At 45.6% G+C, this 71,028-nt stretch overlaps 4 protein-coding genes across 4 annotated transcripts; 2 read left to right on the forward strand and 2 right to left on the reverse strand.

The window, feature by feature from the left end:
* Positions 1-833: 833 nt before the first annotated feature.
* On the forward strand, positions 834-16,320 carry ACBD3 (acyl-CoA binding domain containing 3; the record flags this gene model as incomplete). The annotated part of the gene is made up of 8 exons (XM_079550128.1): positions 834-1,089; positions 7,181-7,322; positions 8,334-8,474; positions 9,214-9,372; positions 11,296-11,470; positions 14,034-14,226; positions 14,969-15,253; positions 16,109-16,320. 8 exons carry the CDS (start codon positions 834-836, stop codon positions 16,318-16,320), a joined length of 1,563 nt encoding a protein of 520 aa, XP_079406254.1.
* An 11,839-nt stretch (positions 16,321-28,159) lies between these two features.
* On the reverse strand, positions 28,160-32,922 carry H3-3A (H3.3 histone A; the record flags this gene model as incomplete). The annotated part of the gene is made up of 3 exons (XM_079550058.1): positions 28,160-28,823; positions 31,775-31,928; positions 32,795-32,922. The coding sequence occupies 3 exons, from the start codon at positions 32,920-32,922 to the stop codon at positions 28,695-28,697; spliced, it is 411 nt and encodes a 136-aa protein (XP_079406184.1). The 3' UTR covers positions 28,160-28,694.
* Positions 32,923-46,699: 13,777 nt separating this feature from the next.
* On the forward strand, positions 46,700-53,377 carry SDE2 (SDE2 telomere maintenance homolog; the record flags this gene model as incomplete). Its single annotated transcript, XM_079532637.1, has 7 exons — positions 46,700-46,807; positions 46,957-47,074; positions 48,162-48,273; positions 49,167-49,336; positions 49,904-50,015; positions 50,179-50,593; positions 53,156-53,377. The coding sequence occupies 7 exons, from the start codon at positions 46,700-46,702 to the stop codon at positions 53,375-53,377; spliced, it is 1,257 nt and encodes a 418-aa protein (XP_079388763.1).
* A 7,396-nt stretch (positions 53,378-60,773) lies between these two features.
* LEFTY1 (left-right determination factor 1) lies at positions 60,774-63,556 on the reverse strand (the record flags this gene model as incomplete). Its single annotated transcript, XM_079532439.1, has 4 exons — positions 60,774-61,113; positions 61,275-61,514; positions 62,482-62,713; positions 63,190-63,556. 4 exons carry the CDS (start codon positions 63,554-63,556, stop codon positions 60,774-60,776), a joined length of 1,179 nt encoding a protein of 392 aa, XP_079388565.1.
* Positions 63,557-71,028: the final 7,472 nt, after the last annotated feature.

A 71,028-nucleotide genomic window follows, 5' to 3' on the forward strand; every position in this document is an offset into this window, starting at 1 on the left:
GGAGATAGCGTTATCTGTGCTGCCCTCGGCTCCGTGCATGAGATGGTGCCAGACAGACAGAGCTGCACGCCCTAGGAAGCAAAACGCTCCAAAGGGGGCGATGCACCCCTGTTTTGTAGTCTTGGGGAAAAGGAAGGAGTAGCGTGATGTTTGTGATCCTCAGCCAAAACCAAAACAAACAGAAGCGAGTGAAGAAGCTACGAAGGATTTATAAGTGGCTGTGAAACGTCTTTTGAAGCTTAGGTTAACTATCGTCTGAGCGAGACTGCCTCTATCCGGGCACGTTTGTACTGAACAGGGCCGCGAGTGACATCGGCGCTTTCAAGAAATACTGACTGGAAATGCTTTAAATACAGCTTTCACATCTCTTCTGCCTTTCATCCGAAGGCTTCAAAGCACGCTGTAACAGTGACTTAATAACCAGCTCTGCCGAGAGATCAGCGAGCAGAGTGGAGGCGCGCCGAAGGGAAGGGCAGCTCCTGGGCAGCGCTGGGGACAGACGCCTCAGTGCGTTACTGCGAACACTGCCTGGCGGTGACCAGCTCACTGCAGCTACAGCTCCGGAGAAATAACGGCCCGGCACACTTCTCGTGCCGGCTCTGAGCCGCGTTTCCCGAGGGAACAGAGGGAGAAGCCGAGAGCCGCCCTCCCGCCGCCCGTCAGCACACGCCCAAGCCCGCGCTCCTCGACGCCCCGAGCGCGCGTGGGCGGGGCTTAGAGCGGCCGTCCGGGAGGGGGCGCGGCCTGAGGCGGGCCCTGGCGGGGCGGGACCGGAAGTTCCGGGTCGGAGGGAACGGGAAGTCGGGACGTGGCCGCCGCAGCGGAGCCGGAGGATGGCGGCGGCTCTGAGCGCCGAGCGGTTGGAGGTGTCGGTGGACGGGCTGACGCTCAGTCCCAACGCCGAGGCGCCGCCCTGCGAAGCGCGGCCCGGCCACGGGGATTCGGCTGCGGGGCGGAACCGAGCGGGCCCCGGCTGCCCGAGCCAGGCGGAGGCCGGAGGGGAGGAGGCGGCAGCGGCGCTGAGCCCGGAGCGGCGCTGGGGCTTCGCGCTGGAGGAGCTGTACGGCCTGGCGCTGCGCTTCTTCAAGGGTAATTCCTTTGGGGCTCGCGGGGGGCGAGGGGCTGCGCAGCACCCGGCCTGAAAAAACGGGACAAAAAAAAAAGAATCATCCTTCCTTTTGGCATGCGAGGGAAAAACCGTGGAAATGTGGGGGAAGAGCTTTTGCTTTAACTCTCGTCGGGGCTGCGCCTTGTGCCGTCGTGGCTGTGGGGAAGGAGCGCTGGCACGGCTGCGTGGGCAGAGCTGTGTGTCTGCGCCGGGATCCTTCGCCAGGTGCGGCCGCAGGAAGCGGGAGGTGCCGCAGCGCTCCGCTCCTTCGGGACCGCGTCAGCTGTGCGGTGCGTTCTGCGAGGAGGGACGTCTATTGTAACCTTACTTGTGCGGCACCGTCTGAATCTGCAGCAGCTTCAGTAAGGGCACAGCGGCACCGTGCCTGCGTTAGGGACGTGAGGCTGTGCTGTGGTAGGCTGGTGGTTCTTTGCTGTTTGGTGGCACCGGGTGAGCTCTCCCTTCGGAGCTGAATGCACCACAGGTGGGAAGGACGCCCGAGGGACGGTCACTGCCTGCTTTCCTCATTGTGCTTGGCTTGCTTGTTAGCAGTGTGTGAAGGTATAAGCAGTGTTCTTGTGCCCTGGCCCTCTACTGATGCACTTTTGCAAATCATCTTTTTTTTTTCCTCTAAGTTCAATTCTGGCATAGTTTCTATGTTTGCTTTTTTTTTTTTTTTTTTTTTTTTTTTTTTTTTTTTTTAAGTTGTACTTTTCTATGAACAATAAGGCTCTGGATCTTCTGTGCCACAAGCTGCTGCAGCCATGTGTTGGGCTGGAGGCACTGCAACTCCCGACTTGCCACTCTCTGTAGAGTGAGAAGCTTGAGGGAGCTTGTTTCCTAATGAGCATTTGTTTGTAAGTCACAATGTAGAAAGAAACATCTCCACGGTAGGAAATTCCTTATCTCAGCCAAGTGTCATCTCATTACATCTTAGGTTTAATGTTGTGCTGAAACAAGCATTGGTGGTGTAAAAATGAAGCAACGCAGTCATAGTGTGTGTAGTGTACTTCTATTACTTCTCATCCTGTAGTGATAATTATGCTTTATATTCATCTCCTTTTAAAGAGTGAGAAGTCAGTGAGGTGTTACTTGTATCTAGGTTACAGATACTGCGGTGTATCTGTTTTGTCTCAAGTGTCTCTTTCTTGTTGCCTTCTTTTTGTAGGCTCAGTTGCAGTTCACTGCTGCTCTTTAGCTGTACATCATTTGCTGTAATGCACAATTCTTATCATAAGAGGGGAACTTTCCATGTTACATGACGATGTCAGACTTTCCAACAAAAGCCTTGCTCTTTTATCCTTATGACTACTATAAGTCATGTGAAGGGGTTGCACATATCTTCATATGTAGTTTCTTGATGAAAGCGTTATAAGACAAGGATTTCTATTTGTAGATATGACAGTGAGGAGCTTGCAGTATTCAGATTACTGATTTATCTAGCTTGTTATACATCTGCACTGAAAATAAGTTGTCTTGTTTCCAAATTGTTGTGACTTATGCATTGTGAAAACAACTGTGGAAGTGGGCAGCCACGTGGATGCTGAAAGACACAGATTCCTACTTTACTTGAAGGAGTAACATCTTGAGTATCTGAAGGTTGGTTCTTGTCGACACAGATTAGTGCTGAGGTCTCATTTCTGATTGTTATTCTTAAGACTGTACTGGTCCAGAGGTGGGATGATGTTTGACAGACTTGATCTTCTTAATGCTGGTTGATATCAGAGCTTTTATGTATGATATTAACTGCCTGTGCTAATTCCATGAAGCAAGCAGAAAAAACAGAAGCTATTAGTTAAGAGTGGCACTTGAGGAGATTTTCTGTGTTTGCATGAAGTGCTGCTGTTGGTGTGGAGGGATCTGGGGCAGGGAGGCTGAAGAAGCCACTGGATGTTGAAGGGTGAGCAGTGATCACCAGTTCAGCAGCTGCTTTTCTGTATCAGTGTGTAAACTGAGCTCTCTGCTCATAATGCATTCATAATGCATGCTCTTCCTGGAAAGTTGATTTGGAACAAAATACTTCAGACATATTACGGTGACTGCTGATGCTTGTCTGAGGTGGTATCTTGCAGAACCGTTTAGAGACAGGACGAGGTGGGAGTGCATGTAAACACAATGTGAAAAGCACAACGGAAGCTGAGCTGCAGTATTAAAGAGCCTTCAAAGCTGCTTTATTCCAGCTCTGAGAAAGACAGAGGTAGCTGACAGAAGTGCCTTTGACAGCTAATTTTGCCTGTGGAAGTGGTACAAGCTCTGTTGGTGAAGATGGCTTGGTGAAGTGTAGGCTGTGTCCTGCAGTCAGAGGGGGCAGCCTGCTGGCTGTGCCAGCGAATCTCTTCCAGTATCAGCCTAGCTGTGCAGTTTTCCATATCATGTGTTTGAAATACCATCGTACCCCCTGGAGTGTTCATGTGCTGCCTGCAGTGGTTTGTGGTGCCTTGTGTCTGGGGGGGCAGTGCACAAACTGTATCATTCTGTTATCTGAAAGCTCTCCTGCTATCTTAAGTATTCTAATGCTGTTTGACTGTTCCAAGTTATTTCCTCTCATCCTAACAAGAATGCGACTTCAACCTCAGCAATATATCATCCAAAGTGAATTGTTTGACCTTGTTTTTTGTGTTTTAATTTGATGGCATGATTGTAGTTCATTAGTTACATAGTTACATTAGTTACAAAGATGCTTGCTTTAAAGAATATGGAAAAACTCTATAATGTATCTGCATTTATTGCTAAGTTAAGCTTCAATCGGATCTGACAGGAAGGGCTAGTTGATTACCCTTCTATTGATCAGCAGAACATCGTTGGAAGGAAAGAACTGAGTGTAAGAGAACATTCAGTGGGGTCTGCAGGCAGTGATTCACCTCTCATGTTTCTCGGTCTTGATCTCACTCATCAAAGCTCTGCGAATGAGCAGCATTAATATCTGTGATACCTGCTTTTAAAAGCTGTGAGGCAACAAATCACGCTTGAAACTGTTTTCTGGCTTCTTGTAGACAGCTGAGACTGAATGCCATCCTGTGGGAATTGGACATTTAGAGGGAGTGCAGTAGATGAGCTGGAGCAGAAGTTGCAGTGAGTTGTGCAGTGTGTCTTTGAGATATACTTCTTCCCTGTTACAGAGGAATAACAGCACATTGAACCACATTGAAGCATATTTGTTAAACTCCCTGGAGCCTGAATTTGTGGTGATGCCAGTAGTGCAGTGCCACACAGTGACATCCATTCCCGTTATCTGCTTTTCATTACTCGCTATTGGACTGGCTTCATCTTTTTGTATGCTGAGTCCCTGCTGAGGAATCTCTGGTGGGCATCTGGACGGAGTCACTGTCAGGAGGGCTCTGGCCTGAATAGCTGATGGTAGGTGTGCAGGGACCTTCCTGTCAGTTCCTGACAGTACAGGAACACAGTGCTGTGTCTTCATGGCACGCATCCCTGAGGCCTGAGCTTGCAGTAGTGAGAGCTGGTCCTTGCAATGTTTTGGGTAAGCTGCTTCATGCCACAAGTATATATGGGCCATTACTGCAGTATGCTGGAAGCCTTGTTCATACAAGCATACCTTAATTACTACTTAGGCTTGTCTGATCTCTTTGTGGCTATTGTTGGTATGATGTTCAGGTGATGAGCATTGCCTTTTCTGTGAGTGACGGTTTGAGATATTGTCAGTAAGGACTCTGAACTGTCTGTAGGAAAGCTGAGCCTTTCTCTGGCCTTGTAGCAGGAGGAATACCAATGGCATACAGAAGGTTGTACAGTTGCTGTATTATTCCTTTGCAAAACACATGGATTTCTCAGTGTGTTACTTGAAGCTGTCTGATATTCTTCAGCTTCCTATCAGCTGTATAGGGTACAAAAGTGATACCTACTTGATTAGTGTTTCCACAAATGCTTGAATGGATTTGGCACTTCTGCTTATCTGGGCTGACTAAGGCTCTCTTTTGGTGTATTTAGCTCTGCAGATGGCTCCAGCTCCTCTGGTTCATTTTAACTCTCAACACATCCAAGTCTTTGGGGTAATTGTGTACCGTGGTTTCTGCTGAAGAATTCAACTGAAAAATGACTAGGATGTGACTTCATTCCCTTGGCTGACCCCAAATGCTTTGCTTAGAGCTTGCTTCTGATCTGCATTATCTCCAAGTCACTGGATATCTGTTTTTTATTTTTGTCCTCCCTTGTTTAGCTTGCTTTTCTTCTTCCCTTGGGCCACCACTGCACATGCGGAGTTTCCCTTGTTAGTTAAGCCTTGAGGTCTGACTTCTGTGAAAATATAGACATGCTGCCTTTAGCTGTAGAGTGAAATGGTCTTTTTCTTTGGCTTTAACCCTGTTCAAAAGTGAGCCCAAACCCTTACGTTTGGTGGCTGAGGCAGCAGCCCTGCAGAGCATGTAACAGTGCTTCCTGGCAGACAGACATCTGTGTGCACACAGGTTGCACAAAGTCAGTGATGCTGTGGTGGCCACAGAAGCCCAGCAAAACTTCAGATGAGTTCCTTTATGAAGCAGCTTGGTTTTAAGCATGCTGCCCCAGGACATGAAGTGTGCTTTCAGAGTGCTTGCTATTTATTGAGGTTAAAGGAAATACTTGCTAGTTAAGTTCTGAGTTAATTGTGAAGTAGGAAGAAGTGAGGGAAAAGCTGAAGCACTGCTGGGGTAGCTGAAGAGCGAGATCTGAGACCTAGGGAGAGAGTTTTTACCTGTGCTGGCTTTGTTGCCAAAAGTGTCATATCCTCAGGTGAAGTTGCAGGATGTGATGGCCTGCATCTTTGAAGGATGGCAGGGGTGGGAAGGGGCCTCTGGGACTTGTCAAGGCTTCTGGTCTTTTGAAGCTGAAATAGCTATTTGCTGTAAGGCCATGTGATGCTGGGCAAAGTACAAGCACTTGAGTTTCTGGAAGTGTGAAACGGGCTTCTAGGAGTGAATAATAAGAGTTTGAATGTTTGCCTTCCTAATGTGATCCTAGCTTACATACTTACATACATGGCATGCATGCAGTTGTTCCTTGTTAGTTTTTGACCGAGAAAGTCCAGTGACGTACCAGACTCACTGTGTCAAAAACATCACTTCTCACTGTGCCCTGCAAACACTTTCCTGTGGGGTTGTTTCCAGTTTGCAGCTTTCAGAAATATTTGCTCAGAACTTCTCAGCAGGACTCAAGGGAGATCCCCCTCCCCTCCACCCCCCCCTTCTGTTCTGATTTCCCAGTAATAACTATGTTTACAATCACAAGCTGAGCAATTCTGCAATTTGTGTCAGCTCCAAAGTCTGAGTATGAATTGAAGTGTCTGGTTTGGGGCTCTGAACAACTTGCTCCAGAGTGACCTTCATGATAAAGGAGAGCGGGGGGCTGCTGGCAGCTCTGCTCTGATTCACAACTGAACGGAAAGCCGTTGGTACAGCCGTGTGAAATGTCTGTTGTGTTCCTCTGGTAGCAGTTTCCTCATTTCAGTCCTTTCAGAAAGAGGTGATGCTTATTTGCTTGTTTTTCTGTTTGAGGAAATGTGGTTTTTTTTCTTTTTTTTTAAAAAAAAAAACAAGCAGCGTGATTGCATGTAGTGATGCCTGTTTTTTAGATCTGTTTCGACAGTTTGGTAAATGGGTTGAGGTAAGTCCTAGCTGGGAAATTCAAATACTTTAAATCAAGGCACATTTTCCTCAATAGAGAATGTGTAATGGCATCTAACCAGGTTTGCTTTAGAACCTGGTGGTATGAAACTCCTGGAATTCTGATTGAGTTCTTAAGGCCAGAATTCTCTGTAGGCCCTGATGCTGATTGAGTCACCTCTAAGATTTCTCATTGTGAGGACTTATTCCAGCAGCCATGGCAGTGTGCAGCCATCCAGTTGCCTCTGGGAACATTTTCCCTTCATTCTGTTTTCCTCTCGACGGCTCAGCTGAAGTTAGGTGTGTTTCTTCTGGGCGAAGTGTTTTATTTGAATAGAGCTGACTTAGTTTGTGACTTAACTTTTGGTGTCCTCTCTTCTTTTTCAGAGAGGAGATTGTGATGATATGAAATGCTCTTTGCTGTCCTATGCTTAACCAGTTAATCATAACAGTGAAACGTTCTTTTCCTCTACAGAAAAAGATGGCAAAGCCTTTCATCCAACATATGAAGAAAAACTCCGACTTGTGGCACTGCACAAGCAGGTTCTGCTGGGACCTTACAATCCTGATACTTGCCCTGAAGTTGGGTTCTTTGATGTGCTGGGGAATGATAGAAGGTAAAGGCCTTTGTTGATCTTAACTCTGTTTTTCCCGTCTGAAGTAAATGCCATCCAATTTCAGCAGTAAGAAAAGTACGTGGATTGCCTCAGTATGGGTGTGTGTGGTAGTAGAAAGTGAGAGCAGCCTCTTCAAAAACATCACTGAAATCTGAGTCACAATTCAGTAAAGGAGCCATGAGGCAATTATGGAATGTTTTTTTTTTTTTTAACTACATTAGGAGAAGCTGCTCTGCCAACAGCCTGTTTTTTTTTTTATAGCAGTTTAAAGACTTGGTTAACATGCAGGCCTAAGCATCTTTCTCCTTATTTTACACCAGAGTTGCAACAGACCAAGTCTCTTGCCAGTGCTAATAGCGCTTGGCAGAGCTTTCCTGTTAGTAGATTAAGGAGAACCTCTGAAATCCTCTGCCTGTTGCATTCAGACACTGAGTAGATTTTGATGAGATCAGTATGATCTCTGTTGCTTGCAGTTCTCTTGTTGACTGTTGCTATTTCTAGTTATGAAGGTCAGTGCTGTGTTGTTCTTTGCTTCTCAAACCTGTACTCAGTGCACTGTTTCTGCTCAAATGGATTGTTTAGGAAGAACCAAGCTGTTGCGTTTGATTTGATCAGGTTAGTTACTGCATTTGTTCATCTGGGAGAGTGTATGCTTTTTTTTCCCACAAACTTGAGTGGAAGAATGATTAAACAAGTAATAATACAAGTTAATTTGCCAACTGATTTGTATCTGGGAAGTTTTTGGACACAGTTTGGAGTTCTAAGTAGGGTTTGCGGTATGTATAAAATTTCATATAAGCACTTGGTGCTCTTGTATGAAATGGTTATTTGGTAGAAGAGAACACTGAAATCTACGGGTTTAAGTTCTGTCTTTGAATGGGTCAGGTTTTCTCTGAAGTGCTGCATGCTGGCTTTTGGTTGCTTGTCTCCCAATGTTACTCCTTTTCTGGGTTTTCTGAGCTCCCTACTGGCTTGCAGAGAGTTAAGTCGTCTTCTCTCTCTCTCTCTTAGGAAGGAATGGGCTGCCCTTGGAAACATGTCAAAGCAAGAAGCTATGACAGAGTTTGTTAAGCTCCTAAATAGGTGCTGCCACTTGTTCTCAACATATGTTACTTCTCACAAAATAGAAAAAGAAGAACAAGAAAAGAAAAGGTAATGTTTGATTTCTCATTGTACTGAATATGTAATTCTTGATCTATGGACAGTGTCACGGATAGCTTAAGCTGACAAAGTTACTTTGGAGGAGAGAGGCTTGAAGTTCAGATAGCTGTGGTACCACTTGCTCTCTTTAAAGCTTTTCACTTTACTTGTAATGGAAAATCATTTCTGAGGTGCATATACCTAGAATGCAGGAACTTTTAAAAACGTGGCTCTTACTGTCATCTTTTCAAGAGAGATGCAATTCACAAGATATCTGCCCTCATTGTTTAGTTTACTAAAGCTGTATAAAACACAAAATTGTCAAATGCTTGAAATTCCTCTTTTAGTAAGGGTTAGTGACCTGATAAAGGCTATCCCACATCCTTTATTCATAATGTGGTTATTAAACAGTAGTCTGTGATTATTGAACACATATTGAAGCATGGAAGATGTATTTAAGGCTTCTTGATGCTTTTTCCCACCATTCTCTGCTACAAGTATAGTGGGTTAGAATGAGTGTGGAATTAAAATAGAGTTTACATCTGTCGTACTGCAAAGTGCAGTAACACCAGGTGATGGGTTTTCTTCTGGTGTGTAATAATAGTAAGATATTTCTCCAAGTTGAAGTGAGAAGAGGTGATGCCAAATGAAAAGATTCCTTCGGTAGGCAAAAGGCAGGTTACAGCTTGTTGAAAATAACTTATCCTAGGGTTGTAGAAATGCTGCAATAGCTTATTGAGTGATGTTGCAGAAGAGAGGAGGAAGAGCGAAGGCGCCGTGAAGAAGAGGAGCTTGAGCGCTTACAGAAAGAAGAAGAAAAACGCAGGCGAGAGGAGGAAGAGAGGCTGAGAAGAGAAGAAGAGGAGAGGAGGAGAATAGAGGAGGAGCGGCTTCGGATGGAACAGCAAAAGTGAGTAGCTGAAAGAACTGACATTGGGAAGAAGTAACTGTCTTGCACTTGAGACAATTGTGTTGGCTGTTTAAATAGTTCTGCTAGAACTGAATATCTGAAATGAGAGCACTCTGGTCTGACAGTGACATTTGCAGTCCTTAGTTAAGAGAGACATGGTTTGCAGAGAATGAGTATCCCAACGTGCTGTTGTGTGCAGCCTTCACAGCTAAAATTGCTAGAGAAATCTTATTTGAAGAGAATCTCTGTTTGGGGATTGTGACTCCAAGCACTGCACCTCATCAAAACTTGTGGTTCTGCTTCTTAAATGGGTTCTGCTGCACTCAACTGAACTATTTAAACTGTTGATTGAAAGTTTCTATCCTTTCATAGAGGACAGTGCCTTAAAAAAGGATAACTGCACTTCGTTGTGTTGGTTTTTTTCAAATGTGTGGTTGAGGTTTTCTAATTCGGAAGTCTAAAGCTACCTCCTTGAAGACATTCTTTTTCTAGAAGTTGTAAAGTGTTTGCAGATCTTAGTTTTGTGCTGGCAGTCACTGGATCTTAGCACATTTTTCAGAGGAGCTCAGAATTCATGTTCAAATGGGCTTAACCTGTTTGCACCCCCATTTGGTGGCTTACGTAGAACTAGAGCTGTATGTTCTGTTTCACTGTTCCTGTATCCAGATGCTGAAAACATGGATCCAGCATTGCACACATTGTATAGGAATAGCATCACACATCTCTCAGCAATAATTTTCTTTAACAGTAATGCCTGTTCATTTGGTATATCTCTGAAGTAGTAGTTTTGGAAAGGGAGCAAATAATTCGCAAGTTTTAGTTGGACTGTTGAATATGGTGAGAGCATGAAATACACAGATGTAAAAGAGCAGAGGATGCGATGATGCTAAGGAGGTGATGAAGAAGCAAAAGAAAAAGGTTTTATGGAAATAATAATTGTGTATCAAGGGTTGTAGGAGGTTACAGAGATGAAGAGTTTGGACAGAAAAACAGTGTGGTGAGTTTTATAGATGCCAAGCATATCCAAAGTGGTCACAGTTTGTTGAAAGGTGGTGAATCTTGCCCGTTAAAATAAGCAGTTTAATCTTGAAGCTTGTTAGAGGAGGGGAAGGAAGAAGGGTGAGAAAGAACTACTCTTCCTTTTGCGTGATTCTTGAATCCTCTGAAATATCAGTAGCTCATCGCTAATGAACGTAATGTGAGTTAAAAAAATGAGCCCTAGGTCAGTGTGGATGATTTACTGTATGGTTTCTGTTGGCCTTTTGGAGAGGGAAGGAGAATGGAGCCTGTGCTTGATGAACCAGTACATTCCTCCTGAAGCTTCTGCGTTTCTGTTTGTTGGAGATGCAGTTGCCCTGTTTTGCAGTTTTTTATGTTTGTGAATTAGGCCACAATCAGTCATGCTTTTCCTATGGTTGCATGCTATCCTGGGAAGTTAAGGTAGTAACACAGTGGGTTTAGACTTTACAAAAACCTTTGGCGTGTGGTACTATAGCAAGCTTGTTCCTATTTGCAGCTGCAGAAGGGCTGCTGGGATGGTTTCTGCATGTTTTCTGGAGGACCCAAACATGGAATTTTTTCCCTTGTCTGTTTGAGAAATACTGTGATGTGTTTATACCACTGCCTCCTTCCTGGATTATAGACTGAAAAAAAGATCAGAGCTTTTGATATTCTTTTTTTTAACACCTGATGTTTTCAAAACATGAGGTAGACAAAATTCACATTTGCATATACCTTTAGGCTCTGTTCTGTTATGTAGACTTGGGTTTTTTTGTTGGCTTTTTTTGGTGTGGTTTTTTGTTTTGGTTTTTTTTTTTTTTTTGTTATTTTTGCAGAAATTAAATTAACTGTCACTTAAGTACAGGGATTTCCCCGGTAACCTCAGCTGCTGGTAATCTTCATGCTCTTCTCCCACTAATGTAGGCAACAGATCATGGCAGCACTGAACTCCCAGACTGCCATGCAGTTCCAGCAGTATGCTGCTCAGCAGTATCCCGGCAACTATGAACAGCAGCAGATCCTCATTCGGCAGCTCCAGGAGCAGCACTATCAACAGTACATGCAGCAGTTGTATCAAGTCCAGCTAGCACAGCAGCAGGTAAGCTGAGAAACTTGGTGTTTTTTTTTTTTTTTTTTCTGAGCTCTTTGGAAGATGCTAACTTACCTACTTTTATCTCCTTGAAAAGCTAATTGCTAGAAGAAGGGGAAAAAAGGAGTTCTAGTAATTAAAGCTGCTGCTTTTTCAAACACCAAAGCTCTTTTATTTAATCTTTCTGAGTAGCTTTCTGAAGCAGCCATTAGTTAAGAAAATTCTAAACAACTTTTACTAATCACTTGGATACAGTTCCTGAAAGCAGAACGTTAAGTGCTGTGCTGCAGTGTCTATTGCACGCCCAGTTCTATGGGAGTATGTATCAATGCAGCTGAGCATGAACAAACTGATGGGTTCAAATGATTCTTCACATATCATATGTGAGGATTGAAGACCAGCAGGCTTTAGCTGGCCTTGCGTTGCTACTGGGTCTGAGGTTGCTGCTCTGTCAGCTTCTAGCAGTACTGACTTCCCTTCCCCTCTTGCATCTCCTCTGACATCACTATCTAGCATGTTGTTTGCTTGTCTGCGATAGACTGCTTGTGTTCTGGGTGAAAAGACACTTTCTTATTACTGGTAGCAAAGGGTGGGAGTAATACTAGGGATTTTGTGTGTGGTCTTGAAAGGGTACTCGTGTTTTCAGGGGGATCTTGCATCTCTGTCAAATATGCTGTATTCTCTGAAGTTATTTTTAAGTTCAGAGATGTCCATTTCTAAGCATCCTAAACAGATGTAAGTCAAACTTCAGATCCTGGCATGTCTGACCTCTATGGGCAGGACCCACATCTTAAGTGGCCAGTGTCTGTCAGCCTGAGGTCTGTTGTATTTGAGCTAAAGACTTAAAATTTATTAACTAATTTCCTGTGGAGTTATTCATGTTTTGAAGAGGATAATGCCTTCAGCAAAGAGGTGTCCAAAGAAGGAGCAGAGTTGCACTGGTACAGGGAAGTCAGAGGCTTCCTGCCCTGCTGCAGTTGCTCTTGAAGTTTAATGCCACCTTGGTACCAATGCTTTGGTGTCATAGTAGTAAGTGAGAGCTGCAGTCTCATCAGCCTTGTCTTCAGTGCCTTCTGTAATTGATACCACTCCCTGGAGGCCGAGGTGTCTGAGGCACTGCTGCCACTTTTCTTCTGTGTTTTCAGCACCCCTTCTCTCAATCATAGCTGTCTGATTTCTGTGTATGGAAGACTAATGCCCTCTGAGACCCTGGGCAGAAACAACATCCTTTCCTTTACAGCAGCTTATGAAATAATACACCTGCCAGGCAATGAGGTTTCTTTCAGATCAATACTTGGACAATTCTTCTACAGGAAAGGATGAAAAAAGTGGTAACAGAGCTAATATTATCTAGTTATACTTACTTGTTCCTGAGGATTCAGGTAGCTTACATAGTAACAATTCTGGGGAGTATTTGCCTTTTGGATTTCTGTAACTCAGTCAACTTGGAATCTGTTAATGCAATTTAAAAACCCTGCTGTGTCATGGCTGTTTCTAGATGATTCTGATGGCATTAATTTTGGAAAGGTTGTATGCAGAAGTTTTGTAGAGAAGTTCCTTGCTGCTTCACACTGAAATTCAGTAGTAGAAGGTGGATCTGGATAGCATCTCTGTAATTGCACAAGTGTGGAATCTAACAAATATTTAACTGTGTTGTCTTAGCCCTTTAAAATACCTATATTCTATTCATTCATCAAAATCATATGCTTATTAAGTTATTCTTTAAAGGATGATTTTATGAATTCTACCTTTTCCCTGTCTCAACAGTAGAGTGCATGTAATCTGACTGATAACTGGTGGGAAAGGAAGGGGCATGGAGGGTGGGGGGGCAGAATAAGCCTTGAAACTAAAGGGATAACACTTCCAGCCTGAATCCAAAAGGATGGTTGTTACTTCTCATAATCTCATATTTATTTACTTCTTTGCACAGGAGACAGCATAATAAATTTAAACTAAAGAATTTAGTTTAAAACATGTAAGTCATGTTCTAAAAGCTGCACCTGTGAGGTTTGATAACTCTTCTCCCAGAGCGCTCACAGTCCTTCTGGCTCTTATTTCTCACAAATTAACTAACTCCTTTTCTTGCACATTTGCTGGAGAACTCTTCTGCCATGTTAACTCACAAATTGACAAGGGTTTAGTAAGCTTTACACAGTTAACATATCTCTATAGAAGCTGAGTTAGCTCAGGCTGGAACTCCTTTTTTTTTTTTTTTTTTTTTTTTTTTTAAGTAATTATTTTCTTTTTTTAATGATATGCTATAGAGGTTACTGAAATGCAGTACTTTTGTAGCTAGGCCTAAGTTCATTGTACATACCCTAATTAATTATTTGGAAGATGAATCTTCTTGTTCTGATTGTATCCACCAGCCTGGAAAGACTTCCCATGATGTGAAGTACATGCAATTCTCACTAGTTAATGAGTACAGCTTCAGGTCCTTCATGGTGAGCCTCCTCATGGGGAGGAGAGGGGATTTTGTAACTGCCTTTACACTTTCTACTGGAAAACGGAGGCAGCTCAGGGTTTGTTTTTGTTGTTGTTGTTTTACTTGATTTACTTCCTTTCATTTTAGGCAGCCTTGCAGAAACAGCAGGAGGCAGTTGTAGCAGCAGCAGGGACATCTCTGACTACTGCATCCAAGATGAATGTACCTGCCCAAGGGGATATGCCATCTATTAATGGGCAAGCCAGTGCACACACAGACAGCCCTGAAAAAGAGCTGGATCCAGAGGCTTTGGAAGAAGCATTGGAGAATGGACCAAAAGGTAGGATTAGCTAGATAAAGATGAACCACGGAAGCCTTTGCTAGGATCCAGGTGTCTTAAAAACCACAGTTGATCGTACCTGGCTTCATTAATCTGAGAAAGAGCTAGGTGTGATTTCTGTTTTTTTTCTTCTAAAGGAGAACATGTCATGTTGGCAAAACAGTTTTTGAGAGCAGGGAGAGAGGTGAAAGCACTTCAAGCAGTGTGAATGGGATACAGAAGCTCTTTTCGCTCTTGACTGAAATAGCTTCATTGCTGCAGTGTTGGAAAGGAATGTAACAGTTCCTGCAGAAAGCTGTTCTGTGCAGAAATACGTTCAAATGTTGCCCAAAACTGAGCATTGATTTAGTCTTGGGGATTAAAGGAAGGCCAAATCTTATTCTGTGTCTACTGCCCTTCCCGTGGCATAGCCTGTCCTGTGCACAGTCCAGACTACTGTTCTCCGGCTTCTCCCACCTTCCTCTGACTGCTTCTAGGAAGCTGCAGAAGTGGAGCAGGAATTGTAGCCTCCCAGCAGCTCTCCCATCACCCACTGGTGTTTCTGGATGTTGTTCTCCAGATTCATCCACAGTCAGTAGTCCTCAAAAGACTTGATTGGATCCCAGTAAGAAATCTTCACGACCACAGTCCCTGAGTGGAAGCACTATGATGTTTACTGTCCTCAAGTGCACCTCAAACACACTTTAGTGTTCAACATAAATAACTGAAACAAAAGCTTAACTGGCTTATTCCCCCCCTCTAGATTCTGTTCCAGTGATAGCTGCTCCATCAATGTGGACACGACCCCAGATAAAAGACTTCAAAGAGAAAATCCGGCAGGATGCAGACTCTGTGATCACAGTGGGCCGAGGGGAAGTGGTTACAGTTAGAGTACCAACTCATGAAGAGGGGTCTTACCTCTTTTGGGAGTTTGCTACAGACAATTATGACATTGGTTTTGGGGTGTATTTTGAATGGACAGACTCCCCTAATACTGCAGTGAGTGTGCATGTCAGCGAATCCAGTGATGATGAGGATGAAGAAGAAGGTAAGCATGCTTATTTTTATGAAATCCTAGTCTTGCAGGGATTGCTGTGCAGGAAAACCACTCTGTCTTGTCATCTCCTAGTTCTTACAGCTCTGCAGTTCATGGCTTCCATCTAGCTGGCATCTCATCTTCAAATAAGAAGTAAAATTCTGACCGTAACTTCAGATGTCTCACTTGACTCATTGATTGGTTGTAATAGTTGAGGATGTGGAAGTCTTTTTTTCCAATATATTGTTTGCAATTAGTAATACTTAAAAGAACAGTTCTTTATAGTGGCCAAGACCCAGGTTACAGCCTATATCTATAGGGGAGCCCTGCGTACCATCAGAAAAAAGCAGTGTTCTGAAACAGTCGTGCAACTTGCCTAGATGGAACTGCTCTGATGTAGGAAGATCTGCATATTTCTATTAGCTGATCAGTTAATAGCAGTGTGGGTAATGCCTTGATCAGAAATAGAGTTTAGCATCTTTGCAAACTGTTACAGCTATATTGGACATGGAATGTTTTAATATTGAAGTGTAAAATTTGTCTTTAAAGCAAGTAATGTCTAGACTGAACCAAAGGCAAACTTCCCTTTCCTCTAGTGCAGTTCTGCAATGGTAAATTGATTTGCTTTCTTAAATGGGTGAAGAAGTATCTTAAACTGATACTTCTGCAGTGAAGGAGCACACCACACAAACCCATGCTTTTTGCTTTTCTCTTTCAGTGCTTTAGCTGCAAGCTTGGTATGAACTCCTTCAGCTAACAAAATAGAATACCGTGTCTGCTACACACAAATACAAGGGAGAGTCAGACCTTGGTTTTAAAAGTTAGTCACCCTTGTTAACTGATGCTTCTTTTATTTTTTGCTTACAGAAAATGCTGGCAGTGAAGAAAAAGCCAAAAAGAATGCCAACAAGCCTCAGCTAGATGAAATAGTGCCTGTGTACAGACGAGACTGTCATGAAGAAGTGTATGCTGGCAGCCACCAGTACCCAGGGAGAGGAGTTTACCTCCTGAAATTTGACAACTCCTACTCTCTATGGAGGTCAAAAACAGTTTACTACAGAGTTTATTATACTAGATAAGTATGGCTGTGTTTGAGGCTGGGCTGTGCAGAAGATGTCGTTTTATTTGGAATTTCTTCAAGCATAATGGATCCTTTTGAGTCTGTCTTATCCTGTCTGTATCTGTATGGTTTGTGTGAACTTTAACAAGTAAACACTGGGATCTTCCTGCTCCATGACACTAATGCATATTGCATTGGGCTTAACACAGGATCTCCCTAGCCCACTGGGGTATTGGAGTTAACCAATGGCAATCATTGGCTCCAGTGCTTAAGGTCACATCAGCTGTATTTGTGAAAGCCTTGTGTGAAAAGGGGGAGGGGATCACTAGTTCACTGGCTGGGTGATCTGAGGTTTCCAAGTCTGGACGCTTTCAATAACTTGTTAACGGTTAACTTAAAGGTCCCATCAGTAACCGGTAGATTTGGATGCAGTTTGCTGTGTAGCAAGTTTCTCTTAACTGTAATCAAATGTCAGATTTTTACACCATTAAAACTTAAAATTTCAGTTGATGCAAGTTTAGAAACAAGTTGTCTCGAGTCTGTCCTCATCAAAGAAGAAACATTCAGTTCTTTAAACCAGTGTAAGCTTTAGGCACGGGCGATCAACATCTTGAAAGTACAGCAGGTAACCTCTTCTGAAGACACAAACTGCAGGACAGTTGTAAGTATACGTAATAAGTAGAACCTTAATCTCTGCCCTGCTGTTAACCTGAGAACATTTTTTGGAGGCAACTGGCTTTGACATAGGGCACAAACTATAAGTTTGGGTTTTTCATGGAGTAGACTTTTAAAAAAAAAAAATCTGCACAACTCTTTGGTTTGTTTTCTTTGTAAAACCTGAATAAGCATGTTGTGCATCTGAAGAGCAGTAAGTCACTTTGAAGTGTAGAAATTAGTGTTGCACTGATTATGGAAATCACTGCCAGTCCATTCGAATCTGAGCTGGCAGTGCTTTGGTGCAGACTTTCTGCTTTAGTCTGTAACTGTCTGTAGAAGGCCAGGATCACATACAGGCACGTAACAATGTAGCTTTCGTCTGTCTCATACAGTTTGAATGGCTTGATCAGGCCGTTTCTTGCTCTGTGTAGCCCAAAAATACAGGTGGCTGTTTGAGAGTGTCATAAATATCCACTCTCCTTGGAGCCTTGCGCCCAAGTGCTGATGTGTTACAATGATGTCTTGTGGGAGTGCTCTCTGCATCAGCAGTGCACTTTGCTACCAAAAGGAGTGGGTTACTTAGGGTCCGTCGGATCAGTTTCTGCAGTCAGATTTCCATTGCTTAGCTGCAGCATGTACAGTTCCACAGCCAATGGCGTTGAGTTTGGGGGGTTTGTTAGAATAATGGCTTTGTACATACATGATATTTTACTTTACTCATACCAACCATGGAGATACTTCTCCTAGAGTGTTTAACTTGTCATCTTGCGTTTGGTTCTGCAACACCGTACCAGCTTGTAGCTAGTTAGTGCTGCTTTATCCAAAACACTGTACAATGTTCTGCTCTTGTGTACATACAGTATATAAACATGAATTTAGAAAGTACTTTGCTTTTAAAGAAAGAAATGTATTTAATGTAAAGACAAAAAAAAACAAACTTTTAAAAAAGGCAGGCACTAATATATTTCTTCCAGTCTTGGAGTTAGATTTTTGTCCATATGAAAATGTTACAACTTTTTTCCTCTGAAGAGTATCTGTCTTTGGAAGCGGTGTTTGTCGCTTTACATGGCAGCCCTTGCTGTCATGTCTTGATGTTAAACTTCTACGTTTTCAAACTTTTTTTATTGCCTCTGGCTGTTGGTTAGTACAAGTGCGATTTCAAGATAGCCTGAGATAGTATTTAATCCTAATTAAAATACATTTATCTGTAATACTGTTGGCTTTTCATTAATTTGGGAACCTTGGCATTGCTGTGTATGGCTATTCAGCTGAGATAAGCTTGTCATCTTCCCTTTCCTTTTTTAACAAGTCAGTGCTGTGCTAATGCTGTGGTTTCAGTAGCTTAACCACTTGGCTAAAAGCTCTCTTTGCCAAATGTTTCCACCTTGTTGGATGATGCTGTCTATCAATACCAGAAGAGTTTGAACAGCGTAATCACTTTGGGAAGTGATCTTCTCCATGAAAACGGGTCAGGTGCAGGCAGCCAAAAGCTGTGAGCTGGTTTCTGCCTGGGAGAAATGTGCCTGCCTTTGCCTCTGAGGTTTAGTGAGCTGAGCCCAGCCCCAGGGAGCAGCAGGCCCTGCTGTGCTCCCCTGAAGAGCCTGAGCCCCCTGCAGCAGTGAGGTGGTTCCAACTCACTCAGCCAAGTACTGCTGGCACAGCTGTGTCATTCACATGATTGTGTTCCCATGTTTTAAGTGGGATTTGCTGGTTAGTCCTGGGCTGGTACGGGATTTGTGGCAGTAACAGATGCCTGAGGTTGTGCTGCAGGCTCCTGGGATGGCTCTTGGCTCAAAGAGCAAGAGACAGGCAGGACTACGAGTGGGAGGGAAGGCAAGAAAGCCAAGTTACACTGAGGCTTCTCTTGGCCTAAATCAACCTTGGCTGCATCCAAGCTGCTAGCAAGCAGGGTACTGAAGCCAGAAGAGGCTTTTCTCATAGGTTCAGTCATTTTTTTCATCTGTGTCTGTGGCCAGCTGCCTCTTGAGCTCGTGCTTCAGGATCTCACAGGGGAGCAGCAGCAGCCTCTTCAGTGAGAACAGAACAAGTAAGTGCTGTGCTGTTTGAACTTCCTTTTCATCATCTCTCTTCTAATTGCCCTATATTGGTCTGGTTCTGTCACAAATTAGTTTCACGTGAAACTGACAAGTGCATCAAAAAGCAAAGTAATTACAGCAGCAAGCCTACCATAAATGGATGTGTTTCATGTGTAGGTAAGCTCCCCTTTCTCCAATTAAAAGTGAAGCACTGTACTCCTTACAGCTCATTTAAGGTAGTTCTCTGCTACAAGAGGGTTATCAAATGTTTCTGAAATTGAGTCATTTGCAGCAGAAGCTAGGCGGTGCAACCTACACTGGTAAACCTAGATTCCAAACACAGTGAGCCTTTGAAAAACATTCAGTAATTAATCTGGCAGACAAACTGGGCCTATGTGAAGAGTCATTAGAAATGACACTGTCTTCTGAGACAGAGTTCACGTGGATTTTGCTTATGCTTCCTCTTCTGGTTTGAGGCAGCTGCATGGTCTTCCTTGACTTCTTGTCCTGACAGTGAATGGTCAGGAAGGAATTGCTTTAAATTAAAAGATGGGAGATTTAGGTTAGGTGTTAGGAGGAAATTTTTTCCTCAGAGGGCAGTGAGGCCCTGGCAGTCTGCTGTCAGACGAGAGCTGAGGGATAGTTCAGCCATTAAACCATCTCCTACTTATGTGATTGCTAGAAATTAGAAAAGTAGGCTGTGTGGACCTATGGAAGTGTAAACAGAAGCAAAGCAGCCACCCTTTGTCCATGTTCTAGGTGCTCTTTTCCAAACTAACAGCTCAGTGCAGTTGTAAGCATCTAGACCAGCAATGCAAAGGCTGCTTTCTGACTTGACTGATGCTGTTTCTTCTGGCAGCTGAGCCTACCATGCCTTTCATTAATGCATTTGCAGGGAAAGGAGTACAAGGGGGAGCTGAAAAAAGTCACCTGGGGGCAGCCTGCCTGTGCTGATATGGCAATGTCAAGTATGAGTTCTGTACTTACAGATCTGTTGCTTAAAAAGCAACTAAATACCTGTTGCATTTAGCACTGTGTACTGGAAGATTAAGGCAGAGCATGAAACTTTATCCCAAACCTTCCCTCACCTTCCTTCTGGTTGCACACTGACAGCCTTTCAGGGGTACCTGGCTCATGGAAACAGTGGCTGCTGGGCTTAAAAAAGTACACGAAAATATTTGGATTGGTGATACTATGCGTGCAGAGATCTCACTGGGTATCCTAGGAGACAGGGAATCACAAGGAATGAAGAAAAAGGTGTCACTTGTTCTTTGTAACAAGTTCTGTTCTTGGCCTTTACCCATCCTGCAGTACCAGTGCTGTCATTCGCCTTCCCTCCCTCCTTTCATTTAGTGGGAAGCAGGGACACGAGCTGCAAGATGAACAAACTATACAAACTATATTCCCCTATATTCAGCACTAGTGAGGCCGCACCTCGAGTACTGTGTCCAGTTTTGGGCCCCTCACTGCAAGAAAGATATTGAGGCCCTGGAACGTGTTCAGAGGAGGGCAACAAAGCTGGTGAGGGGTCTGGAACACAGGCCATATGAGGAGAGGCTGAAGGAGCTGGGAATGTTCAGCCCGGAGAAGAGGAGGCTCAGGGGAGACCTCATTGCTCTCTATAACTTCCTGAAAGGAGGTTGTAGTGAGCTGGGGGTCGGCCTCTTCTCTCGTGTCATTAGTGATAGGACCAGAGGGAATGGCTTCAAGCTACGGCAGGGGAGATTCAGGCTGGACATGAGGAAGTATTACTTTTCAGAAAGGGTGGTCAGGCACTGGAATGGACTGCCCAGGGAGGTGGTGGAGTCACCGAGCCTGGGGGTGTTCAAGGAAAGACTGGATGTTGTGTTGAGGGACATGGTTTAGTGGGAGCTATTGGGAATAGGTGAATGGTTGGACTGGATGATCTCTTGGGTCTTTTCCAACCTTGGTGATTCTATGATTCTATGATTCTAAACCCATGTGCTAATACAAGACACTCAGAGCCTCTCTGCTCTTTGCAGCGCAGGTGTAGATTACAGCAGAGGGCTCAAACACTCATAACCTTGGATCTGATTTCTAGACTGTGCTTAGTAGTGTGCCCCTGAAGCAGCCTATAAAACACCTGGAAGTTATTTGTGTCCTGCTTGGGGATGTTCCAGCAGGATTGCAAAGCGAGTGCGTAACGCCTAGCAGAGGTTTGTGTGACACTTAAAACCCTTTTACAGTTTGGTTCTGGTTTGCAGAGAGCAGGAGACTTTTTACCCTTCTAAAAAAAAAAAAAAGTGTTGAAGTTCAGCTTGCTTTATGTGTGTAGGGATGTGGGGTCCAGTTCAAGTGTGATGAAAGGAAGAGCAGGGTGGGAAGTACTTCAGTGCTATTGGCCTTTGCAAAGCATAGCTACTCTGGGGCTTAAAAGAAGGCTAGTGAAAGTGTGAGCCATCTCCTGAAGGGAAAAGGAGACTTGGTTACACGTGACAGTGGAAAGGCTGAAGTACTGGATGCCTTCTGTACCTCCCCAAGACTGGCCTTCAGGAATCCGAGATCTGGGCTGAAAGGCTGGAGCCAGGAAGATGGACCCTTAGTGGAGGATGATCATATCAAGGAATACTGAACTGGACTTCCATGTGCCCGGATGGGATGCACCCACAAGTGCTGAGGGAGCTGGCAGATGTCACTGCAAGGCTACTCTGTAATCTTCTGTCATCGTGGCAACTAGAAGTGCCCAAAGTCTGGAGGAAAGCAGATGCCCCATCTTCAGGAAGGCCAAGAAAGATGACCTGGGGGCAAACAGGCAGGTCAGCTTCATTTTGATCCCTGGGAATGTGATGAAACCATTTCCGAGCACACAAGGGAAAAGAAAGTCATAGACACAGCATGAATTCACAAAGGGGGGGAAGTCTTGCTTGACCACCCACCAGCCTTCTTAGCAGCAAAGGCACATTGCTGACTTGTGTTCAACTCAGTGTCCTCCAGGACCCCCAGGCTCTTTCCTGCAGAGCTGCTTTTCATCTGGCTGGCCCCAGGGGTTGTTGTGCAGATGCAGTGCTTTGCCTTCTTGAACTCCATGATGTTCCTGTCCGCTCAGCCTGTTGAGGTCCCTCTGGATGGCTGCATCGCCCTCTGGTGAGTCAGACAAGTCCCATAGTTCTGCCACCAGCGCTTCACACGGAGCAGCTGTCATTTGTACCATTAGATGGGGCTGTGGTTAAAGAATCAGGATTTGAGAGTTACAGCTTCAGAGCCAACAACCTGCCTTGAGGAAAAGTGGAGAGGATGAGTCTCTGCCCTTGTTCTGCCTTCCCAGTGCGGGGTGGGAATTTCAGAGACCTGAGGCACCACAAGAGCAGTGGGCCTGCCAGCCATGGAATTGGCATTGGGTGCCTGGGGGAAACCTGCGTGGATTTGAGGTAAGCCAGTGTGCTGTGCCTGCAAAGCACCACCTTGAGGGATGGTTTGATCACAGGACATTCCTTCCCCAAGGGCTCATGTGCTCAGGATGTGAACATCAGGGTGAGTAAGAGTAGGGGCATCGCCATGGGAACACCTCTACCACGGCTTTTTGTTGTGCCTGGGCACAGGGGGATTTCTGCAGCACCAGCAGGGCCTGAAAGTTATTTTGTGTTTTGGTGTTGTTTTTTTTTTTTTTCCTTGGCTGTTTAATCCCAAACAAAGGAAATGGCAGGAAAAGCCACAGTGTTGTCAGCAGCAGCCAAGCTTCTGGCAGCGCTCCCTGCTACCTCCATTATTTCACAGCCACATCCCAACAGCAGGCAGGAGGGAGAGGAGGCTCTGTCCTGCCCCAAACCTGTCCTGCTCCTCTTTGCCAGAGGGGCAGAGGGCAATGGGGGGCATCCCTTGGAGCAAGGGCTGTGCTGGGACCCCCAGAACCACCAGCAGCCTGGCCATGGTGAGCAGGAAAAACAATAGGAAATGGAGACAAAGCCTTTCTGCTGTGTCTCCAGAGCCGCTTTCCGCAGGGGAAGCTGGAGCAGTTTTCCAGGCGCTGGGGGGCTGGGATGGGCTGCACCTGGGGCCTGGGTGTTCCCACAGGACAGCCACCTCCTCTGCCCTTCTCATCTTCAGGCCTTGTCACAGCCAAGTGGCACTTGGGAGGCAGGACAGGACGGGAGGTGTCACTGCACCGCACCAACATGTGAATAAGCTGTAAGGCAATAATGGTTAATGCTTTAGTTGGGTCAAAAGCATTTTTTTTGGAAGCACCCTGGTGTCAAGAATGCAACATGGTTATATCTTGTTAGAGGTCTCGCAAGGCCCTCTTCCACCTGATGCTGGAGCCTTTGGCGGCCAAAAGGCACCTCAGTCTTTCAGGCAACTATTTTGGATCCCGCTGATGTCTGCTTTGTGTTCCTAGCATGCCCTGCTGTCCTGGCTAGGTGCTGAAGATGCTCTGTTCCCAGCAGCTGACGAAGAGGGACAGGGGCCCAACTGTGAAATGTGTTGTTGTGGTTGTGATGTCTGGTTATTAAAGACACAGGGAGAGGGAGCATGAGGGATTCCTGCCAGCTACCTCCATGGATGTCACACTGCTTAAAGCAGCATGGATAGGAACAGGAGAGAGGCTGCTGGAACCAATTGTGCTGGGATGGGCTCTGAAGCAATGAACCTGCTGCAAAGGAAGGATGACCCCTTCCTTTGCACAGCCTCAGACCAGCGCTGGGAAATACGGGAAACCAGCTCTGCTTTGCATCAAGGAGTGAGCCGCCACTTTCTTGCAGTGCACAGTCAGGTTAATGAGGCCACATTTACACATTAATTAGCTTTTGCTTAGTGCCTAGAAACTCCTGGTGTACCCACAGCACTTGGCACATCCCAGTGCCCATGTGCAGGAGCAGGATGGTTCCAAGTTGGATCCAATGGGCTGTGCCCCTCTGAGCCATGCTGTGTAACCCTGGAGAACAGCACGAGGAAGACAGGGTTATGCATGGCCCCAGGTCAGCTGCAGCCACAGAGGCCACAGGGCAGCCTGATGAGCTGCCCTCCTGAAGCAGAGGGTAAAGGAACCATAGGAGAAAAATAGGTGGTAGCTGCTTCGCTACACACTGATTTCCCATGAGAATTAATTAACTCTAGTTAAGATATATATGTTTTTTCATGGAATTATGCTTCAGTTAGGGCCAGCTGCTTGGTAGTGCCATGTGGAGCCAAAACTCTCAGCGCGTGGGGTCAGTTTGCCCCTCCCAAACCCCTCGTGGCTGCTGCCTCCAACACTGCGCACACTGCAGGGCTGCAGGAATCAGCAACGATGGGTCTGTCAGCCAGGAGAGCACTGTGCCATTTGGGTTAAAAAAAAAATCCATTTCCTCAGCTGCCTTTTAAGTAAAGTGGGTGTACTTCCTGCTGTTTGAAGCTGTTCAGTAGGGCAATTATATCTTTACTGACATCTACACTAACAGTGAAAGCATCAGGGAGCTCAGTGCTGCTCCTGGAAATAGAATTCCACAGGCGAGGGCTCCCACATCTGCCCCAAGGAGCCCCAGTACAACCTGCCCTAATACCTGCACCCTGCAGAGGGGTGACAGCAGTCACCTTGCTTTTAGGTGAGAGCAGGGAAGGCCTGGTGGTGATGCAGTTTGCCTTAGGGGCCCTGCCCTGGGGTACTGCAGAGCCTCCACAACCTGCAGCGGCACCTCAGAACCAACAAACGGCTGTTAAACCAATGGCAGAAGCGGCCAGTGCAGATAGTGGTAGGACAACAGTGCCCTTTAAATCAGAGCTCTGCCTTCCTCTCACATGCACTGGGCAGGGATGTGAAGGCAGAGGGAAAGAGTGCCTGATGCCAGACTGCCTGGGAAGACTGCTAAAGTTGGGCATTTGTAGTTGCTACTTGTCAAACCCCATCTTTGCAGAGTTTGAGGCACCTCAACCCTGAGGAGCTTGCAAAGCACTGGCTGGAATCACTGTGACAGGGGCCTGCTTTGGCACCTAATGAAAGAAAGTGAGAAAGAGGGCATCATTTGGACACAGCTCCCTGAGGAGGGACAGCAGAGGATGGGAAAAGGCAGGGGAGCTGCTATTCATCCTCCACCACCCATGCCCCTAGTCTGTGATGCTGGTGTCACATGTGTCACCAAACACCTGGCTTGAAAATAGCTTACTTCACTGCTGTGAACTTCAAGGCTCCTCTGTTAGTGTTTATTAATTTACTGAATAAATAGCAGCAAGGTTCAGTACTGTCTGTGGCTTTGGCTGCTGCTTCTACAGCGTTCAAAGCAATTAGTGCCATGAAAGCAAATGGTCTATTTAGTGGGGGAATTTGTAGGGTAGAAATGAGATCAGATTCCTGAACAGATGTGCCCTCCTCTAGCAGGATGCAGCGCATGGTAGGCCTCAAGCTGACACCAGGCAGAACCCCTCCCTGCCTTCCCCAGCTGGCTGTGGTATCAGAGCCAGTCCTCTAACTCCACAATAAGCACAAGGAGCTGCCAATTTAAAGCATTTTGTCTGCCAGGGATGAAAAAGAGGAAGGATTCCTTTGTTGTGAGGGCAGGAGGTGGAACCAACATAAAAACACTCCCCCCGGTTCTCTAAAAGGAAGCAAGTGCCTCACACAAGAAAAAAGCCGGGCCTCCAGTAAAGGGCACAGTGGCAGTCCTGCCCCAGTCCTGCACTGCTCCCTACCTGCTTTGTGGCTGAGCCAAGGCCTGAGGTCTCAGGGCTGCACATGCCTGTGCCTGGCAGCTCTCCCAGCCCTGCACTGGCTGGCAGGGACTGCTGAAAGCTGCCCAGCCTCCAGATGCAGCTCCTCAGCAGGAGTTGGTCCTGGGGTGCAACCAGCTGGGGGCTCCTTCCTTTATCCAGGGCTCCGTTCCTCCCCCAGTGGCACTCGCACAGCCCTGTGTCAGCCTGGCAGCCTTTCCATCGCACGGATCATAACATCATAAAAATGATTTGGGTTGGAAGGGACCTCAAAGCCCACCCAACCCCATCCCCCAGCCGTGGGCAGGGCTGTCCCCCCACCAGCTCAGGCTGCCCAGGGCCCCATCCAACCTGGCCTGCAGCACCTCCAAAGCAACTAATTTTGAAAAAGCAAAGTCACCTTTCATACCACCCTTCCCCCTTGAACCCCACCTAACCAGTATCAAGCAAGAGATCCATCTGAAAGCAGACTCTTTGGACACATCAGAGGTGAGATGGTGCACTCAGGGCAGGGCATCAAGAGAGCTGGAGCTTAAATAATTTCTTCTGTGACACAGCGGAAAAAAATCCGCTAAGAATGAAAATCCATCAAACTTGAGAAGACAAACGAGGACCAGAAATGCAATAGCCAAAGATTCTACAGGAATAAAACCAAGACAGCACATCTGGTCTCAGTAGGCATGTGCCCATGGCACCTCCAGCGCCCTGACTGAATGAATGCTCCCAAGTAGCAGTGCCTACATCTGAGCTGTAGCACCGCATGCTTAAGCACTGTTGCCTATGTAATTCCTGATTCCTGACCAATCCTTTGGTCTTTTCCCTTAGGAATTCCTCTGGCTTGATTTCCTTACCTGCATTGTCACTGTCCCGAATCTCTCTTTCAAAAGGAGGAAGTCAGTATTTCATTTGCATACCAGAATTTCTAGATTTATTTCTCTAATCGAGATACAAAAAAAAGAAAACTTCAGTTCCTTTATCAATGCTTCCACATTAATAAAAGAACAACTAATTATTTTTTTTGTGTAGGTGGTTGCAACATTGTCAACAGATGCATGAAGCAGTTCTGAAGTAAAGGACAACACAAGTAGATAATAGCTGCAGATGTGCTACATTCCAATGCATTTGTATCAAGTTTAACAGGGCTGTTACCAACTTGACAGGAGCCCAGTCTCGAAGAAGTTAAACCTCAGTTACTCACCTTTTGCATGTGCTGTTCTGGATGCTCCCGGACAAGTGCTCCTTAATTTTTACTTTGTGGCTATAAACTGCTTGGCATCAGAAGTGTGTGATCACGTTTTGCCTAGCATTAGTTCTCAAAGTGACAAACTACTCCATTAAAACAGACTTTACACAGCACAACCCTGGCAGACAGAAGTTATGAATAATGTGATTTATTCTGCAATTTTGGGCTCTGTTCAAGATACCAAAGCAGAGAATACTTCTCTGTTAATCCTCTTTGGAAATCTTCAGACAACCTCACTCGTGTGCTTAGAGCTCACTCAGAATTTCTTGAAAAGTTAGCAGCTAACAAGCTTTGCAGGGAATCTCAGCACAGAGGTGAAATCCATTCACTGCCTACGTTGTTTTCTTCTGTGCAACTCACTGTCTATAAGAGACACCAAGAAACACACCACCTAACTCATTTTCAGACTGGTCACCAGAATCCATTACCAAGTTTCAGGTAACCGCATTTGAACAGAATGTGACTTCAGGTGTACATTTCTTCACAGTGGCTTTCATCAGTGATTGCAGGGAGGCATATAAAAAAAATTAAGTTTCAAACATATGTTCCTGTCTAAGTACTGCTTCTAGAAAGTACTCTAACTATGAAGAAAAACCACCACCAACAACAACAACAAAAACACCATTACGGTTTTAATTTTGGGTGGTCCTGAGCAGAGGCAGGAGCTGGACTCAGCAATCCCTGTGGGTCCCTTCCAGTGTGGGATATTCCGTGGTTATGAAAGTGTCTTTTTGATTAGAGCATACAACAGGCACTAATTGCGCGTGGGCTCAGCTCTCAAATGTGCTGGAGGATGTCAGTGAAACAGAAAGGAGGCAGTCAACCAAGAAGCCAATACCTACACACCAAGAAACCAGATAACGGAGTGTAAAAAGCTTTAATAAAAGCAAACAAAACACAGCTTACACTGCCTGCTGTCTGGTGAACCATGAAGAACAGAGAAGGTTCCAAACTTGCCATTAACGCAAATAAGAGAGGAATCTGGACAGCAACACAGCTTTCTTTTCCTCAGCTCTATTACTAAGTTAGGGAGCTCATTTCAGCTCCAGACTCTACCCAGCAGTATATACACCAAGCTTGCAGACAGATTTAAAGCTCAGATTTAAACCATGACATATGCAGTACTTCAGCCAAGGTAGCAACTCTTGTTTGTTTCCTAAACCTACTGGAAGTACTTGGGCCACAGGTAGAAGAGAAAAACGGAAGGGAAAAGATGCAGCCAGATGCAGAAGGGTAATTTTTTAATCAGATATAACCCAAATGTAACGTTTAAGAATCAAGACTAAAACCAGGCATCATTTAATGTATTTTAATAGCAAACTTACAGGAACAGCACAGAAGACAGACAACATTAAAAACATGTACTTGCATGTAGGACAACTCAGTTAGAAAAGTATAGTGAATGGATGGAAACTACTGTATGATAAAAATGCTACAAACACCATTTAGTTGCCATTGGTAAGAAATTTACTTGTTTAAAAAAATCCAAATGCTGGCATTGTCCAGAAAAATTTGACAGGCTTATTTATACTTTTTTTTTCTTTTTTTTTTATAAAGTTGAATTGTTGAAACTTGTTCACTCAGACATTTTTTTTTTGACCGCATTAAATGTTTTGTCCCCTCGTTTATATTAAAAATCCACACACAAATGAAAATGGAAAAAAACTTGCCAATACCCAATTCTGTCCCCTATTTTTCCATTTGCAACCATATACTTAGGTACCTTTTAACCCCATGGAAAAAATATCTAACGTTCATTACTACCAATAACAGGAAGAAGATTTTGCTTCGAGAATGACAAACCCATCACGGTGAAGTTTAGGCACGCTCCCCACGAATGCGGCGTGCTAGCTGGATATCTTTTGGCATGATTGTGACACGTTTGGCATGGATAGCACACAGGTTGGTATCTTCAAACAGGCCAACCAAGTAGGCTTCACTTGCCTCCTAGTATAGAAGAAAAGAGTAAAGAACACTTTCACTCTCTGAGTATGAGGAAAAGGAGAATTCCAAGTACAACATAACGCGGTATTGAGTTTCTATCTCTATTAATACACATCTAACGGTTGAGATTGCCAAAGAAAGAAAAGTCACCATTTTCACGTAAACTGTCAAATAACACCCATGTCAAAGCTGTGTACTAATGCCATTGGGTGAGGACATCCTCTGGAACACGACTGAATAAACGTTGTGACAGCACTCACAAGATAAGGGGCCGTCTTATCAAAAGGTGAGTTTGTTTAGGAACTTCTCTTTTTAAAGGCTGGCTTACACCATCTGAGTTACTCGTCTGCTCTTCCAGAGTAAGAGCTGCTGAGCACCAGGTGCAATTGGCTGTTGCTAGGGAAAAGAGGAGGCGTTCTTTCACAAGAGGCAGTTAAGGCACACGGCTCCTCGCTGCAGGATCTGTGGCTACTGAGAAGGTTGCTTAATTCTAAAGTCACAAACTAGCAGAAAAAACCATATGGAGAACTGTTAGATGTAAGGGGACAACACCTTTAATTCAGAAACTTCTTCCGTCACCAAAAGCAGGACAGCAGTCTGAAAACCACCATTAGACAGCTCTCTTTTTCCTACAGTCTCTTCCTCCCTGTAATCACAGCCTAAACCACTGATTAACACCTGAAGACAAGACCCAATCAGCCCTGGGAGTACAGGTGAAGGCAATTCACGCTGAGGTGGAGCCAGGCTCCACCTCTACTGAACCTCATTTAAGGGCTTCCAGCCACTCTGGAAAGGTTTCCTGGAGATCTCTTCTCTGTGAACCTAGATCCTTGGAGACAGGTGAGCAATCTTTTCTTTGTAACATCTTTCTACTCTGCTGGTCTTTCTACCATTACACTCCCTAAGCGTCATCCACTTGTTTGGGGCATGGAGGGCACAGCCCTGTTAATACAGAAGGCTCTCACACTTGTGAATCCCAGGGCCAGCACCTCAGGAATGAAAAGGACAACCCCAGTCCTAACAAAACCACAATCCTGTCCTTGTTACTATGACACTGCAGGCAGGATCTGGGGTTAGACAGATGCTCGCTTAGACCTAATTATTCTCCTGGCTCACTTTAAGCTTGCTGCTAATTAGGCCTAGCACAGCAGTGGCAACTGTTTCGACGTTCTCAGGTCGATTCAGAATTCCAGCATCTAACAACCTCTTAAGAAACATGCCAACGTGACCTGGCACGCAGGGTGAGCAGGCAGAAATGATGGGGTTAACTTCCAGAAAGAAGACTGAGATCCACCCTCTCAGAATGCATCCAAAGCAACAGCTTATGTGAGCTACAAAAAACCAATTAAGTTACATACAACATTAAATTAGAAGAAAAATATTTACTGCAGATGAGGACTGTAGTATTAAGTTACTTGATATTCTGTGTTATTCCAACACAGTTCTGCTAATTCACTACATGAAAAGTTAAGAAACTTCACCAAGTAAACCATACATAAATAATACAGTACTGAAAGGGTTAAGGCTGGGCTTGTTTTTTTTTCTGAAATATGCAAGTAGGAAGCACTATGAATATTCCACAAACAACTTCTATACCAACAACTGCTTAGTGCACAACCTGGAACATTCAAGCTAGTATTCTGAAGATGCATCAACTACGGTCTAAATGTTAGCAAGCACTTCGAGTTTAGAACAAAACAACACAAACGCATCAATAAACCTCAGGATGGAAGAATTACCATATTCACAGCCAGGAGTGAAGTCAGAACACCAAGAAAAAGCAGCAACCTTGGAAATGCATGCAGTCACCTTTCAAAGCTAAGCATGTGCTCAAGTTTGTAGGACTTGATGGTGCACATTTTGGCCCTTTCCATGTGGAAGCCAATAGTCAGAAAGAGAGCTACTCTACAGAAAAGACAAGATGCTCTACAACTAGGTTTTGGAATCAGGAATATAATTCTATCATGAGAAAATTCTTTCACTCTCATAAGAACAAAGCCTTGGAGGAGATCTAACAAGACTAAACCTCTGGGCACTTGATTTGGGAAGCACAACCACACAGCTGGAGTCCATCAGTTTGCAGAACAGACAGAGCAAAAGGAACCTCAGTAGAACTAACTGAACAGGAATACTGAGTTCTAGGTAGCTTATACTAGACTCAGACTGCCAGGAATTTGGCTCAGGAGGAGCAATCAATGCTTCACCCTCAACTTATTTTAAGTTATTTAACTAACACAATAAAAATATTGTGCTTAGTATAAACCACTTTACACAAATACCCATTTCATCAACCACTTTTAGATGTGGCTCAGCGAGCTGTTTTTCTTTAACCTGAATTTCAGGACATCAAGACATTCATTTGGACAGACTGGAACAAGTTCTACTTTCAACACTTTCCATTCTTCCAAAGGTAAGACGTTTGTTCATGTTTGGAGCTTAGGGTAGATGGATTTATCTACAGCGTCTTATTAACTGCGCTACTCTTTTGCTGGGAGAAAGGGCGGGATGGCCAGTTAAATAAGATACATTGACAGCTGTTATAAGGAGCTGCTGACCTGTCACTATATCATTTTAGCTGCGGCACCTGCAGACCAACATCAAGTCAACTGTAAACAAAGGATGCACGTTACGGTGCGTCCTCCATGTTGGAGCTCTGCCAGCAGAGGCTGTGCCCACCACAGCACAATGCAGCTGGAGCCAACCATAAAATCCAACTGCCCAACAGGACTGGTGGGGCCGAGCCCTGCCTTCCATTTCTGAGTTAGGCTGGGAGCCTCCCTGTTGCAGCATTCACACTAGGAACAGTAGCGTCCTCACAATTACCATTTTTTTGGAAACCTCTCCCAGTGATCTTGCAGATCTCTGGGAAAGCAGATGGGTGTGTGCTTTAGCACAGCTTCTTGAGGGAGCTGTTAAGTGCCATCAGGCGAGGTGCTGCTCCCAGTACCACTTACCTGCAAAGCACCGATAGCAGCGCTCTGGAAGCGCAGATCTGTTTTGAAGTCCTGAGCAATTTCACGCACCAGACGTTGGAAGGGAAGTTTGCGGATCAAAAGTTCGGTAGACTTCTGATAGCGCCTGATCTCACGGAGAGCCACGGTACCAGGCCTTTAAGAATAGGCGATAATAATTTTAAAAAGAGAATTAGTATTCAAAACATAATTCTGCATCACCTTAAGAAGGTTCATGACCTAACCTGAACTGAACATAAAAAACACGTGTAATTTTAGGGGACGGAAGAGACCTCTGGAGATCATCTTGTCCACCCCCTACTTCAGCAGTTCGCCACAGGAGGGCACACAGGTGAGTGTCCAGGTGGGTCTTGAGTATCTCTATGGAAAGAGACCCCCACAGTCTCTCCGGGCATCCTGTTCCAGTGCTCTGTTAACGCATTGCTTTCATTAGAAGCATCCTGGTGGCAGCAACAGGAACTCGTTTTCCCTTTCTCCGTCACTCACCACTCATCTGTGTGCATTCCCACTGTCCCAGTAGCATCCCTCCCCTCACGAGCACAGGACAGCATCAGGCCGCCAGAGGTCCTGATCACAGCGATCAGGGTGCTGGGCACACGTCCTGACGGTACGCGGCAGGCTCAGCACAGTGCTGTCAGTTAGTTCGTGCAATGACCCCAGAGCCGCCATCCCCGCAATCATTCTGACAGGTACACATGCTCGCAGGGACATGGTTCTTCCTGCCTGATGACTTCACGCCGTGTCAAAATTCCCGGAAAGAAAAAAACGTATCTGCCGTATCGCGCAGCCCGCATCAGGAGCGGTGTTATTTCCCAGCACTCATCTCGGCGCCGCCACTACCGACAGCACGCCCTTCTCCCGCTAACACTGATTTCCGCGGACGCTCCGTCCCGCCCGGCCCCGCTCCCCCCACGCCGAACTTTCTCCGCCGCCCGGCCCGCCCCAACCTCCCCCCCCCCCCCGCAGTCGAGCGGCGCGGTGCCGCCGGGTGGCGCTGCGTACCGGTAGCGGTGCGGCTTCTTCACCCCGCCAGTAGAGGGCGCGCTCTTGCGGGCCGCCTTGGTGGCCAGCTGCTTGCGGGGCGCCTTGCCGCCGGTGGACTTGCGGGCGGTCTGCTTGGTACGGGCCATGCTGCTGCCGACGTCGCTGCCTTACACCTGCCGCGACAAGACGCCCACCTCACCTCGCGGCCGGGGCGCTTTCCCCCCCCCGCCCTGCCTTGCCCCACCGCCCCACCCGCTCGCGGGGTGCGGGGGGGAGGCGGGGGGGCGGCCGCGCCGCCGGCCCGCTCCGCCCAGCGGAGCCGTTAACCCCAGAGCGCCCTCCCGCTCCTCCCCCCTCCCTCCGGGAAGCGGCGGAACCCGCAGCCCCCCCCGGCCGTCGGGAGCGGCGGGGGGCCGCGGTGCGGTGCGGCAGGGCACCCCCGGCCGGCTCCTACCTCCCCTTCCCCCTCCCCGAGCCGGCCCGCGCCCCTCTCTCCCTCCCGCCCCGCGGCCCCACCGAGCGAGCGAGCGAGCGGCCGACGGGCGTCCGCGGCGCCCGAAGGGCGGGGGAAGGGCCGGGACGAGCACGAAGGGAGAGGGCAACTTTCGGGGGGCGGCGGCCGGGCCCCCCTCGCTCCGTGCAGGAGAGCCTCCCGGCAGCGCCCCGCTCCGCGGCGCCTCTCGCGGGCGAACTCCGGCGTCGGCCGCAGCGCAAGATGGAAACAGCCGCCGAGCGCAGCCCCGCGCCGAGCAGGAAGGGATCTGTCGCCAAAAACGAGGCGCGGAACCCCGCCGGCGGCTCCGAGCCGCGCGGGTGCCGCTGGAGGGGGGCGGCGGAAAAGTTTGCGCTCGAAAACCCCCAAATCGCGGCGCGTTGGGGCCGTTCCCGGAGCGCGTTTCTCTGCCTCCCGATCGTTTTTTATGCGATAGGGGGGAAAAAAAATATGGTCGGTGACCAGAGAAAAGAGACAAGATGGTGAAGCTGAGCAACAACCGCGGGGAGCGGGGAAGGCGGCGGCGGCCGGGAGGTCCCGGGCGGCCCCGGCGGCGCTCCGCCGCCGCTCCCCGGCCCCGATGCGGGGGGACGCGGGGCCCGGGGCGCCGCCGAGGGTCGGGGGAGGCCGCCGAAAGGGGAGGAGGGGGGGGGTCCGGAGCGGGGCCGAGCGGGGAGCGGCGCCCGCGCGGAGCGGGGGTTCCGGCGGAGCGAGCGGCGACGCGGGGGAGCGAAGGGGAGGGCGGCGCGGGGGCGGCGGCGGCGGGGAGCGGGCCGCGGGGCACCAAAAGTTTGTGGGGAGGGTCGGGGGGCGGCGGGGCGGCGGCGGGGGGGCGCGGGGCGCGGCGCCGCACTTACCCCGTCCGCCTGGGCGAGCGCGGCTGCCGTGCGGGAGGGAGGGAGGGAGGAGGGCGGGCCGAGGGCGGGCGCGAGGAGGAGCCGGAGCTGCGGCGGCTGCTGCTGGCGGCGGCGGCGGTTGCGAGCACAATTGAAAGATGGCTGACCGGGGTGGGCCGGGCCGCCGCCGGGCCGCGCCCCCGTCCCGCCCGCCGGCCAATGGGGCACAATGGAGGGAAGGCCCCGCCCCGGCCGAGGCCCCGCCCCCTCCCTCGGCGCCGTGTGTACAAACACAAAAGGCACGCCGCGCGCCGTGGGGGATTCCCGCCCCCGCCGGGCGCTTAACGGCCGCGCAACGGCGCCCAGCGGCGCGCGGGGCCTCGCTGCGGAGGGCGAGGGGGAAAGACGAGACTGGCGGGGAGCCGGACCCGCCCGACCCGCCGCTCGCGGAGCTGCGCGGAGGCGGGCGGGAAATGGGCGAGAAGCGGCCGTGCCGCCCCTGGGGTCCGGCCCGGAGCGCGCGGTGCCGTCCCTCACGAACGTGCGGGCGCCGCGGGCAGCCCCCCGCCCGGCCCGGCGCCCTCTGCCGCCGTCCCGCCGCCCCGCGCCGCCATTGGCCGAGCGCCTGGAATTCCGTGACGTGGCGACGCGGCGCCCGCCCCCCGGCCCGCCCCTTCTGCTCGGCGGCCTCGCCTCGGCTGCCCTCTTTTCCCCGGCTCGGCAGCTGGCGGGAACGCACCGAGGGCTGTCGCGGGGCTTCGGACCTCGGCTGTAGGAAATGAGATTAGGGTGGGGAACGGCTGGCGCGGGCTGCGGCCAGGGACTGAGGCGCCGCCGGGCAGAAGGAGGCACGTTGCGATGGGAAGTTGTGTGGGATGCGGGAACACCTCCCGCAGGAAGCCGCCATCCAGCGCAGGGGGCAGAGCCCGTTCGCATTTGGGCTCTGTCCACGTTTTCCAAAATACTTCGCTTCCTTGGGAAGCTCGCTCCTATCCTGCTGAGGAGGTTCTGGCAGGGAAAGGCGTGCATTTCTCATAACGCGTCTTTCAGGCGGCCCCCGGCCCGCTCCAACACCAGCAGAAAGCTTCGGCCCCGGCTAGCGTCTCGTGCTCTTAGCCAACATCATCCCCAGTGTCGCTGCTGGCTGCAGGCAGGTTTGCAAACAATGGCAGCCGCTTCCCTCTGCGGCAGCACAGGTTGCAAACCCTAGGGTAGATGAAGCGCACCTCTCCTGCGGTTGTTTGTACAAAGGAGAAGGTGTGAGCTCAGAGTACAACAGTTTTCAAACGACACTGCTTGCATCGTTAAGAAATGTTTGAAAAAGGTTTTCACTCTAAAAGACGTTCGGTTTGTTACAGCACCACACAAAGTCCAAGCGGCCTCTGATCAAAGAAGAAATCTTTGTTTCCCACCCACACAAAAAGCACAAACCAAAAATGCAAACCGCTTTGCCTAGCTCCCACTCAGCAGACAGAGAGAGGTTCCCTTCCCGTTACCCATGCAGGGCGAGTTTGTGTTGTTACCAGTTAGCATAACAACTTCTTCACGGTGAGGGTGACGGAGCACTGCAACAGGCTGCCCAGGGAGGTCGTGGAGTCTCCTTCTATGGAGAAATTCAGCACCCGTCTGGGCGCCCACCTGTGCAGCCCGCTTTGCACAGGGGTTGGACTCCTGAAGATTGAGGCCTTTAATTCAGCCTCCAGCTCTGTAGTTCCTCTCTTGGAAAGACTTATCCAGTGCTCAATCCCCCTGAACACATTTGCCTATGTATATGTGCTACTGCCTCTTAATTCCCTGCGCATCATCAAGGATTCTCATATTATAATCTCATTTGTACTGTCTGTTATAACATGCACACGCTGCTGGAACTCATCAATCATCCTTCTAATGACGTCCTACGGAACATGAAAGAGTAAATAACATTACATAAAACAGCACTAATTCTTTCTTTTCCCTGGTCTACTGAGTTTCCTTTGGAGGAAAGAGTGTTACACAGGAAACCTGTAAGAAAATACTGTAATGACATCCCAAAGTTCCATTCCCTTTTAATTCGTTTGGTTGTAAGTTTTATTTACAATAGCCTTTAAAAGATGCTTAGTATTTTAATATCCTTTAAAATATCAAGTCCATTTCCTTTTAAAGACTGGAAGTTAAAAACAGCCTTAATTGCCTGATGCACAGCTAAGAACAGAGTTTGAGATGCGTTAAGGTTCACCGTAGCTGTAACCATTGCCACCATTCTTACTAATCAGCTTTGAAGAACTTGGGTACAATAGTTCCTTATCTTTGGGTGGAAACAGCATTGAATATTTCACCCCCAAAAAACATCATTCCAATTATACTGACATTGTAAAAACCCTCAACAGAAATTTAAGTAGCTTTTCAAACAACTATGTTTCATATTTTCTCCCTGACACACACTTAGTACTGGATAATTACACTCTCTTTTGTTACAACACATGAGATGATAAAGGAAAATGATAACAATACAGACAGGACTGCACTTCTATACAGTCAAGAACCTCCCCTCGTCAACAGAACCTCCCCTTCTTAATGTCTCTGTTGAGCTTATACCTTTTTTCTTCCTTTTCTAAGCAGCGCTATGCTATTTTTCATGCACTTAGGCAGACATTATCAGTCTAGAGTGCACTGAAGAGTTAAATGAAACAGGAACAGAACTCCAGTAAGAGCCAGGGAATAGCGTTCAGCAGATTGTTGTGCGGTGGTTGTACTCACCAAAGACTGGAGATGATACAGCAGACTTTCTGTGATTTTCAGATGAAATATAACCAAATGGCATAACGTATTTTAGAAATATGCTGCGAACTTTTAATATGAAGCTATGTTACAGCCAACGACAAATAAAAAGAGAGTTCATTTCCTCTAATGGTAATACAGGATTTTGGAATTTACTGTACCTAGCTGAGTTAGTTTGCATAGATTTCAAGCAGGTTTTTGCAAGTCTTTCTGCAGCTTAGGGAAGAGCAATTGTCCTGGGGAGCGTCTCCTCCTCCATTTACAATAGCACAAAATTATTCAACTCTTTCTAGCCCTCCTGGTTCTTCACACATGACTACCTTATCATAACAACCTTCTTCATCTTTTAAAAGCACTGCATAGCACTGCGGAAGGAACTAGATAGCTGGTGGCCTTCATCCTAATGGAGACTATTGTAAAATCTTTTATGTCCTGGTACTTCTGTGTTGATAGATTCATTAAAGCTGTCAAGGGGAAACAAGCTGCACAAACTCTAATTGGTTCCAAATAAGATCCCCGCTACTACAATGATTTATTTTGAGCTCCTGTTGTAGTAGAGTTTCATCAAGATGATTTGCCCTAAGACTCATACATGCTGGCAAATAAACCCCTGCAGGCTTGCATTAGGGAGGAGAAAAAAACGGCTCACTGTTTTCCACCACCCATTAGGCTCACATTGGCCTCATTTTGCAGTGCTGTTCTTGTAAAGGATGTCTTTTTTTTCCACACTGGTGCCGTATCTAGCCCATGCTGACACTGCCTTTAAAAGCTCTTTCTGTGAGCTACTATTCTTGACAGAACTAAAAGAGTAGTATTATTTATTCCATTTCTTTGCTCGGTGGGGTAATCTCACGAGATATGAATCTCCTCTTCATGAGGGCCCTAGGGATAGCAGCTGGAGTGAAACTCAGCCATGCTTTAATACAATGCAGACAACACCGAGCATAGTACTCAGGCTCCAACAGCAAAGCAAAGCATCTGGTATGATGCCCAATATTATAATTTATTTGTGACAATATTTTGTGGAAGAGTTACATTCAAAATAGATCTGTTTCTTCCATGTAAAACCTCATAAACAAGACTGTCTTGAAATGGCGTTGACGCTTCACAAGCCCACCTTGTGAATCTACTGAGAAAGGTTTTCAGAAATGAAATTATTATTCTGAGGTCTGATCCTAGCACCACTGTGAGGTGTTCTGCCATATCCTGTCTTTCTTAACAAGTACTCCCAAATCTCAAAGCCTACTTTGGGAAGCCTAGTCTCCTGAGTGACAGCAGAAAAGGGAATGAGAAGGTGGAGTGGCGTACAGAACATTGACAGCAAGGAACGTTAATTAAGTTCCTTTCAGTCTTAGGAGGCTGCAGAGTTTGGGGGGGTTTAGAGAAATTAAAGCTTCCTATTTTCCCAACATTCTCAGTAACTCCCATACTTTGTAGTCTATACTTTACTGTGTCACATTTTAAAATCATCTTTATTCATTTCTCCTCCTTTTTTCCAATTTGCATCTCACGAGGCATCTCAGTGCGAAAACTACAGTTGCTGTTAACAGTGCTTGATGTTACTGCTGCTTGGGAGAGTTTCCAAATCCTCAGAAACTTATCCAGCATCATTCACATCCGAGTCCTTTCTGGACTAACTTGTCCTTACTACACATTGCTGAGTATCTTCGATCCCAGCTGAGATTTAAAGGATTTGAAGGTATTGAGCTCTTAATCTGGCTTAGTATGACTTCAACTGCATTCCCAAAGACAGGAACCACAGTTAAAAGCTGTCTTAAAAAAAAAAAAAAAAGAAGATGCTTCACATATGCCTGGTGCTAGAGCAAGAATTAGAAGTTCCAGGCTTCCGAACACACTCCATACCTTCCAAGTCTCATTCTCTTTGTGGGCACTGCAAAGGCACCTTCACACGGCCCAGATGCTTTAAGAGCGTTCCATGTTCCTTGGTGTATGAGAAGAATTTTTCAGGCAGCTCCAGTTCTTCCTATTTGACTTCCATGTCTTAGCTGGTTGCCGATAAGCCCTAAATCCTTTCAGACAGGTGATAACATCAGAAGTTCATCTTCTGTTTTTGAATGCTGAAGAAAATGTCAGGCAGCTGTGCTTGCAGAGACAGGTTTGATTCCCTAACAGCTTCAAAACCCACCAAAACAAACAAACAAGCAGCAGAAGGTAAACGAGAATGCACAAACTTAAGGTTTTTTTGGCAAACCTTATCTTCTCTGGGGACTGACTACGGTTTTGTTATGCTAACTCCTGGTACTAATGCTTAAAGCATACAAGCAATGTTATGATATTAGCTGAAATCTAGCCACCAAAGTGGTGAACATCAGCTGAGTTTAGCATGGACTACAGGGCATGGGTCTCAAGACAAAGGCAGGGAAGAACCACTAAACGCCTCAGCAAAAAAGCTGCAGGAAAGGCTGCAAGTGTCCTCTGGGCTATAAGGTTTTCAGGCACAGCTCCCATGCTGGCACTGTGTCTTACATCCAGCAGTGGGGCTGTGCTTACACAGGCTAAACCCCTACTGAGAGAGGGAATAATTTATCCAATGCTACTGAAGTCAATGCCATTACATTGAAGTTCCACCCTTTAGCCTGGCTCTGACCCACACGGAACATTCCTGGGAGATGCCAACATTTCCCACCTGCAATAGGCACAAAGGACCCTTCTCACTTGGCTCGCTGAAGAACGAGCAGGCTATCTGGCACTACCCAATTTTGGTACGTGGCTCAGAGAGCCATGAAGATCAGCCACAACTGCAGTATTTAAGATGCTTGGTTATGACTCCCCCAAGATCATTTTGTACAGAGCCTGTGCAGGCAAAGGGCTGCAGTGCACACCATGCAGTGAACTTGCTTCTGCAGACCTGAGACAAGGAGACGTGGCTCCAGCGGCACAAGGCTTCTTTTGACAAACTGTTCCTGTGATTTCCTGCTCCAACAGAACAGTATGTTGGGGGAGAGCAAAACAAAACAAAACCAAAATAAACAAAAACCCTAACAACAAACGCCATCACCAAGACTTTCTGGCTGTGACTTTTACACACTGGCACAACTTGTTCATAGCACTACTTTCAGAATCAAGCCGTCTGACACCAACTTCTAGGCCAGAACCCAAACTGGACAGGAAAACGAAGGAAAAATATGCACAGCAGTGTCACTGTCATGTCACTGATGTTCAAAAGCAACCATACGGGGACATGATTTTTCTAGGACTCACATACATGTGTCTTAAGAAAGATCCTCAAGGGGTATACTATTCTGTACTGTAAATTCCTTATAGATGACACATGATTACTTCTATTTTGGAAAGGATTAGAAGAAATACTGAGAGGAGTCCAGGGTACACCGATGATACTCCTAACACCATGCTAATTACAACAACATGTGTGTGTGAAAAGTTGTATAAACAATACAGCAAACTATTCCAAAATCAAGCAAACAAGAATCTACTCATAGCTGTAATGTTATAAAGTCAGTGTTTCCCAAGATTGAATTTATTGTATAAAAACAAAGAAAAGCATTTCCCTTACCCCCCCCCCCCCCCCCCCGAAGTGTTTCTTCTAAAAAGAAAAACATGCACCTGTCATTATCCATTTGCATGTCCTCTTCAGGATAGCAGAATTATCTCTAAACCAGAAGATAAGTATTATTATTACAAAAAAGTTGTCTGAATGTATGTGGCACTCATAACAAGCTGGCTGAAAGGAAGCCATATCAAACTCAGCATTCAAAGAATGAGGCTTCTCTATGCTGCAGACTGGATCCTTCAGTTAAGACACTTCTCCCTGAGGTCAGTGGAGCTTTGACAGTGGTCAGTAGGTGAGGATCTAACTCATTGTTTCATCAAGGGGTGAAATTGGTGATGTGATCTGCTTTAAATGAGATTTATGAATACACACAGTATGCCATGCCCCGTAAACAGAGTGCTAGCCACTCGTTATCTCTGCTGAACATAACTCAAAATGAGGGCATACCTGTTTGAAGCACTACTTTAACTTTTTATCTTTTTAGATAGGTTCTCTGTGCTCCTCCTTTTGCTGCTGTGCTCTTTCTCTGCTTCAGTTTCCTTGTAGAATTTCCCGAGGTAAACCGAAAGCAACCAGACGTGGGTGGGGTAATGTAATCTGGGAGCTCCTCCCAACTACTGGAAATGCAACTTCAGTTTCAGCAAGGAACATTTCCAAATCGACTTCCGTCTCAGTTGAAAAGAAAATGAGGATACCTGATCTCTTTTCCCTTTTTCCACCTCAGCCGATCGTTTCAAGAACAGTGTGATTTCTTCTGCTCTTGGAGCTTCCAGTTATTGCAAGCAACATCACAATTGGATGAAAAGCTCACATGGCAAAGGCACGCGAACGTTCAATCTCTGCTGTTTCTTAAGACTTTATAGTATAGAGGTCAGACACATTTATTCATGGAACACATTTCATCCTGCTCTCTCTTAGCTTTGGACTTTTTTCAAAGCTGCCAAACATTCAGATGCCAATTAAGAAACCAGAATCCAGACTTTAAACGGAGATTAAGTAATTCGGCAGTGTCTCTACAAGCTATAATTAAAAGCAGTTAGCTTCATTACAGGGAGGGCAGAGGTATGGAGGCAGAGACCTACATTTGGTATTGTTTTCCAGTAAAATATACTGTAAACAACAACTAGCCCATTCATTCCTCCCGCACTGCATTCGGTTAAAATTGATCAGAACAGATCAAATCTAAGCACTGAAACTAATAAGTAAGAGGCAATGTATGAGGTTAAGGAAATACCAGAATCTGACTGGCCAGGAAGTATCAACTGCAGTATTACCTGGGCGTCTACTTAGCCAATTTATCTCAAATTATTGCTGCCAAATTTAAAATGATCATTGACAACACAAGCAAGGCAGACTGTGGTGCTGATACTCACAGGCAAACGAAAACAAGCCTTAGTTTCTCAGGTTCGATATTTACATGCGCAGAGCAGTACATGTTTCTTTGAAAAAAAACCCACTTTCCATATTCTTGCATAGGATGAAGACAAAAGTACGTCCACAGCAAAGGGAGTGCTGTGATGGTCAAAAAAAAAAAAAAAAGCAGTTATTTTTAAATCTTAACAAGTATCTGCATCATCACCAACTGAGAATAAATGTAGTTATTCATCACAGACTTATTTGGAGATTGATATGTAGGCGTTCACTGTGAGACAATAAGCAGATCTAACAGTCGCCATTGCATAATACAGGGTCATACAAGTAATGTGATGTCTCTAGTTCTCCCCCAGCTGCTGCTGATCCAGTATCAGGTATCATATGCACTGTCTCGAGCCATTGTGCTGATGACACAAAAACTGAAGCAGATGACTACTGATGCTTGGCAGGAAGCTGCACCTGCAAATACCAACTTAGATTCATTAGGGTTAATCGCGTTTTTGTCAAACACTGTGATGTCAGTGTCTGAAGTAAAAAGTGTTCCCTTGTGTCATACAGCTTCTTACTTATTGTTCTGAGAATATGCATGCACAGGTTTCTTTTCATGCTGTCCTGACCTTCATGCAAAAATAACATGAAAGTGCATAAAATGTTTATGGTTTGCAAATATACTATCTGCAACTTACACATTGGGACACCATGAAAACGTAAAAGAAAATATAGCCAGGTGAGCCAGTCTCCACATACAGAATGTGACAGACTGTCTAGTAGATGGAAAACCAGTTCCTAAACGATAGGTTTTCAAGTTCTTTCAGTGGCGTCCGTTTTTTAACATCTCTGCACACTTACAATGTTGTAAAAGGAAAATGCACGTCTGTTTCACATTGTAAGTGATACACTTAAGAGCGAGAAACGTTGAATTCTTATCAGTACAACTTCTGACTCAATGTTTGTTACGCTGAGCATCTTGGTGAACAACCATTTCCGTGCTCTTCCCTACCACAGGCATCTTGTATGCACACATTAGAAGTGATGGGCCAGTGAGTATCTCTCAGCACTGAGTCTTGCATAATGTGATCCTGGTCTTGAGTGGGACCGTTATTAGCTGCTGTAAAGTGCTGCTACTGCGATTAAAATGCAATATACTGGAGGAAATAATGAGGATGAGTGAATGAATGACCAACTAGCATTTTGATGGTTATGTATCTCATGGTTCCAGATACTGAAAAAGAAAATCCCTCTGCTGCACGTTAGATGAAGTAACAGATTTTAAGCAGAAAATAGTCCAACATATTGCATGTAACAGACCATGAGGCCACACTCAGTAACTCAGACATCACATGCAAGGAATGAAACAAGGAAAGAATGGGTGCTCTGAAAATGATACCAAAATAATACAGAATTTTAAATTCTAGCCTTGTTCCTGCCACTTACTTGAGAAAGCAGTATAACCACTTTGCCTGAGTTTCACTGTTTAAAAAGTCGGAGTGCTTCCTTATTCCACGAGGACAGTGTCAGGTTTAATTAATTATGTCTGTAAAATCTTTTCTAAATGAAAAGTGTAGGCATGATTTATTAATTAACTCTGAAACACCACTGCATAATCAGAGACTGATCACTGTTTTATCAAGAGGATAACATTTTAATAAAATATATCTCAAACTGGAAATTACAGTAACAGCCTTTTTGACTTATTTAGATTTCTTTTGTGGAGAGCAAAGCAATAGATTTTTGATGAGTTCTAGGAGTAGAAGGGTAATCAAGAACAAGAGAAACAGGAACACTCAACCAGCCCTTCTACTGCCATGAATGTGGTACCAGCTAAATGGCATTGCATAAATCATGAGAACAGGGACTGTACACCTAGTGCTGCTGCCAGACCAAGCTGAAAGAAAACTACTCTTCTACCTATTAGATGTCATCTGTAGCCTGATGACTTGCAGGGATCCGTGCGAGTCACTTACATATAGCCATCCAGAACTGCAGTGTGGCATTAATAGCTTCAAATTACCTGCAAGTGACAATGTGTGATCTATAAAGGTCTTGATTTATGTTGTGATGGCTCCACTATTGTCAGCTCTCAATTTCACAGGTGCATTGCAGCGGTAGGATGCATCTGCAGGCAGGATCCATGCGTCAGAGTTATGAATGACTGTTTGCTGCAGTGGAGACAAGTGGCACCTCTTTTTTGGTGCTCTTTTCCCTGCGAGGAGCTGCCATCACAGGGACATTGTCATTCAGTCAATACTGAATTCATCAGCATGGCTGTAAGAGTAGTACAAAATATTTAGACAAGACGCGGATCAAATGACCTGTGAACTACACTGACTCAAGCATATCTTCCGGACAGTCCCACGGCCCAACTCTTTCCTGGACAACTCCATCTATTCTTTGGCCTGTACTGGCAAGCTCCACACCCTCAGTGCCAACAGCCCAAGTTTCACAGTAGGAAATGAATCATGCTCTCAGAATGCAAACTGAAATCCTACAAACCTAAGAAAATAGCTATTCATCTCTCATATATCAGCATCACTCATGTATTGCCTACTATGTTTTAATCTGATATTATATATGAATAAAAATGCCCAAATTTGTCTAGTGGCCAATGACCCTGCCTGTGGCAAGGGTGTTGACACCAGATGATCTTTGAGGTCCTTTTCAACCCAGGCCATTCTATTATTCTCTGATTCTATCAAATCTACCAGAATTCATCATTACATGGCATTCCAAAGATTAAGTACATGATTATAAATGAAATTAGTAACATCAGGTGATTTGAAATACAATGTAGGTTGAATTGGAACCCAATCCAGGAGAAAATAACCACAACTCTTCCTGGCTACACAGACATCAGGTTTGTACTGCTGCAACATGGCATACAATTCAGCAGTACCACTTGTTCCAACAGGTAAGACGTAAGGGATTGTCCTGCCTGGGTGAAAATACTTTGTGAAAACACTGCAGCTAAAACGAAAACAGTGTAACAACAGTGGGCCAAGTTTGACTTGTTAGTTGGTCAAAACAAGCATATTACCTTAATTAATTAGTCATTTGTTTATGTGAAGTCCACGCTTGCTGATCACATCATCTCTCTGCTTCTGAGTTTCTCAGCTTTCTCTTTTTTGCCACACATTCTTCAGACTGCCTGGCAGGAGAGCTACATTTCCGCACAGCCCGTGCTCATGCTGACCCAGCCGAGCAGCACCTTGCTCCCCTGAGCAAAAACACAGTGGGACAGCCATGGCACCAAGCCTTCCAAAACAGCCAAGCAGCCCAGACATGAGTTTTATTTTGTTGAGGTGCAGTCGGTACCGAAGGCGTTATGCTACTCTCAGGCTCCGATACAGGCATCCTTCTCACTTCCAAACCATAAGGGTGGCTGAGAGCCACCGGGCCAGGGCTGGAGCAGGCAGATTACACTGCTGCCCAGTGCCAGATAAGCTGCCAGCCAAGTACCTTCCCAGGCACCTGGGATGGCCCCATGGAGCTGGGTCTCCCTGCCCACCCCTCCAGGAAGGGACTGGACAGGCATGCTGAATCTGCAGCTTCCCTCAGTGTTCCACCTGCTGCATACACAGCCTAATAATAGTGACATGGGGGTAGGAGGCCACCTAGCCCAACAACGTTTTCAATGGTGTTTGCAACAAGGCGCAGGAGGCAGCACCCTGCCTTCAAAATGTGCTCTCACTAGGTAGCTGTGCTGAGGGTGTGAAGGAGACCAAAGCCTAGATCTCCATCATGCCATTGCACAGATCTCTTCTTTGAGAGGCAAAGGTACACACTTCCTTATAACCACTCCTCAGGCCTCCTGCTTATGGCTAGCTGCAGCGCATCACAGAGAGCTCAACTTCCACCCTAAACACTCCATGTAACTATGCCACTGGATCAGCCCCAAGTATCACAGGCTGGGGAACAACCTTCAGGATTGCTTCCTGTGCAGGAATGCTGGGCACGTCCTCTGCGCGGTGAGCTCCAAGTGAGCCACACTCAGAGCCACTCCATGAAAAATGCCATGTTCCTGTGGGCCTCCAGCAAAAGAAAGATGTGGAGTTTTCAGAGTGAGTTCAGAGAAGGCTACAAAGATGCTGGAGGGCTGGAGCACCTCTCCTATGAAGAAAGACTGAGTGGGAAGAGTTTTTTCAGCCTGTAGGAGGCTCTGGAGAGACCTCACTGCAACCTTTCAGTGCTTAAAGAGAGCTTGTAGACAGGAGAAAAATCAACTTTTCACACAAACAGTGACAGGAAAACGTGGTTTTAAACTAAAAGAGGAGAAATTTAGATGAGATATCAGGGGAAAACTTCACTGGGAGGGCAGTGAGGCCCTGGCGCAGCTGCCCAGAGTAGCTGTGGTGCCCCATCACTGGAAGCATTGCAGGGTAGGTTGGATGCAGCCCAAGCTGGTGGGGGCAGCCCTGACCACGGCTGGGGGCGGGGCCGGGGGGCTTTTAAGGCCTTTCCAACCCAACCCATCCCATCCCATGCCGTGACTCTATGCCACACAGGGCTGTCTCATTGCTACGCCGTGGCAATGGGCTCACAAACTGACTGCTGTTAGCCGGCATTTGGGAGGCCTCTAAAGCAATGAACTGAGCCTCCGAAGGGATTGAGACAGCAGATCGACCCTGAAGGTTAAGGTGTAACACTACAGGTTGCTTTAGGCGATGCTTGAGCCTCTAGCAGTTTAAATATGGAATCCAAGCCGCTAGGAAGCCTTTTATAGCTCCTATGAAATACAAGCAGTCAACTGCCACTAGCAGCCGGCCCCAAAGGCTCGAACGGCACAACCAACGGCACAACCACCGCCGAGCTCAGGCACCGCCCGCCCCTTATCGCCCCGCGCCAGACGACGCTTGCCGCCCCCGCGCGTCACCTGACCGCGCGACGCTGACGTCACGGGCGCGCGGGGCGGCGGTTGGTGGTGGCGAGCCAAGATGGCGCTGCTGGTGCGGGAGCCGCTGTGCTCGCGGGTGCGGCTGCGGGCGCTGCCCTCCGGCGGCGGCTCGGTGCGCGGCCTGCTGCGGGACTGCGCTCGGGAGCTGGTGAGTGGCGGCGGGACGGGGCTCCGGCCCCGCGGGCGGCACTCCTCGTCTCGGAGGCCGGCCTCCCTCGCCGCGCTGTTCCCTTGTTGGGCCTCGGCTGGGTGTTTCGTTTCCCGTCGGGTGACGAATTGTTGTTTGGTTGTTTTTAGAACGTTCCCGAAGAAAGTTTGTATGTGAAGTGTAACGGGCGGCTGGCGGCTGGAGAAGACGCGCTGCGGGATGGCGCCGTGTACAGCGTGGAGCTGCGGCTGTGCGGGGGGAAAGGAGGTCGGTGTGCTCTGTTACCCCATACGCATCGTGCGGGCTTCTAAGAACTGACTGTGCTGTTCTCGGGCCTGGTGCAGCTCCTGCTGCCTTCATGAACGAGCTTGCTGCTGTTGATTCTGGGGAACGTGTCCTGTCCAGGTGTAGCAGCTAGGTCCTTCAGAATGTGAAAGCTGTAGCATGTAGTTAATGAGCTATGTGAATTTTCCTTGGCTTTATTAGCTGAACGCAATAGTGCCCTGTGGTACGGCAGGCTGTTTAGAGTGTTTAGTATTTACAGCACTCCTTAAAGATTATTTAAAGGCATCAATGTATAGGTATGTTCCAGCTTCTGCTTGAAAAGTCATGCTTGCTTCTTTTAGGCTGCTTAAAATTATATTAATGTTAGTCCACGTAGTGTCTCATTGAGGTAGCTGAGGGATTTTGTCAAACTTCAGACAATGTAAGGTGGGACTGAGTGAGAGAAGTTAGCAGTTAGCAGAAGTTGCCTATGACTAGTAGCTGAGGAGTTATGGAATCACTAAGGTGGGAAAAGGCCACTGAAATTGTCACATCCAGCCATCATAATCTATTTGGTGAAGCTGTACAGCATAATTGTGGTCAGCTTGATGACATGGCTGTGCCTATCTCTTAAAAATAGGTGTTTTTTAAAATATTTTTTTTAAAGGACATTTAAGTTTGATGGGAGATAAAGGGACATAGGGGAGAAGTATATTCTGGATAAATTGGGAAGGACTGAGAATGTTAAGTTGAAGATGGAGAAGATTGCAAACAATTCTGCTGGGGGAATCCAGGGGTAGGCTCTTGTGTTAGGAGTGCTGCACAGGTCCTGGTAACCTTAGTGTGCAATATTAGGAAAGCAGAAATGACATGAGTGGTAAATGTTGGATGTTTTTTTTAAATTATTTATTGTTAGAACATCACTAGGAATGTTTTAACAATGTAACTTTCAAGTTATCTTGCATTTCAGTAACCTTGAAGGAAAGTGAGGCATCGAATCACTATTATTTTTCCATAGGCAATTTTATTATGTACTATCTCATCTCAGTTTGTTTCTGCATATCTAATTCTTGATTACTCTTTTTCACAGGATTTGGATCTATGCTCCGAGCACTCGGTGCTCAGATTGAGAAAACAACCAACAGAGAGGCTTGCCGGGACCTCAGCGGAAGGAGGCTTCGAGATGTCAATCATGAGAAAGCGTGAGCATTTAGGCATTTTCTTAGAAGCTAGCACTGTAAAATAAACCCATCAGAAGAGGGGTGGCCAGCAGGGACAGGGAGGTGATTGTCCCCCTCTACTCTGCTTTTATGAAGCCCCATCTGCAGTACTCTGCCCAGGTCTGAAGCCCCAGTATAAGAAAGACAGGGAGCTGTTGGAGAGGGTCCAGAGGACAGCCACAAAGATGATCAGGGGACTGGAGCACCTCCTCTATGGAGACAGGCTGAGGGAGCTGAGCTTGTTCAGCCTGGAGAAAAGAATGCTGTGGGGTGACCTCATTGCAGCCTTTCAGTACCTAAAGGGAGCCTACAAACAGGAGGGGAATCAACTCTTTGAAAGGGTAGACAACTGCAGGATGAGGGGAAATGGTTTTAAGTTGAGGGAGGGAAGATTTAGATTGGATGTCAGGGGGAAGTTCTTTACAGAGAGAGTGGTGAAGTGCTGGCACAGGCTGCCCAGAGAGGTTGTGGATGCCCTGTTCCTGGAGGTGTTCAAGGCCAGATTAGATGGGGCCCTGGGCAGCCTGGTCTAGTGTTAAATGTGGAGGTTGGTAACCCTGCTTGTGGCAGGGGGGTTGGAGATTCGTGATCCTTGAGGTCCCTTCCAACCCTGGTGATTCTGTGATTCTGTGAAATCAATGGCAGAGTTTGCTATTAACAGAAGAGGTCACGTGACAGTTACAGCAGTTTTTATTTTGAATACTAAAAAGTCCGAAAGACTTTCTGTATCATCCATAATTCCCACGGGTGCTGGTGTTCTTCTTTTCTCCTTGTCTCCTATCCTAGCAAGTGGCAAAAGCATTGGTAATTGCAAAGTCATAATATTATGTTAAATGTTGGAGATGCTCTCATTTTCATGGATCCCTAATCTGCAGGATGGCTGAATGGGTGAAGCAGCAAGCGGAACGGGAAGCAGAAAAAGAGCAAAGGCGCTTGGAAAGGCTGCAACGGAAACTTGCAGAGCCAAAGCACCTGTTTACAAACACAGACTACCAGCAACAGTGTCACGAAATGGCTGAACGCCTAGAAGATTCAGTCCTTAAAGGTACCACAGTTTAGCCTCACTCTCTTTCCTCAAAAGATAAAGCAAACTAAAAGCTCAGTTCAGCATGGAATTTAAAGAAAAAAGTATGGCTGATGATAACTCTTTCAATTGAATTACATTTTAAATTCCAGTGAAATTTGTTGAATTCATTTTTCCTCTTTGTCTACTGCTTTTCTTAAATTGTGTTTAACAGCATGACTAAGATAGAAGTGATGCTTCGTCTGTGAAATATCTTGTTTCATTTGCTATGCTTTGTAGCTATTATATTTACCCATTAGTTGGTCCCTTACTGGCAGCTCATAATGAAACTTGGGGCTGATTGGGATGTAGAAACTAAGAGCTCATGTCAGGAATCCAATTGTAAGAATGACTCTGTGTCTTAATAAAGCAGCGTAAGAAAGCTTTTGCTGCTTCTGAGATTGCTGAATCTTCAAGTTTCCATAAATATATATCAGTAGTGATTATTTTCAGTTCGTGTTTTAGGCTGCATCTGAAATTAAAAGAAATAGAATTTAGGGCAGGTGTGAGTTGCGTATCAGTGAGGTGGACTTCAACTTTTCTTTTTAGGATTGCAGGCCTCGTCTAGCAAAGTAGTGTCACCAGAAAGTGGCAGTGGTCGGAAGCGTCCTGGTGAATCCGGAAAGAAAGGAACAAAATATGGAAAAAAGAGATGTTTTTGGTAAGTATGAGGACTCCATAAAGGTTTGAACACAGTGTAAGTTAGGTACGTGCATGTAAACAGCATCTCATCTTAATGTAGACTTAAATAGCAGTGGCTACATTGAGTTGATTAAATTGGAGAACAACATATCTAAATATTTGTCATGTACTGCTTATGCCAGGCTGGGGTTGGAAGGATTGGATGATACCGACAGTTCAGATTCTGATGATGGCAGTGAAGATGATTCCCCTCAGACATCTGATGGAAGCTGTCCATTAGGAAGCAGGCATAATGAAAATGCTGGAAATGCCAATGAATGTTCAAGCAGCTCTGTGGATTCGGTGGAGCACAGTCCAGCTGCCAGTGCTGCTGAGGAGAAGGCATCGCAGCAACCAGAGCTTACCAGAGTAGATCTGCAGGAGGAGACCCACACGGGTGGCCAGCCTGAAGTTCCAGCTGATGAAAGCAGTGAAATGACAAAGGCACCTCTGAAGGAAGAGGCCCAAGAGAAGAGTGAAATAACTCAGACTCTGAAGGAAGAAGAGCAAGAAAATGTTTCTTCTAAGGCCCAGGAAACAAATTGGTTACCGAGCACAGTAAGTATGAAGCAGTACAAAACGTAGTATATTTTTCTTCAGTTGCTTGTACTTGGATCATTTCTTATTTTCTGTGATCCACAAATTGAAGAGGAAGAGAGGGTATGTATCATCTGAATTTAATGCAGTAGCTGTAAGTGCTTGAATTAGAATCAGTTTTCCTAGGAATTTAATAGAATCTTAAGAGCTTGATTCAGACCAGACATCCCAAAGTTAAAAAAGAAAAACAGCTCATCTGAAGATGGTGCATTAGAATCACACTGCTTAGGTGTGAGAGGCTCTTGGTTGAGAGTCTCTTCACTGATCCACATTAACTCCACATGTTGAAAGCTGAATTGCAGAAAAGTAGCAGTCTTGATTGATCCTAAGTAGAGCAGGTCAGGGCAAAACTTTTTAAGATGGAAGATTTTTAATAGTAGTTTCAAATAAGGTGCAGTTGCTCTTGATTGTGTAGTTGTTTTTCCCAACATCTGTGTTTCCCTTTTTTTGTTGTTTTTTTTTCTCCTTCCACATAAATAGATGCACTCAGTATCACTTATGGTTGGTGAGTGAAGGAAAATAAAACCCTTGTGTAGAATGAAAGACTCCTAGCAATGCTGTTTGAGACACTACCAAACACTTGCCAACTTGACTAATCTTATTTATGATGTACTTTGTCCATAATCTTGACCACAGTTTTTAAATTAGAATTTGTTACTTGTAGAAGTGCTGTAAACCAATCGGCTAATTAATATTTCTTAGTGTTTTATTTATAAAAGACTTGAGTTTAATTCCCAAACTGACACAAACTTCAGCTTTTATTTGATCATTAAAAGTCAGCAAGCAGTGGCTCCTTACTAGAGAATTAGGATTAATGTGTTAGGCTTGACCTGAACTTGCAAAAGATGGTGGAAGAATGATTTTAAAAACGATCATCTAGCCTATCAGGGATAGAAGCACTTCTGTACTGTTACTGTGCCATTAACCCTGCTGGCAGTTGGGGTTGGTGTCCCATCAGGAGCTGTGCTGACCATGAGATTCTTTCTCTGGCAATAGCCAGGAGCATGAAAGGAAGCAGCTTATTCTAGATATCAAACTAAAAAATATATTTCTTTTAGCCTTGAAGAGATTGCTTGAATATTCTTCCTTTGTTCAACATGAGCAGAAAGTCTCCCATCAGCTGCCGTTGACAATGGCTGAATTCTTTATAAGTGAAATTTAGTACAGTTAAATGGAAAAAAGACCAAGGCTGCAATCTGATAAGTTAAAACTTAATCATCTATTGTACCATTAAGACAGAGAAGCTTTTAACTGAATGTTTACCATTCTCCAGTGTTTACCTTTAGCTTAGTATTTGAGATGGTCTATTCTTAGAACAGGAAACTCCACCAGTGCTGTGGCAGATTGTTATTGCAGGTGGAAATATTTTTATAATAGTCCTTGATGGATTTATTTTTAATTATTATTTTTAAAGTAGAACTAGAATAATGTGACAGCCAGGCTTCTTTTTTTTTTTTTTTTTCTTTTGTATGGTCAGCAGCACAGGTTCTAATTCTGCTAGCACTAGTGGCTTTTGTTGAGCTTGTAGGGGAGCGGGATTACTCGCACCACTGGTGCTACTTGCTCTGAAGTCCTTTAGGTACCTCCAGCATTATACTTACCCTGGGGATAATAGGTGCTCTACATACTGAACAAGGTGGGATTTTGTGTCCTGTTTTGGGTGTTAGTCAATTCCAGCTTTTGACATGTCTCATCCTTGTCTGTATTCTTCTGTGGGCAAAGCTCTGACCAACTGCAGCTGGTAGCTCCTTGCTACTGCTGTTATGGGTGTACTGGTTCTATTCTGCATGTTGTTAAAAAGGGTCTGACAGCTTTGCCATGATGCTGGAAGCCAAGTTTAGGCTGCTGAACCACTAGGTGAGATGGTGGGCTGTTGTTTTTAGTACATTTTTTCTTGACAGTACTTAACTTCCCTGGGGATAACAACAGTGCTATCCGTTTTGTCTCCAGAATAAATTAAGTGCTGTTACTGTTCTTTATTATTATTCTATTTTGAATATGTTAATTCTACTGGAGTTACTTTAAAAATTCAGCCACTTTCATAGCATTTAAAATGAGCAGTGCTTCCATCCTGGGGGCTGTGTACATCCCTAGCTTAACCCTATCTGCAGCTTGTCTGGACATCAGGATTGAGCCTCTGACTAGCTCAGAGACACTGCCAGTAGTGAAGCTGCAGGAGCACAGCTGCACATTGGATAGGAAGCTGGACATTCACTGTGCTCTGGGGTGTGTTAGCACTGCTGTGATTTGTGTTATGGCCCTGCTGCTAGCTAGCCTCAGTTTGCTTGCACATGATGGAATATTGCTTGTCCTGAATAGCAGAGACATCACTAATAATGGGAATATGCTACAGAAGTATATGTGGGGATATTGCTTAACTTTATCTCAAAGTTTGAACTCATTTACTGGGTGAACCTAATTTAAGGGCTTTTGTGAAATCAGGCGTTTTGTCTGTGCTTGTTCTCTTCCCTCCCCCTTCAGGAAGAAAGCAATGATTGTCATGGGATGTTTTTCTCTTTGCAGGATGTGGAACCAATCGACCTGCTTGCTTTCAACTCTGCTGCTGAAATGGAAGCGCTGGGGTTAGATAAGCTGAAGATGCAATTGATGGCCTTAGGACTGAAATGTGGAGGCACTTTACAGGAGAGAGCAGCAAGGCTTTTTTCAGTGAGAGGTCTGTCCAGAGACCAGATTGATCCTTCCTTATTTGCAAAGCCTTCCAAAGGGAAAAAAGGGAAATCTTAAATTACTTTGTGTCCGTGTACTTTTAATTTTTCCTTATTCTGCTGTCATTCTGTACTGTTATAGAGAATCCTTTGGCATCTCTGGATAACTTTTTGTTTCTATTTTAATGAAGTTTAGTTGACATAGCACAGAGGAAGCTGTTAAATGGCAAGTTAGTTATGTGGTCAATATTAAAGGAGTGAAATACTGCCTTTTGATAAGCTTTACCAACAGTTATAACAAATCTTAATGTAACAGAACGAACTCCCTGCAAACGGGAAGGAAGAACCTGTGTGTTTTTTAGAGAATGAATGTATGGCACCATCCTCACCTGTTTAAAGAAGAATATCAGTCCTTTATTAGCTTTGAATTGGATCTCCCTTAATATATATTCCAGTTAGCACAGGTAAAAGACAAACATCAAACTTGTGATTTGGGCTTAAAAGCTGGAGTTTCTTTGTATGAAAAGAATGTTTCCATATGGATGGGGTCAGTCTTAATAAATGCTGTTCTATGAATTAGTGAGATGTCAGGCATCAGTAACTAATTGGTAAAAATATTTCTTTTATAAGAAGTTCTATAAATGAAATTATTTTGCTCTCTAAAAACAAATGAGTGAGGGGGAAGAAGAAAGAATTACATCCTTAAGGGATTAAAAAGAATGAAGTGCATTTGCTCCTTGCTGAAGGTTAGTACATTACAGAGTGTTCATCGGAGCCTGGGTGGGGAATTTCGTATAGGTTCTAACTTTTTTCCAGTGGCAAAAGCAGTAGAGTAGGCACCCGAGGACTTGAGTATCTGCAGTGGTGGTGCTTTATCCCAGCTCAGTCTGTAACATCAGAAATGGGAGTTATCCCATGAGGTGGTAAAGGCTCCTGTTAGAACAGTGGCCTGCTTTTATGACTGCAGGTACAGCTGCCATTTCTGCTTGAGAGGCTTTGGATTGGTTCCTCAGGCTTCAGACTTGGCCACCGTATGCTGAGAGTATTATGCATGATCTATCTATGTATCAGATTTCCTTGGAGATACTTGGCCAAATAAAGATTTCCCTCCTTTTCTGACACTGTACAAGCAGTACAGGCAGGAAATGGGTTTCAAATGCTAGGGAGCAAGTTCACTCGTGGTGTTTCATGTCTCAAACATGAGTAATGCTTATCTACTATTTCAGTTATCAGTGAGCATTTTGCAATCTTGTAACTTTTCTTCTCAGAAATTGTTTATACTTGGGAGTTAGCTTTGGATTGACAGTGTTAAAGCTGAAGTTGTGTTGTTGACAAACTGTACAGGCAGGCTGCTAATACAGTTGTGTTTGTGCAGCTGCTCCAAAATGCTGGTTGATATGACAATTTATACTCAGCTACCAGTCAGCCTATTCTGTGACTTGCCAATATGCTGGAGAGAGTTAAGGCTGGAGTGTGGTGGTTACTTCTGGTTGCACCTCATCCACTCAGCACAGTCGCTGGCATTTGGCCAAAGCAGAGCTCCCCTCTTGATTTATTTTTTTTTTAATTTTTACTTTCTTTTTCCTCCCCTGAGGCACTTGGTCAGAGAATGTAGATGGAGGATTTCTGGCTCTGGAGATGTATCCACCTGAATTTACTGTGTGAGCAGCCCCGGTGTTCCTCCAGGTGTCGCTGTGGGCTTGGGACGGCTCAGGTGCGGGCATCCCCAGCACAGCCGGCAGCCAGGGCTTCTGTTCTGCATTCATTCCGGTTTGTAGGAGATGGTGCTCAGTCATACCAAGGAAATGCGTGTGAACTGGGAATTGCAGGATTAATTTATAATGCAGCCTCTGATAGGCAAGTCAAAAGAGCTTCCTGTATTTGTTTTTAACTGTAAGATGGATTTGAGTCTGCTCACTAATTGTAAGCATGTGGTGCATCTAAATAAAACATTCTTTAGGAGTACAAGATACTCTGTGCAAATCTTCAGTATCCTGTTGGATCTTTCAACTGGTCATCTGGAAGTTCTACACCAGCATTTATGAAATAATCTCATTAGTATCCCAAGGAATTATGAAAAAGATAGATATTTGTGCCACTGGTAGTTATACCATCATACACAAATCGAGCATTCCTGGATCTGCTTGACATAGTGTTCTGAAAACATGGATTGTGACAGCCGAGGCTGAAACGTGCATAAGCTTCTGTTTCCCTATGCATGTGACCCAAAAGCTGTGAACTTGTTTTGCAGCTTGTTGTTAGAATAATGTGGTCTATTTGATGAGAAGTGATTTACGCAGCAGGTAACTAAAAATAATACATGGCAGGTAAGTTGATGTTTGGTACTTTACATGTATGACACTTTATCAAGGACTTAGAAAATTAGAAAAGGGCAAAAGAAACATGAGGACACTGCAAGTCGTATCATGGGGATTGTGACAGGACAAGTGGATCTCACATGGAAAGGTTTGGTTTCCTGAGTGTGTTTCATTAGAGAATGGGAAGAGGTGGGGGGTCCCTCAACAAAAGTTACATCTCAGCAGCAGTCTCACCTGGCTGGCACGCTGTCAGTGTGCTTGCTTCTCATAACAGTGCGTACACACAATGAGTAAGGAGAGCTTTTCTCTATGTGAGGTGTGTCTTGCAGAATTCTGAGGAGTCATTTTACTACTTTTTTTTTCTCCCTGAACACGTAATAGAGCTGGAGCACTGACTTGTGCTCCTCTTGTGTTTTCTCAGTTGTCAGCTGATAATAGAGAAACCAGTGACACAAATCTGAGGAAGAGGCTTTTTATTTCATGCAGATCCATTTATGATCTGGAAGAAAGTTTAATATTAACCATACACAAAGTAGTAGGAAGCAGGGTGGGTGATTACCCAGGTGAAATACAGGTTTTTGGTACAAATTCTGGGAAGTTCAGAATTGGAACATGTTTTCTTCTGTGTTGCTTTTTAGCAATGTTTTTGTCAGCTGGTCAGCTTAAGCAGCAGTTTGGATGACCCAGAGGAGCATTCGTTGCTATACCTGAATAATTTTGTCTAGATATGTTTCTGTGACACGAAGGACACTGTTAAGTGAAAGCTAGTTTTCTCGTCCCCCTCATCTCGGAGAAATTGCATATCATGTAATAACGCTTAATGTTTTTGTTTTCCATGAATGTTTTCCATCTCATAGCAGTGTAGGAAGTCCTGGAGTTTATAGTCAGAAGAGTGCTGCAAGATTAGCGGCTGAATATCTCCATTTCTTAAACTGAGGTATGGAAAAAGAACTTGTGGAAGTTTGCAATGAACAGACAGCAGCTGGCTGCCTTCAGTCAAAAGGCTTCTTTCCTACTTTCCTCTGCAATGCCGACAAACGAGTTCCCGAAAAGCCAATTTGCAGTTTTTGGCACAAACGGCACTGTGCCTGCGCTGGCAGAAAGGATGCAGACAGCACGCAGCTACGTCTTCGTTTCTCTGAGTAGGGCAACTTCTAGGCTTGCTGCTGTAGGTGGCAGTGCACTAACAGGAGGATGTGTCCTGTTCCGGGCGGTGCTGGTGGAACCCTCTGAAAAAGCGTGATCGTAAACCCCGCCTGCCTTCCTGTGGAGTCCAATGGAGAGCAAGAAGCTCCTCAGAGAGCTGCCTGCGAGGTCTGGAGAGCAGAGGGGTGCTCATCAGGCACCAGTTGGCCCGTGGAACCTCTGCTGCAGTTTTATGAGCTATTGCACAGCTCCCTGAAAACATTTCTGATGGTTACAGGTGTTGCTGCATGCAGTGCAAGGTAATGGAATCATAGAATTGTTTAAGTTGGAAGGGACCCTTAAAGGCCACCTAGTCTAGCTCCCCTGCAGTGGACAGGGACACCTACATCTCCATCAGGGTGTTCAGAGTGCCGTCCAGTCTGACCGTGGATGTCTCCAGGGATGTCTCCACCACCTCTCTGGGCAGCCTGTGCCAGTGTGTCACTGCTCTTACAGTAAAAAAGCTTCTTATATCCAATCTAAATATCTCCTTTAGTTTAAAAGGATTTCCCCTTTTTCTATCACCACAGATCCTGCTAAAGAATCTGTCCCCTTCTTTCTTACAGCTCCCCTTTAGATACTGAAAGGCTGCTCTCAGGTCTCCTTGGAGCCTTCTCTTCTGGCTGAACAGTCCCAGCTCTCTCAGTCTGTCCTCATAGGGGAGGTGTTCCATCCTTTAGGTCATTTTTGTGGCCCTCCTCTGGACACACTCCATCAGGTCCGCATCTCTCCTGTACTGAGGATTCCACATCTGGATGCAGTACTTCAGGTGAGGTTTCAGAGGACAGAGCAAAGGGTCAGGATCACTTCCCTTGACCTGCTGGCCACGTTTCTTTTGATGCAGCCCAGGATGTGGTTGTCTGGCATTTCATTTTACATTGAGTTATTGGCAAAAACTAGATGTTGAGTCTTTTGGATGGTTCCTTAAAAATATCAAAGTCTCAGGGGATCACACAGTGGTCTGAAAAGCTCTTGACTCCCTGTCTGTTTGTTCTGGGTCCCTCTTTCCCAGCCTCCAGCTGTTCCCAGCCAGGGCAGAGGAGCTGCTTTGGTTATCACCTCTGTTGAGATGTGGATTGGGAATTTGGCTTTCTACTTACACCAGCAATTAGGAGGCTGTCCTGAGAGGCCAAGTGTCAGACGCTATTTGTAGGAGTTTGTGAAATGCAAAGGGGAAAAAAAAGAGGCAGAAATGAGGTCTCACCAGCAGGGCAAAGCTGCAACTTCTCATAGATTCTAAAAGAAAATAGAAGAGCAGCCTCGATTTGGATGAAAATGTGGAAGGATCAGACAGGGCACTGTAGCTCAGCTGGCAGGGGCATTTTGTGTGGCTTGAAAACTGCGCTACTCCTCCTTATTATCATTTTTTTTTTTCTAGTGAAGCCTAAATGTTAATGCTGAAACAAGCTGCTGTCATGCATGTAAGGTGTTGTGCCTTTCCTCAGGGGTTGTGCTGCTGCTCCGGTGGGAAGAATAACACGACAAGCTCGACAGGCTTTGTGCCTGCTACAGCTTGTACCAATACAAAAGCAGCAAGACAGCATGCAGCATGATATCACAGCAATTGCTGCCTGTGCTGAAGATGGCTGGCTGGGGGATAATTTCTGTGGCACTGGGGGATGTCTGAGGAAGCAGGGCTTCATCTGCAGCCTCTGCCTTCAAGTTTGCACTATAGAAGCCTCTGGAGCCTTCTCCATTTTAGACCCACCTCCCACCCTGCTGATCTTCACTGCAAAGCCAGCAAGGGTGACTCAGCAGAGACGTGCTGTGTGTCTCATGAAGCATGAATACTGTGCTTGTGATATTTGGGCATGATGGGTTGGTGAGGTCAGTGCTGCCGGCCCTCCGCCATCCTGGCCCCCACAGTACAACTTCCTCCCAGCCTGGGAGGAGGATGTGTGGCTTGGGCTGGAGGGACAACAAAGTTAATGCTTTTCTTCCTCAGTCAAACACCAGTTCAAACACTTTCTTCCCCAGGAGCCAGAGGGGTGTAGATAAATCTTCTGCTTTGTTCCTCACAGCTGAGGTTCCGGCAGTGGCCCGTCCCTCCTGGGTGGGTAGGAACTGGAACTGAATGCTCATTGAGAAAGACTCCATGTAACTGTGAGAAGAAAATGGCCATGGCCAGTCTGGCTCATCCTGCTCAAACCCGGGTTACCCTTGGTGATATGTACCTAGCTCCTTTTTTTTTTTTTTTTTTTTTCTCCCGTTAAAGCTTTTTTTTTTTTTTGTCACCAGCATTTACACAGGTGAGAGGTACCAGCACATCCACAGGCTGAGGTGAATGCAGGTGTGGCTGGTGACCTCAGAGCTGGCCTCCTGCAGGGTGGCAGGGACACCTTGTTTCTCAACCTTCCTGATGGATAAGCCGAAGTCACAGCTGGGCCCATCCAATCCCCCTCTTCACACCATTATAGAGTGGTTGAGGTAAGAAGCCATCTCTGGAGGTCACCTTGCATAACCCTGCTGCTCAAGGTTGTCCAGAACTATGTCCAGACAGCTTTTGAGTATCTCCAAGGAAGTAGGCACTTGGGGAAAGGTTTGTCTTGTCTGTGGCCTGTAGGCTAGGCTCCACGTGCAGCTTACGCTGGTGTAGGAGTCAGTTAACATCAGTGACACTCCAGTCAGCAACCAATACTTGTTTGAGGGTGGAAGGACATAAATCTATTGGAGAGTGTCCAAAGGAGAACTGCGAGGATGGAGAAGGGCCTGGAGGGCAAAGATGTGTGAGGAGTGGCTGATGCCACTGGGTTTGCTCAGCCCAAAGCAGAGGAGCTGAGAGGAGGCCTCATGGCAGCTGCAGCTCCATACAGGGAGCGGAGGGCAGCGCTGAGCTGAGCTCTGCTCTGTGTGACAGCAACAGGGTCTGAGGAGATGGCGTGGAGCTGTGTCAGGAGAAGGGCAGCTGGGGGTCAGGGAAAGAGCCTGCACCAGAGAACAGTGGGCATGGCCCCAGTGTCAGAGTTCAAGGAGCATTTTCCATGATTTTGTGTTGTTCAAAAGGAGATTACACCTGACACTGGGGAGAAGCACCGGTGGTGCATGCTCCTCCCTGATTCAGCCCTGTCCCTGCCCACAGGAGCAGATAATCTTTATCATAAGCAGGCAGAGACACATGCACAGCTGATGACTGTTGCTGGGTGTGTGCATGAAGAAGCTGGGCATTGGGGTACAGTCAGAAATGTTACAGATTTTTTTCCTCTGCTTTTACACCTAGGAATAATGATATGCAAACATGGCTATTTAAATAATCATATTTTATTGTTTACTTAATTTTGAAAGCAATTAAGACTAGAAAAGTAGCTGAAAAAACTGTAATACACAATCAGAAAAAATGAGGACCTGAGTCTATAAACACTTGTTTGTGCAAGCAAACCCAAGTCCCAATATATTCACTGGCTTCAGGACTCTAAATTCTGCTTAAAACTGTGCCAAATCCTTGGTACAGGGCCCAACAGTACTGTCCTTTTAGTTCTGGACAACATTGTTTGTACATGTATATCTACAGATATATGCATACAACGCATACTTACATATATACATTCATTTTAGCTCTAGGCAATATTCTATGTACATATATGTACAAATACGTACATATATGTAGAAAATGCGTTTATAAACAATATGCATGTATACAATATGTACATATATATGTACGTGTATTTGTGATACATGTGCATCTGTGTGTGTATACAGCATATACATGTAAGTGCTTTTGCTCTGCTATCCATAGTAAACACAATTTGGGCAGACAAGGACCGAAATGGACAAAGCATAGGGAACAAAGGAACTAAAATCCAAACCCAGGCTTGACTTCTGCACCTGACTGTGATCACTGTCCTTGCCTTTCACCTGCAGCTGCTTGCAGTGCCCTGGAGTGGGGACTGAAATTACCCAGAGGCAGCCACACCAAACCCAGGGAGGTGCACATCCTTCAGGCCCACCAGCACCATTCCTCCCCTAAGTCAGCCCTCACAGAAGTGCTGCACCATCTGCCATGCAGCTGCACTTCTCAGTGATCATGTTGGGAAACTCAGTTGCCTCAATCTCGGTGTGGTTGCCCCTCTGGACCAGGTACATGATAGGGAGCGGGGAGCTCTCAGCCACAGCACAGGCACGTTTCCTGCCTCCCCAGCGCTGCAGTGGGCCGGGAAGCTGCAGGCAGCCCCCCCGGCAGCTGTAAGCCTGGTATCCTGCCGGCTCGATGACCCAGTACTGCGTCCAGGAAAGCTCACGGAAGTTGATGTAGTGCTTCTGCCGGCAGCAGGTGGACTTTCCCGCCTGCACTCCATCCTTGCAGTCCCCAGGGCCCCTGTGTGCAATAGGAGAAATGTTAGCAAATAGCTAAGGCTGATGGCACAGCCCAGAGCTAGGAAGCTCAGACCACGCTCAGGTTTCATTTGAAAATTCAGGCAACAAAGCGAGTGCAGTAATGTAGGGACAAAGCTGCATGGATGCAGGTTTCATACTTACCCATAGTCCTCCAAGTCAAGGGTGTAGAGCACCAGCTCAGGTCTTCCCACAGCTCTGTCCCCAGCATCCTGTGAGGTGAAGCGCACGGCCTTGGCAACCTCTGCAGCGTAGCTGCCCACCATTTCCCCTTCAATCCAGACCTGCAGGACCATTGGCTCCTGCCTCTTGTTCCGCAGCCAGTAATGCACAGCCTGGGTCACGTCAAAGTTCTTCCAGCCAGACTCTTTTATGGGAACCAGCCTGCCAGGCAGAGAGAAGCCCATCACACAAAGCTCATGCTGCTTTTTTTGCTGTGGAATAATTTGCTTCCTGTGCGTTGTCATGTGCCTTGATCATACGTTAATGCTTGCTGAGCAGCTCTGGGCAAGTACTCACAGCAATTAACTATTTAAAACAATCGTAGAACCATAGGGATTGGAAGGGACCTCTGGAGATCATCTGCTTCAATTCCATGCTAAAGCAGATTTCCTGCAGCAGTCACACAGGAAAGCATTCAGACATGCTTTGGGTATCTCCAGAGAAGGAGACTCCACAACCTCTCTGTACCCACAAGGCATGCAAGGCTAACAAGCACTGAATGGTGAAATAAAAACCCTTGTGTCAAGATATTTGTTCACACAGTGCAAGGTTATATGCAGTGCTTGTGTCACCAGCCAGCTGAGCTTCCAGAACTTAAAGGGAGCTTATAAACAAGAGTAAAATCAACCTTTTTATGGTCTGATAGTGATAGGACAAGGAGGAATGGTTTTAAACTAAAGAGGGTGTGATGAGTAGAATAAACTACTAAAAACCTTAAACTAAAAGGAGTGAGATGTGAGTAGAATAGATGTCAGGGGAAGGTTTTCACTGAGAGGGTGATGAGGCACTGGAATACATTGCCCGGAGAAGCTGCGTATACCTCATTCCTGGAGGTGTTCACAGCCAGGTTGGATGGGGCCCTGGGCAGCCTGATTCTGTGCCTGATTTAGGGTCTTGCTACCCTGCCTGCAACAGGAGGGCTGGAACTAGTTCATCTTTGAGGTCCCTTCCAACCCAAGCCATTCAGTGATTCTGTGATTCTATGAATCTATGATTGATTCTACGGTTCTATTAATAAAGATGCAGCCTATCATCTGGCACAGAAATGCGTCACTTCAACGCATCATTGCATATTTGCAGCCTTAACCTAATGTCTGCTCTCATCAGCTCCACACTCCCCATCACCTACCGTGAGTCGATCAGTGAGGTTCTGTTTGTGCCATCATGCTGTCTCTGCACCCAGTAGATGCTGACCCTGGCATTGGAGACAGGCCGATGGGGCTGCCTGGCTGGCAGGTTCACCTTGTCCAGGGGCTTCTTGAAAAGCTTCAGTTCAGCCATTGTCACTTCACTGTTTTTTGGTATCCTTCCCTCCATGTCAAAGATGAAGTTCTGGCGCATGGGGTCAGAGTAGAAGACTTCTGTCCGTGATGTAGAGACAAAAAGACATGCTGTCATTGCTATCCTCTGCATTTCATCCACAGTTATCACAGCACATTGCTTGCATGCTCCAATATGATCCCTTGTGGCAGAGACAGCCCTTAAACACACTTTTTCTAATGCATACTTAGTATCTTGTGAATAAACTAATTCCTCTAGATCTGAAACAGCAATGTGGGGACAATAGGAGGAAATCTCCCGTATGTAATTATTCCTAAATAGAGCAAGCACCAAAAAGCATGTGTCCCTTTGTGCCAGTGCAGTGCACAGTATCAGAAAACCACACAAATTGCAACAATTTGCAGGTAGTTTGCCTTCTCTGCCCAGGATGCTATGTGGTTTTTCTATCACCCACCCTTTTCCAGGATCATGGGGTACATACATTTTTTCCACCCTGCACCCCCTCAGAGCCTGACCCCAGCCCCACTCCCTGTGGCTTGCCCTGCCCTGGTGTTACCTGCATTGCCTGGGATCCCCTGCAGGATGCTGGCCAAGCTGGGAGAGGCACGACGCTTCCCCCTGTGCCGCTTCAGCATGGAGATGTACTTGTTCTTCACGTGCTCGGGAATGACCAGGTCCATCAGGTCTCTCTTATGAAGCTTAGGGACTTCAGAGAGCCCCAGCTGCTTCAGCATCACTTCCTTGAACCCTTCCTGGGTGAAGGCATAGGCCATGACAACCAGAGAGAGCACATAGAGCATCCGGGTGAAGCTTGCCTCCATCCTGCCCTTTTGGTGGCTCGCAGGGAGGAACGGGGATGTCAGCGGGGCTGCGATGCACTCGCTGGCTGTGGAGTGGGACAGAGGTTTTATAGCCAGCCTCATCCCACTGGCACAACAAATTCCACAAGTGGGGAAGAAGCAGGGGACTTAAAAGGCTCACCCCCGCCTCGATAGACACATGCCAGTTTAACACCTCCGCACACCACCAGGCTGACATGGGGGGCTTAGGGGAGCTTCCAGATTCCTGCACCAGGAAGACATTTCCCTGCTCTTTTAACTCCCTGTAAACTTCTGCCTAAAAATCCCCTGAGTGAGCAGCATCACACATTGATGGAGTTGCTGCCTGAAGTGGCCAGTATCTGTCAGGAGAATAAAGCTCCAGCAGAATATCTGCCCTTATGGTGGGCATTACAAAATAACTTAAAATATCGGGGGGGAGGGCAGATCCCACTATGATCTCTGAATAGATGATCATAGCATTGAATGAGGTGGTTGGATGGGTTATGGCCTTTTACATTGCCTATAGATCACAGGGAGGTAAGCGGAAGAGGCACAGTCCTGGTATTTTAGATGTGGGCTGAATAATGCCTGTGCTTAAGAGCAGATGGCTTTATTTTCAGGCAGATGATCTCTCAGCGAACACAAGAAACCACTCTGCTTCTCCACAACCCCAACAATAATTGTTGGTGTTCTGAACAGTATCAAAAACCAAAAGAAAGCTTGCTCTGGAGAGTAAAGGTGAAGGGAGCCTGGGTGCAGGAGGCTGCTGTTTGCCTTGAGGTAATCTTAAAACCTGGAGCTCACATCTTTGACTTCCTTGGCCTTTGCTGGCATGTTTTTAAAACTGAGAAAAGGAGAAGATAATTGAAAAAATAAAACTTGAACAGTGCCATTCTTGAGGAACTCAGCATTTGGGACAGATTCTCATCCTTCTCCAGCAGGAACAAGCATGGGACGTCTGGATCATAAGTACAAAATACTGTCATTATCAACACAGATCTTTGGATTTCTTCTGTCTCTGTAAATGAGGAAGAAGCAGTCCATTTTCACCCAGCGTATGGGCTGAATGCTGTGTCCTGAGAAAAGTGTGGCTGCAGGACCCAAAGTACTGAGCTCTTACAAAAGCCCCGGGTGCAGTTCATCTCCCACTGGAGGCAGTATGAGCTGAGGCAGACTTCCTGGGCAAGGAGGAGGGCAGAGCTTCTGAGAGCCTGACCGAGCATCTCTGGTACTGCCTGTTCTGCCTGTTGAGACTTTTGTAGAAAATGTCCTGTAAACCTTTATCTTTACTCAATTTTTTCTTTGCTCAAACGATTGGTCCTGCTGTACAGTGAGGGCTGCTCAAATAAACCTGCGTGTAGGAGATGATAACGCCTGAGAACACCACAGCACCCGGCACTTCTGGGTACAAGATGTGACGTCTCCTGCGGCTGATATCTGAACTACCAGGATGAAATCTCTTCCTTGTCTTATGTGTATTGGATGGTGATTTATGGACTTCACACATAAAAAAAATGATTGAGCAAATGCGGTGGAAGTTCAGCTAAGAAGAAAACAGAGGATGTGGATTGTAGGCTTTTCACAGGAGAGTGATTATCTGGTCCGATTGGTGGAGTTGGCATTCTCCCTTTGTCACACAAACAAGAAAAGGTCAGGAATTTTATAGTAGCTCTTTTTGGGTAATGTGTATTAGAGCCTCCATGGTGCATTCAGGGTGTCAAGCAGAGGATTTATGGGGGGCTGCAGGGCATGATGTCTGAGGAACTTACAGTTTTAATAGAAGCCTGAATGCAGTGAAGAGAGAAGCTCCATATTTAAGCTTTTAGGTAGTTTCAAACAGATCTCTAAGATACTTACTGGGCATATCTATGCAATGATTTTTGGTAAATAAATCTAACGAGTTAAAAGAGAAAGTGCGAAAGGTTTAGCCTAATGACGTGGCTATTGCCCTGTGAAACAGGAATGGTTCAAACACATTTGCAGTGCATCAGTGAGGATCTGATTTTCCAAGAACTGAATTCTCATGAATGTAATTCTGCTATATTACAGTTGGGCCCATACCAGAATGGCCTTTGCTTGAGTGATGTGAAAGGCCATAGTTTTTGTTCTCAGTTGTTCAGCAGACTTTCCGTATAGAGACTGGAACATACCTCTGTCCTGACTTCGGTCTGCTCTGTTTTTTTTTTTTTAAACAAAATCAGTGTCCTTTGGGTCTAGAAGTGTGGTTAAAAAATAATGTTGAGATACAGGTACGAACTTGCCATGTTAAAGAAGAATCCGAGCAAAGGTTCCATTTCTGAGTCTTTTTCAGTCTCAAGTCCCCTCGTGCATGCGTGGCTGTAGGACAGCAATGCATTCCCTGCCAGGGAGGCAGTTCTGGGATTTGCTGTTGCCTTTATGCAAGTGGAGAAGGGCAGCGAAAGCCTCGCTCTCCTCCTTGAGGTGTCTGGGCAGCACTGGGTGGAAATGGTTTGGTTCTGGTGGAATGATTGCACAGGGTCTGCTCAATGACACTAGCAGGATCTGCAGCTTCTTTTTTGAGGGTTTGCTTTCAGCCAGGTCAGCAAGTTGCTGTCATGTTACATCTTTTGGGTCATGGTACAGCTCTTCCCTACATTGGTAAATAGCAGTTCCAGTTCTCAAAAATGGCAATGCAAGAAAATCTCGTGGTAAGCTCCTTTCTTCCTCAGAGGTGAGACCTTCTTCCCAAAAAATTGGAGGTGTACTACCACAAAAGCAATGAACAGACCACAGGGCTGTTATCTCATTTCTTGGCCACTTTAGCTCCGGACACTGCCAGCCACCAGCCTTGTCTAGAAATGCTCTGATTTGCACAATACTTGTTTTTTGAAGATGCCTGATGACTGCTGAAAGATACTGGGAAACTATCTCCCCAGGTTGGTGGCTTTCATTATTCCTCTACCACTAAGGACTGCTGTTTTTTCATTAGGGCAAGAACAGCTTGCTTAAAGAGCCAGAATAACAGCACCCAGGCCCATTTAGCTCATTGGAATTTGCATAAACGCACCTCACAATTCATCCTGTTGTGCAAAATCTAGAATGGAAAAGTTTTAAAAGATAGTTCAGCCTGGGTAAATGCAGTGTCCTGGTACCTGGGAACAAGCAACTCCAGGTACCAGGGCATGTTGGGACCTCACAGCTGCAATGCAGCTCTGCAGAAAAGGGCCCAGGATTTCAAATTGTTCTGGGCAGCAAAGCTAAATTGGCCATCTCCAATGAAAATGCCTTACAGGTCATGTCCTGTTGGGCTCCCTCATGCAAATGCTGCTGGTGAAGCCCCAGGCAACAATGGGAATGGCATTTCCTTATGCCAGAAGTGCATTTACAACACAAAGTATGCAATATAGTAAAAACCCCATTTAATCTGGGAGAGAGGTTGCGACCCTGCTCTGATCTTAAGCTCAGGTACATAATTCCCACTACTATGGTGCTATCCAACTCAGATCCCACTGACTTGCAACACATCTTCCTTAAGTAGGCTCCTGTATTTACCCATGGGCTTGTCCTGGTCAAACAGCCCTGACAAAGACATCTGTTTGAAGAGGAATGGATAAAATGTCCAAAGTCCCACCATGTTCTTGGACAACTGATGTCAGCTGGCTTGCTCACAGGTATGTGCTGGCAGCATTTGCAAAGTGCCAGTGTTCTGGCAGAAAAGAGCTCTCTGAGGTATTTTTTTCCTACAGAAAAGCAAACACAACTGTTTAAATACAGCTTTTTCTGTCCTTCCAGCAGCCTCCTCCCTGCTGTCCTCACTTGCGCTTTATTTGTAGCTGGGGTATTGTGTTACCACTGCTTTGTAGGAACACCACATACTTTTCTAATAAAGGTATATGCTCTTTCTGAATGTTCTTTCTTCTTTTGCAGTGAAAAAGAGAATATCAGTCACTTTTTCCCCACTCAGAGAAAGAATGCTTTATTCCAGGGGCTGTACTTCATTACCAGGAGAAGGTGTAAAGGCAGAAAGATTATGAACTACATGTCAAATAAAGCTGAATAATTCCTGCTGCTAACTTTGCTGGAAGATGCTTTTCCTCTGCAGGCCAAACATGGAGATGAAAGGCCAAGAGGTGGGATATCTAAATCTAACCTCTTCTGTTACGCGTGGTAAGCTGACATGCAAAATAGTAATGTGTTGGTTTAGTGCAAAAAAAAAGAAAGAGAAGAAGAAAAAGAAGAAGAAAAAGAAGAAAAAGATAAGGAAGAAGAAAAAGAAAAAGAAAAAGAAAAAGAAAAAGAAAAAGAAAAAGAAAAAGAAAAAGAAAAAGAAAAAGAAAAAGAAAAAGAAAAAGAAAAAGAAAAAGAAAAAGAAAAAGAAAAAGAAAAAGAAAAAGAAAAGGAAAAGGAAAAGGAAAAGGAAAAGGAAAAGGAAAAGGAAAAAGGATGTTTCTTGCATAGGAAATCACACAGACACAAAACCCAATGTGAGATGAAAGACAAAATTAGACCATAGTTTGGACAGAGAGGACAAGATAGAACAGATAAATACCTTAGACTTCACTTATTTGATACATCTGATAAACAGTGGAGTAATTGCCCAGAGATTTCCACTAGACTTCACTGAAATATTTAACGCTAGCATGAATGGAGCCTTAGCAAATATGTTAGCAGAAGTTGTTTTCCATCTGTAATATCTGCTGCTGTGGTGATGCTGGGGCTATTGCATGTCAGCAGGTTTTACACTAGATGGATTCTGTTTCAAAATAATCACTTGCACGTGGCCTTTTTCCTTGATGCTAACAGCTCTTTAGCTCTGTGATGGAAAGGCTGATGAAGTGGAATTTAGAATGTGTCCAGCAGTACCTCTGGAGCTGCTGTCTGGTCCTGGGTGAGCTGCTGGGCGTTTTGGGAGAGCCAAAAAAAACAATTTGAAAATAATGGTAGAGATCAGATCATAGCCCCTCATCTTGATGCTTAACTTTCACTCTGTTCTAACAGAAAGAGCCAGGTTAGTTGGCTGCAAACTTTGCATTATACAGCACTGTTTCTTTCTCCTCAGAAAGTTCTTCCATCTCTTCTGAGAGCAACCATAAAGGCCTACCGAGTATTCCCAGTGCATTTTAAAATAATTTATTTCTGTTAAAAGACTTCAAGTAGTTCATAGTAAATCATTTTTAAAACTTACTGAGCTCTTTACTCTTTATGCTGATTTCTTATTTACACTGTTCATTCCATTCCCTTTCTGTCCAGATTGTGGTCAGCTTTGAGAGTCCCATAACAAGCAATACTACAATAGCCCCTGATTTTCTTTTGCCTTCAAACAGTGCTGCAATGCTAAGAAAGGGGTGTGTGGGTCAGGTGTCTTTTTCAAGCAGTTACTACAAGGCTGTTTTCCACTTAAATATTTATATTATCATTATGGTGTTTTTTAAACCATTTTTGTATGTTGTTTCCTTCTAATGAAAAAGATTTCAGTAGGAAAGAATGAGAGAAAATACAGTTCTTTGTGTATTTGACTCCAAAGCAGAGCACAAAGGAGTATTTTTCTTGATGGCAGAGGCTAAATTATGTAATTTCCTGCCATGTAGCCATATCTGTGCAAACAAAGGCTATAAAGTCTTGGATTTAACATGGCTCTTGCAAAGAGCAAAATAAAGTGGTGTGATCTAACTAGCTGTAATCCTTTTAGCATTCATACTGCAGGGCTCTGGGAGATGCATTGGATTCATTTGATTTTAAAAGGGAATCTAGCCACACTTGGTCAGACCACTTAAAGTGTGAAACATGAACTTCAGGTTTTTTGTTTTTTTCTTACTTAACCATTTGCTTATTTAAATGCATTAATACAGGAAAGGCCAACTTTTCCACATAGCAACCACATGCATTTCTAAACCTTAATTTTGTGCTCAACACAAGATTCTGCAGAAAATGCCATGTATTTGAGGGCAATAACTATAAGCCTTCCAGGCTGAACAATGCAGTGAATATATAGTGACTTAAATTTGGTGCATTTCTGCAGCATGGCTGCTAGGTGCAGCAGTCATCAGCACAGAACCCAGAGTCATCTAGCAAATCATACAGATGGAAAAGGTTTTCAAAGGCACAAAAAGGAAATTAAAGCTCAACTTCCAATGATTTGAAGGAAATTTGTGTGCTTAGTCCTTGTTTTTTTTTTTTCTTTGTCTCTAAAATAGGAATATTCTACCTCTCTGACAACAAAACTAAACATCAATTACTGCAAGCAGAGCAGAGATGTAAATAACCTGGAATTCTTTTGAAATTTGACCTGTTAGAACACCCCAATAGCAGACTACAGGAAAATGGTGTTTTCAATAAAGCTCAGCTTCTGCAAGTCCAATGCAGGAGATGTGAAAATCACAGTGTGCAACAGAGTTGGAAAATTGTCTGCCCAAATGCTTTGGAGAGTGCACCACTTGGCTGCTCTCAGCTTATTTCTATCTGCCCAGGCTGGGAAACTCTTGAATATATGCTAACTTAAATACACAAAGGCTCAGATGCATGGTGGAACATGGAAATATGCTATTGCCTGGGCTTGTCTCCAAACTGCTACACAAACCACAGCAATTGCAGAGCACAGCTGTCTCATTTCCTAGGAAAAGTGGATGGGAACTGGTTTCTTGACATGAATTCACATCCTCTGAGAAATACTCAGACTGTGGTAATCTGATTAATAAATTTGTGGTCTTATACTGACATATGAAACCCTTCCTAATCATCACAGGAACTACAGTACAAAGGAACCACAGCGCAAAGGAATTAAGATCAAGCTGCCTCGCTCTTCTCCAGAGCAGTCTGTTATTTGGGGCCTTAGACCACTGGTCTGTTCTCCTTGGGCCTCAGAGCAGCAGTGCCAGCTTGCACTGACCCTCTCAGCTGTTTGCGTACACCTACGTGTGTGGCAGTGCCAGGAACTGATCCAAAAAGTACAAAATGAAAGGTGCTGTGAAAGCAGGAATAGCCTGCCCCAGTACTGCAATGGGATACAGACCTTCCTCCTGCCCTGGAGCCTGTCTCACTCTGGAATCTACTTGTAACTCTGCCTGGATTAATTCTCATCACTCACCTCATTATAATCTGATATATAATCTGCACGTATAAGCATCTGCTTTAGTGAAGCTGTACAGAATATATCAAGAGGAAAGGAGAATGGAAATGATCCAGGCTTTCCTCCAAATTCTGTCCCTGAGTCAGTGTAATGACCTTGAGCAAATTGCTTTGGCCAATATTTTCAAGTCCCTGTTTAGACACCAAGATAAATAACCTGATTTTTGAAGGTACCAGCCAACCACAGCTTCTATCAACAAAACTCTAATCACCAGTAGACTTAAGTTCTGTACATAGACTATATTAGTTAAATGAACAATATAGCTCTTGTCATCTGCTACTGTGTAGCAGGAAGGAAGGAGTTTTCCTTCCACGGGAGGAAAATTCTCCAGTGGTCCATAGAGTGTGTTTAAGATCAGCTTGCAGTGAAGACATGACTTTCTGTTTTTACAGAGCTTGGACACACGCTCATGAAGCAATGTTATACATGTCATATTTCCATCGCTGGAATGGGTGTCAAGGAATACCTTTATACCCTTTGCATACAT

Source organism: Tetrao urogallus (assembly GCF_951394365.1).
Source record: "Tetrao urogallus genome assembly, chromosome: 2".
NCBI lineage: Eukaryota > Metazoa > Chordata > Aves > Galliformes > Phasianidae > Tetrao > Tetrao urogallus.